Source organism: Natator depressus, chromosome 9 (assembly GCF_965152275.1).
Source record: "Natator depressus isolate rNatDep1 chromosome 9, rNatDep2.hap1, whole genome shotgun sequence".
NCBI classification, from domain to species: Eukaryota; Metazoa; Chordata; order Testudines; family Cheloniidae; genus Natator; species Natator depressus.
In genome coordinates this window covers 48,826,817-48,883,235 of record NC_134242.1, presented here as the reverse complement: position 1 = coordinate 48,883,235, position 56,419 = coordinate 48,826,817, and the positions used below count along the sequence as shown (strand labels likewise).

Below are 56,419 nucleotides of genomic sequence, written 5' to 3'. Positions count from 1 at the left end.
GACCAACTGTAAAGAGACTACTCAATTAAGGTGGGCTATTATCAGCAGGAGAAAAAAAAACTTTTGCAGTGATAATCAGGATGGCCCATTTCAAACAGTTGACAAGAAGGTGTGAGTAACAGTAGGGGAAAAATTAGCATGGGGAAATAGTTTTTACTTTGCGTAATGACCAATCCACTCCCAGCCTTTATTCAAGCCTAATTTAATGGTGTCCAGTTTGCAAATTAATTCCAATTCTGCAGTTTCTCGTTGGAGTCTGTTTTTGAATTTTTTTTTGTTGGAGAATTGCGACTTTTAGGTCTGAAATTGAGTGACCAGGGAGGTTGAAGTGTTCTCCAACTGGTTTCTGAATGTTATAATTCTTGATGTCTGATTTGTGTCCATTTATTCTTTTGCGTAGAGATCGTCCTGTTTGGCCAATGTACATGGCAGAGGGGCATTGCTGGCACATGATGGAATATATCACATTGGTGGATGTGCAGGCCTCCCCTCTGCTGAAGAGACAGCCCAGCTATGGATTAGCCATGTATTCTGCCTCTGGCCTTCTGGAACACATCAAGTCCGAGTGGAGATCACAATTCATGACATGGTTCTGGTGCAAGGCCCTGTGCCTGCTGGGAGTCTGCACTTGTCTTTCCTCTGCATACCATCCACAGTCTAAAGGCCAAACAGAAAGGGCCAACATAATTCTTGAGCAGCAGCTGTGCTGGAGGGAATATTCTTGGAGGGAATATCTTTGTCTGGGGGGGGGGAATGGAAAGTCTCGCCATTCACTGAGCTGCCTCCATTGTCATGGGCATATATGTCTTATGTGGGCGGCGGGTGAACTGCTGGCTCGGGGAGGCTAGACCCCTCCCTGCTCCTTCTGCCCAAGCCACCACTCCTGTGCCCGTCAACAGAGCCCAGAGATCCCCCCACCACTGTGGCTGCTGGCTGCACCCCCGCCACAGTGCCGAGAGGCCGGGCAGCATAGCCCCAGCCCCATCCACAGTCTAAAGGCCAAACAGAAAGGGCCAACATAATTCTTGAGCAGCAGCTGTGCTACTCTATCAGTCACCACCAGTATGATTGGTCTTTGCTTCTCCATTATGCAAAATTTGCTTACAACAACTCAGCACATATGACTGTGGGTCAAAGCCCCTATTTTACTATGTATACCACACCCAATTACTCGCTTCCTCTCCCAACCTGGCCTCCTCGCACCTGATCCAGCAGATGCACTGGGACTGGGAAGAAGTGATGGGATACCTGGAAAAAGCAAGAGCAGACTATAAATGGAATGCAGACCAGCACCCGACAACAAGGCCCCACCTACTCAGTGGGACAAAAGGTATGGTTCTCTACAGAGCATCTCTGCACCGGCAGACCTGCTTGCAAGCTGGACTTTCGATGCCTTGGTCCTTTCAAGATCCTGCAGCAGGTTAATGCAGTCACCTTTGAACTACAGCTACCCTGCTCTCTGAAGATTCAGCTGGTGTTTCATGTATCACTTTTGAAACTCTACACAGAAAATCCTTTGCCCCGCAGGAGCTGGCCACCTACTCCCCCGGTACAGGGACACAAGGAATACACGGTGTGATGGAGTGGTGCATGTCTCTCCTGGGTGGGAGAGGGGTTGTACCTGATGGCAATGTGCTCCGGACGCGCGAGGCGGATGTAGCCCATGGCGGTGGGCTGGGGAGGGTGGTTTGTCCCGTCTGCGAGTGGTCTGGTATGCCTTGGGATGGGGCAATGATGTGCTCTGCAGGAGCATTGTACCCAATGGGCAGCTCTTGAGGGCGGGGGCGGCATGCAATGGAGGTGTGCTCTGGGAGGGGTGACTGTGTCTCAATGCCGGGCCGTTGTGGCAGTGGCAGCGGCAGCGGCAGCGTGAGCTGGGGTGGGAGGCCTACCCTGTACCGCTGTGTGCGGGCGGGGCTGGGCCTTGCGGCGGGGGGCGGGGCGCTCCGCCAGCTCACGAGCGCTCCCCAGGGCTTTGCCGCAGCCGCTCGGGAACACGGGACCGCCCCGCCGCCGGCGGGCCCCGCCCCGGGCACAGTCCAGGCCGCTGGCGGCGAGGATGGCGCAGCGGTACGCGCGTGGGGCGGCAGCCGTGGCGATGATCCGCCTGAACAACCCCCCGCTCAACGCGCTGAGGTAACGACCGGGGCTCCCCCCCCCCCCGCCACACTGGGGGAGCCTGGCAGCAGCTCCCGGGGTGAGGGGCGCGCTGCAGCGCCGGGAAGGGCAGCGGGGCACCCCTTGTTTCGTGCTGAGCCTGTGCGGTGGTGGGCAGAGCCGGTATCTCCGTACGCCCGTGCACCTCGCCTGGGGCTGGGCTGGGCTCCAGCACCTCCCTCCGCACAGCTCCGGCCGCAGCAGGGACAGGCCGGGGTTCGGCGGCCGAGCCCCAGTAGCGCTGTGTGCGGGGTGTGCCCCTTTCGGACACGCACAGCCGGTGCGTTCATGGGCCTGCAGAGATACCCTGACCTTGTACTCTGGCCCTGGCTTAACAGAACCCTGGCACTGGAAGGGAATTTGGCAATGTTGCAGAATTAGCTGGTGGTTTGTCTCTAAACATTAACCTGCTTACTTTATAATCAATTGACTTTTACTGCATTTACTTAAAAAAACAAAAGTTCCTTGTGTGGGTACTGTAGGGGGAAGAGAGCCTGAGACATAAGCCCGTGTATCAGAGGCCTGGTATTAGGCAGGCCCTGCTCACAGAATCTGGCAAAACACTGCTGATGTTACAGAAATACACATTCCTAAGAAGTACTAAGCATAGAGTACTCACACAAACACATCCCCATATCAAGGATGGTACAAAAACATTCCCCAAGGATAAGAGGAACACACTGAGCTCTCTTAAAAGAAAAGGTCAGGATAACAGTACTGTACGCAATAAAGATGTTTTAGTTGAACCAACATGTACAAGGTGATGGGTGATAACTAGCCATGTCGGGGGCAGTAACTATGTCAGAGGCAGTACGTAACTTGTTTGTATCAGGTTATAAAGATGTATCTTGGAGGGAATATCTTTGTCTGGGGGGGGAATGGAAAGTCTCGCCATTCACTGAGCTGCATCCATTGTCATGGGCATATATGTCTTATGTGGGCGGCGGGTGAACCGCTGGCTCGGGGAGGCTAGACCCCTCCCTGCTCCTTCTGCCCAAGCCACCACTCCTTCTGTGCCCGTCAACAGAGCCCAGAGGTCCCCCCACCACTGTGGCTGCTGGCTGCACCCCTGCCACAGTGCCGAGAGGCCGGGCAGCATAGCCCCAGCCCCGGAGTGCCAGGAGGCCAGGCAGCTCAGCCCCAGCCCTCCCAGCGCTGGGAGGCCGGGCAGTGCAGCCCCGGTGCCAGCCCCATCTGCGGCCATGGCACACAGGAAGAGTTGCCTGCAGAACAGGAAGCAGGAGGGGAAGTGGGGGCGAGGCCACACGTGGCAGTTTGGGTAGGCTCAGCCTCCTCCAGCCTATGATACCTGCCTCCCTTGATATCTTAGTATCCTCATAGAGTCTGTCAGGTGCTATTACCGTGCTTTGTTGACAATAAACCAGGCCTGGTGCCTTCGTACCTTCATGGATCTTGTGATCATTGGGCAGTTCGCTCGAGGTCTGCCATGCTGTCTGTCTGCACAGAGCTGGGGCAGCATGCAGGGAGAACACACACACCGCCAAATACCTAACCACAGGTACTGTAATCCTCCATGAAATTAACTCAAATGTGTACAGTCCTTCCCCATTTTGATACAAAGAAACAGGAGCACACATCAGGGGTGCCGGAACAAATTTTTATAGTGGGGGTGCTGAGAGCCATTGAAACAATCTGTAAACCCTGTATATGATGGAAACCACTTCAAGTCAGGAGGTGCTGCAGAACCCCTAGTTCCAGCACCCATGGCACACATACTTTTTGGAGTCTCTGTAAAGCAGGAGGAAGCCCAACCTGGCTTAAAGAAGCACAAGAACTTGAGTATCACCATCAACTAAGTTTTTCTCTGAGATTTTTAAAGTGAAGTTTCAGTTTTCTTTGTTAGGGATGAAAATAAATGTGTTTCATATCCACAATACCACCACCCACTTTTAAAATGGATAATATTCTGGAAATTAAACATGTTTAGGACTTTGAAGGAATTTAAAAAGGTCTACTTTTTCAGATTCTAGTTTTGATATCCAACTTTTTTTTTTTGATTCCCTTAATCTGCAAATATTTTTTTGTTGAATACTTGTTGAAGCACAAATCTGTTGGTTGATGTAGATCTAAACTGATCTTGTGCATATATTAGTTTAAAATAAAATTATTACTGTGATTACCATATTAATGAGTGCTGTTGGGAGGGCACTCTTTGCGATGCCTGTGGCTTTGGAACTTGTTCCCCTTCCTTGGTTCAAAACAGCCCAAACTTGATGGCCTGTGGGGCACACTGTAAAGCCCATGTCTTTCCCTGAGTGCCTGTAAAGGTTGTTGAGTCATCAGTGTTAAATGATTGGAAAAGGATGATTGTTTCAGCTTTTGACTGTGGGTTTGTTGGTTGGGGCGATTATATGGGATGGAATTGGTGCAATTTAGTAAAAAATGAAGGGAATTATTGATCTTTATATTTTATGTCAAAGGGGCCTAGAGCTTTTCTGTACTGGGTAAAAGTGCAGGTTGTCGTAAGGGTACAATTTGTAAAACTGAAAATGGATGAGAACTTAATTGGATGGTAACAGACTGTGAATCCTTATGATGATTCAACCAGATGATATTCTAAACAAGAAGAACCCTTAACCATGCTTGTAGCTGTTTCCTTTGCCTCATATTGACTCAGGTTTTCTAGGCTTCAGAGTGACAGATAAATATTTGGAATATACATATAATAAGATTCCAGGATTGTCAGAGAAGTCTACAGAGGAAACATTCTCTCTCAAATAAATAAATCAGTTTTAGAGGTGAGTACGAGAAAGAAATGTAACTAGTCAGAGGCTTGGAAGGCAGTGCATTCGGCAGAAGCAGGGCTCCCCAAGGCCCAATTTTGCAGCTCCCGCATACCAACAAACTCCCACAGAAGTCAGTAGAAGTTGCTCAGATGCAGCACTTCCCCTCACTGGCCTGGTTCTGTAGCTGCTGCTGCTTTCCTATGAGTTCAGGGGAAGTGTTCGTAGCCTCTTAAAATGTAAAAGGCATTGTGGGAGAGGCACCTGGGCTTTGCTGGAGAGAGGAGGCTCTGTAACTGTTTTCTTCCAAAATATCAGAGGCTCTTCTCTTATGCAGAGCTCAGGAACTTTGCAGGAGAACAGAGACTCCACCCTGCAGCAGAACGGAGACGGACAGATGACTTTTCCACAGTGTCTTTTAAATATCAGAGGTCTGAGTGCAACTTTCTCTTTCAGCTCAGGAATCCTAGACTCCCCTTGTCTGTGCAGCTCAGGAACTTTTCAGCAAAGGGGACTTTTTCTCTTTGCTGAGCTTTAAGAGAAGAGCTGGTCAGAAAAAAGAAATTCCTGCAAAATACTTTACAGGTTGTTTTTTTTGGGGGGTGGGATTTGTCCTGAATTAGGATGAGACACCAAAAAAGCAAATTATTTTGCTGGAAACAAATTAATGGAAAATTTCGTTTTGGGAGAACCAAAATGGATTTTCCCAGCTGCCCGCCTGGCAGGCTCTTGTCCATTTTACTTAATTGACAAGAGCCTTCCTGCCTGGCTGCCTGAGAGCCAGAGAGCTGGCATGCTCAGCCTCTCGCCTTCCTTCCAACCCTGAGCACCCCAGCTCTGTGCCTGTCCAACTCCGTAGAGCTAGGCAAGGAGGCTGAGTGTCCTGGCTCTGTGCCTTTTTGGCCCCAGAGCCTCGGCAGCTGTCTTTCAATTTCATTTTCTGCCTGCAGCAGGGAGCTGTCATTTTAATTGACCCCCATGGAAAAAAATTTCAGTAAAATGGAAAATTTCCATTTTGCAAAAAAGGGTATTTCTTTGTCAGAAAATCATCCTGGCAAAAATTGGAGCCAACTCTTCTTATCCACAAGAGAATAGCTCTCCAGCTGATACTGGGATACCGTAGACAGTGTTCACATTTGAAAAGGGATGTTGATAAAATGGAGACAGTGCAGAAAAGAGCTACAGAAATGATCTGAGCACTGGAGAAAATGCCTTACAGTGACACTGAAAGAGCTCAATCTGTTTGGTTTATCAGAAAGAAGATTGAGCAGTGACTTGATAGCCGTGTATAAGTACTGTGATGGGTTCAGTTACAGAGACCCCCTTGGGACTGTCACCTGACATGCTGGAATTACCTCTGAGCCTGTTTCCTGCCAGCTTAGGACTCCAGAACCCTGCCTTGTTGAACCAGACACGCTAGCCTGCTGCAACACAGACTCAGGTCTGGTCCACACCCCCAAAGCTGCAGACTTTAACCAAAAACTGCTTAGCAGGTCACCTGTCTCCAACACCCAGACACTCAGTTCCCAATGGGATCCAAACCCCAAATAAATCAGTTTTACTCTGTATAAAGCTTATACAGGGTAAACTCATAAATTGTCTACCCTCTATAACACTGATAGAGAGATATGCACAGCTGTTTGCTCCATAAGGTATTAATCACTTACTCTGGGTTCATTAATAAATAAAAGTGATTTTATTAAGTATAAAAAGTAGGATTTAAGTAATAACAGACAGAACAAAGTAAGTCACCAAGCAAAATAAAGCAAAAACACGCAAGTCTAAGCCTAATACATAAAATACTGATTACAGGTAATATTTCACCCTCAGAGATGTTCCAGTAAGCTTTTTTCACAGACTAGACTTCTTCCTAGTCTGGGACCAATCCTTTCCCCTGGTACAGTTCTTGTTAGTTCCAGCAGACATCGTAGGTGGAAACTAAAGGTCTTCTCATGACTGGCAGCCTCCTCTGTCATGCTCCTTCCCTTTTTATAGCTTTGGCCCAAGGTGGGAATCTTGTGTGTCTCTGGGTCTCCACCCCTCCTTCTAAATGGAAAAGCACCAGGTTTAAGATGGATTCCAGTATCAGGTGACCTGTTCACATGTCCTGTGAGACCCCAGCCACCATTCTTTTAGGGCTGGCCTTCACGTACCCAAGAAGGTTTGCAGGTAAATAAACCATCTACAATCAATTGTCCTAGTCCGGGGTGGGCAAACTTTTTGGCCCAAGGGCCACATCTGGGTGGAGAAATTGCATGCAGGGCCATGAATGTAGGGCTGGGGCAGGGGTTGGGGTGCCGGAAGGAGTGCAGTGTGCAGGAAGGGGCTCAGGGCAGGGGGTTGGGGTGCAGGAGAGGTGCAGGGTGCAGGAAGGGGGTTGGGGTGCAGGAATGGTGTGGGAGGGGGCTCGGGCAGGGGATTGGGGCACAGAAGTGTGCTGGGTGCTTCAGGGGACTCAGGGGTTTGGGGTGCAGGGTGCAGGAGGGGTTCACAGTGCGGGCTCTGGCCTGGCACCACTTACCTGGAGCGGCTCCAGGGTGGCAGCAGCACGCAGCAGGGCTAAGGTGGGCTCCCTGCCTGCCCTGGCCCCACGCCGCTCCCAGAAGCGGCCGGCACCACATCCCTGCGGCCCCTGGGGTGGGGGTGCGGGTGCAGAGGGTTCCACACGCTGCCCTCGGCTGCAGGTACTGCCGCCCCTCCCCCGCAGCTCCCATTGGCTGCAGTTCCTGGCCAATGGGAGCTGCGGGGTGGGGGCAGGGGCAGTGCCTGCAGGCGAGGGCATCGCATGGAGCCCTCTCCCCCCCCCCCCCCTTCAGGGGCCGCAGGGACGTGGTGCCAGCTGCTTCCTGGAGCGCTGCAGGGCCCGCAACGCCACGGGGGTGGCAGTCCCACTGGCTGAATCCAAAGCCCTGATGGGCCTAGTTTGCCCACCCCTGTCCTAGTCAATGGGAGCCATCATGATTCTAAACCACCATTAATGGCCCACACTTTGCATAATTACAATAGGATCTCAGAGTTATACTTTATATTTCTAGCTTCAGATACAAGAATGTTACATGCATACAAATAGGAGGAATATATTCAGTAGGTTATAACCCTTGTAATGATACCTTACAAGAGACTTTTTGGATAAAGCATGTTCCAGTTACATCATATTTATACTCATAAGCATATTTCCCTAAAACATATAGAGTGCAACGTCATAGATACCTTCTCAGGGAGAAAATACCAGGTACTAAAGGGCTCTTTAATCTCGTAGAGAAAGACAGAACAAGAACCACTGGCTGGAAGCTGAAGCTTGACAAATTCAAACTGGAAATAAGGCACCCTTTTTTAATAGTGAGGATGATTAACCACTGGAACAAACTACCCCAGGAAGTGGTGGATTCTCCACCTCTTGATATCTTCAAATCAAGACTGGTTGTCTTTGGGGAAGATATGCATGAGCAAAGCACAAGTCATTGGGCTTGGTTGGATACCAGCATGAAATGTGATATACAGGAGCTAGGCTAGATTATTCTTATTTGTATTACCATAGTGCATAGGAGCTTATGTTATCTAATAGTCCTTTGTGGTCTTAAATTATGCATCTGTGAATCCACCAGTGCACCTCCTTAGATACACAGTCGTGCAAGATATGCAGCAAAGTTGTTGCACATCTTAGTAGATTCACTGGAGGACAGCTAAACTTTTGCACACCTTCCATTCTTCCCTTTCTGTGTATGTTAAGTAGTTTGCAGAAGGGAAACCCTTCTGCTATGAACCTCCTAAAGTCTGAGCAGAGGAGTGCCTATCTTGTGAACGCTGTGTTTGACAGCGGAGCCGGCTCTAGGTTTTTTGCCGCCTCAAGCAAAAAATTTGCTGCCCCAAGCTCCGAGAGTGCAACTGCCCAAGCAAAAAAAATAAATAAATAAAAGGGTGGCCGGAACGCCGCTCCTGGCATTGTGCCTCCCCAAGCATGTGCTTGCTTTGCTGGTGCCTAGAGCCGGTCCTGTTTGACAGAGAAAAATTTTGTTCTTGGCACTTTTTTTGTTTGTTTTTTTTAAGAGGAAGCCTAGTTAACCTTCAGGGCTTCTTATGTTCTTTTTAAAAAATTGAACGAAGTTCCCATTCAAAAAGCTTAACTAACTTAGTTGAAATTGCTACTCGAAATAATATAAAATACAGGACAAGATCATTACAATTAAGAAAACCCTATGCATAAAAGGAATAGGAATCGCATGTTAAGGTCATCTTCATAAGTATTTTCTTACCTTACAGGGCATACATTTAGTTAACAGTAGTGAAGTGAAAATTCACCATATACATTCCAATATATCTACAGTAAGTCAACCGCATGCACCCTTATGAACTCTCTGAATGTCTTTCTCATTATATAAACTTTGCACAAATACATGCATATCTTAGCTAGGCATATCTTGAAAGGGTTAAAGTTGTAGGAGTGTGTACAGTGAATTTTCACACCATTGTTAACTGAATGGATATACTGTCATCGTAATGAAATACATGTGTAAATATAACTGGCCACTTCTATTCCTTTTATGCTCATTTTTCAACTCTGATGTTCTTGTGTATTATTATAATTACTTATTATAGGAATCTTCATGGGAAGTTATGTTTTTTGGAAGCACATTCTAATAAGGATGCATGTTACTAACTTTGTATACATTGGGCCTGCAGCATCTGTCATGGGAGCAAGTGTATTATCTGGACCTGACAAGAGTGAGAGGCTAGTGCAGAGTTAGGTGTTCCTCTTGGCCTTTGTCCTGCTTTCAGTAAAAATTGTTTTTCTTGTTAGAATTCTTAAAAAACAAAAAAACATGATCCCATTTATGAAAGCTACAAGCTGAGTGAGGGGAAAGGAAATTTTATGTACTAGCAGAGTGTCAGTTATTCCCTGGGAAAAATCAGTTCTGTGTTAGGCTGTGATAGGAAAGACAGGAAATGGAGGGTAGAATTGCCCCTTGGTATCAGCCTCAAGTGACTGATTTCCTTAGGCTTGACAGAAGGAGTAACCTGTGGCACACACTTTTTTCCATAAAACCCCACAAATCTCTCCCCAGTGCAAATTAACTCCTGGTTTACCACACTTCTGAGCATACTCAGCATGTTATAACTGCTGATCATATGCAAAAAACTTTTTAATGTGTATTCATCCCATAGAAGATGAAATGGCTGAATTAGAAAGGTTTGATATCCAGATACGTATAATTATATGCTTTGAAAAGAACCTTTAGTGAGTCATCTAGTCTGTTTCCCTGCATCATGGCAAAATTGGTTTTATTATCTTATCTGATTTCAGCATTCAGAGCCATTAGCAATGTAGCCCTTTGTTAATTACTGATGGTCATACATATAGTACTGTAGCGATGTCAAGACTCACTGGTGCAGCGCCTCCTGCTGGTCGTCTTGGGAATTAGCTCTTTCCAGCCTTTGGCACGCCCTCTGCAGGCCGGTGTCTCGCGTGCCATTGGCCCCATGTTCCTCCCAAACCCCGGTGCCCCTTATCCTGGGGTTCTGCCCTCTGCAGTACCCCTACTCTGGGTCTCCCCTCCTAGGGGAACCCCCAACCCTCTAAACCCACCTTGCTTCAGTGACTACTGCCAGTCATCATCTAGCCTCCGCTCACTGGGGCAGACTGCAGTGTAATGGCCACTCATCATTGACAAGGGGTTAGGACCTGCTGCCTTTGCCTATCTGTGGGCTGCCCCTCTGCAGCCCCAGTACCTTTTGGCCTTAAACAAGGCCTGCAGCCTGTGGTTTTACAAGGCTGGAGCTCCCCAGCTCCCTCTGCCCTTCCCCAGCACTGCTCCACCTCAGGTACCTTGCTCCCAGGCAGCTAGCCCTTCCCACTCCAGGACTAGAGTGAGATTCCTACAGTTCCTGGCCCTCAGCTCTCTTATAGGGCCAGCTGTGGCTGCTTCCCCCAGTCACCCTAGCTTTTCCCAGCCACAGCCCTCTCCAGGGCTGCTTTTACTATTGGCTCCCCAGGGAAGCCCTCTCCCAGGGCTATTTTAACCCCTTCAGTGCAGGAGCGGGGTGACCACCCTGCTACAAGTACGGTACCATAGATGGTGAGATGGATGCTTGGAGGGCCAGGTGGTGGAGAACACCTGACTTCCAGCCCCTTGTTCTCTGTCAGGGTAGTAGAGGTGGCTGTTCCTGACACTAAACCAGGAATTTTCAGTTCTCCACCTCAACTTGGGCCTTGTCCCTTAAGGGGATATGGTAGGAGGATCCAGGCCTTCCCACTCCATGTCCCTGTGGGAAGCAATACCAACATCAGTTATTGGGGGTGGACCACATCCACCCTGACTGAATTGGCCTTGTCAGCACTGGTTCTCCAAGGTAACTCCCTTCTCTTCATGTGCCAGTATATTTATGCCTGTATCTGTAATTTTCACTCCATGCACCTGAAGAAGTGGAGTTTTTTACCCACGAAAGCTTATGGCCAAATAAATCTGTTAGTCTTTAAGGTGCCACCGGACTCCTTGTTGTTTTTGTGGATACAGACTAATACGGCTACCCTTCTAATACTTAACACCAGCAGGGTTTTCCCAGCAGCAAGTCTAAATCCGCTGCCCTGGGCTACTTCCCAGTTATATGTCCCTTCAGTTTGGAGCCTGGCTACGTGGGCGAGAGACGGGGTGGAGTTGAGATTATTATTAATCTTGTTTATCACAGTATTGCATAGGGACACACTGAGAACAGGGCCCACTTATGCTAGGCACTGTACAGATAGTAGCAGACACTTCCTGCCCCAGAGCACTGACACCCCAAAGAGACACTCAAGGCAGAATGTACAATGTGATAGCTACAGATGTCATGAGAGTTACACAATTTTTTTATTTTTTGGGAGTGGGGTTTTGATGGGAAGAGATTGTCTAAATGGAAAGACCAAGGAAGGGGAGGAGACATTGAAGGACAGGGGGCATGTGTGCAGTGGGGTTGAGATGAGGAGACTGTGAAGGAGGGTTTGCAGCAAACAGCCAAGCAGGACAGAGAGAAAGCCCCATCAAAACTGTCCAAAATATTGATGTCATTACCAGCATCCACAGGCCCCTGCTTAAGCTGGTCTTGCTGGCTTCAGTCTCTGGCTGTCTTCTCCCTTCGGAGTAGCTGCCGCATTAGTCTGTATTCGCAAAAAGAAAAGGAGTACTTGTGGCACCTTAGAGACTAACCAATTTATTTGAGCATACGCTTTCGTGAGCTACAGTGAAGTGATGCTACGATGAAGTGAGCTGTAGCTCACGAAAGCTTATGCTCAAATAAATTGGTTAGTCTTTAAGGTGCCACTAGTACTCCTTTTCTTTTTTTCTCCCTTCGGTTTCTTTACCCAAGCCCAGGTGGTTGCAGGGAGAGATATCGCATGTGCCTCCAGAGGGCCCCCAGGTTGCAGTCCTGATTGACAGGCTCAATGGCAGCATTGTTGTTGATTTATTTTAGCTCTGCAGTTGTTCGGGCTTTAGAGCAAGGAGTGAAGAAAGCAGATGCAGATCCTGCTGTGAAAGCTGTTGTGATTTGTGGGACAAATGGGACATTCAGTGCAGGTAAGATTCTCTCTTTATTTAGTATACACACACATATTGAGTCAATAATTATTCCAACCTCCTATGAGAATTTTTCCACAGTAGTTACAAGGATCATGGTGAACAATTCTGTGGTCCTTCAGAGTAGCAGCATGATCTGTAGTCTCACTATGCTTGTGTTATTCTAGCACAGGGGTTCTCAAACTGAGGGTCGGGATCCCTCAGGGGGTCGCGAGGTTATTACACGGGGGGGGGGGGGGTTGCGAGCTGTCAGCCTCCACCCTAAACCCCGCTTTGCATCCAGCATTTATAATGGTTTTAATTTATAAGGGGGGTCGCACTCAGAGGCTTGCTATGTGAAAGGGGTCACCAGTACAAAAGTTTGAGAACTACTGTTCTAGCAGTAACAGTCAACAATGACCAGATGTGTCTTTAATATAGTGTTTTTCATAGATAGACCAAATTAGGCAGATAGTGGCCTGTTATTGCGGGGGTAACTCTCATCATGATTTGAGATCAACTCAGGGAAGCACTCCCTGCAGAGGGCTAATTAGGTGTAGCCCCATCAAGATGACCTGCAAAGAGAAACTATTAACTCATCATATCGTAGTGTTGCCACCTGCCCTGAAATGGAAAGGGCTGTTTTACAGAGCTGCAAATCGAGACTGTTCAAGTTCTGACATTGATTGGCATTGAGAGCCCCTGATGGTTCCAGGAGTTGGGCTGAGGACAGATCCAGGGTCAGAACTGAGAGCTGCTGTATGCTGAAGGTGGGGTGTGGCAGGACAGCCCCACCTTCTCCCTGATGCACGGCTGCCATGTTATTTTATGCCATGTGGCTTTATGTCTGTGTACAGACCTGAAGCTATCCCCGAAACTCTCAGGCTGTAGTAGAAGTGTCTAGTGGTGGCAGCTGCTGCAGTAGGGGTCTCTCCCCAGATGAGCCACCACTGAGTCTCCCCAGGAGGTGGGGAAGGAGCAGACCCCACACACTGGGGGCCTGTGGGGAGCGAGAACCCAGTGGGGAACTAGGTGGCTGGCTCCCTTACATGTTCACTTCCAGAGGGTGTAACCTGTGGGATGTTCGTAGAGAGGATAATATTGCTCTTCAGCTGTGAGCTGGACTGCATACTGTCAGCCTGACCTCCTCTTTAATTAAACATTTTTGGGAATTTCAGTGCTAACTCCACAATGATGGTGGAGTTAGTTGTGCCTTATCTATCCCTAAGGTTTTATGACGAGGCCCAGAGAGAGGATTGAGATCAGGGTTGTCCCCAAGGCGTCCTCTGTGCTCATGAGTGGGTTTTATTATCTTTACTGCTTTCTTCACCACCTCCAAGCTATTTCACACATCTGTGCATTGTGGCTGCTTTCCTTCAAGTTCAGGATTGAATAGGAGTCCATAGTCTGTCAGCATTAATGCTTAATTGTCTGGAAGGAAAGGCATGCTAAGCAGTGACAAGCACTTCCTGCCCTGCAGATGTTTCATGGTCTTGTTAAGCTCCTCTGTGTTTCCTCAGGTGCTGACATTCGAGGGTTTTCCTCCGTTCAGGCAGGAGACAGGCCCAGTCTGACATCAGTAATTGATCTAATAGAGAGAAGTGAAAAGCCTGTGGTGGCTGCCATTGAAGGCGTCGCATTGGGTGGAGGACTGGAGGTGGCATTGGGCTGTCACTATAGGATTGCACATGCACAGGTAACATGCTGTTAACTATCGAGAGTCCAACAAAGGGCAACAAATGTATTAGAAGGGTATGTCCTCCTACATAAGGTCCTACACAGCGTAAAGTGCTTAGAACTGCTCTAAATGCAAGGGGAAATGGAAGGATCTGGACAGGGAGCCCAGGGGAACCTGAGGCTGAATTAATAAGAGTGCTGTTGCATGGCTTTCCTGGGAGCAGAAGAAAGGCTAGAGGAAAGAGCTCATAACCAAATGCCTCATTTGCATGCTGAGGATCCCACTTAACAGCTTCACCCCCAGCTCCTCCCATTCTCTACACTGCCCTTGGCAATAGGGAAGAAGGTGCACAGGAAGAGTGAAACTTAGGCCTGCTCTGCACTACAAAGTTAAGTCAACTTAAGTCACCTTGTGTCAACCGATTTGTGTATCTGATTACACGCAAATTTGTCTCCAGCCAACATAAGTACCCTTTTACGCTGACACAGTAAAACCACCTCCCTGAATGGCATAGAGCCACAGTCAACCTACTGAGGTGGATGCACTGCATGACATGTCCATCCTAACAATCCTCCAGCAGCTGTCCCATTATGCCCCATTCCTTGCAACAGTGTCTGCTCTGGTCACAGTTGCAAACTCCACTGCCCAGGGGTCACAGGGATCAGAAGCCACCCCAGCCCTTATAAAGCTACCCACGTATATCTGAAATGCCTTTTCCTGATTGCCCACCTCATGAGCACACCTAATAACTCTCTCTATTGTTGTGTGCAACTGCCCAACCAACCATGCTGGCTGCACACGCTAGACCTGCTCCTGTCTGGAGCAGACGGGAGATATTGGATCTCCTGGGACTGTGGGGAGAAGAGGCTGTGCAAGCACAGCTATGGAGCAGCTGTAGAAATGTGAACATCTGCAAAAATATTTGCAATGGGGAATCAGGCAAAGGGGTACAACAGGGATCAGCAGCAGTGCCAAAGCGAAGGAATTGCACCAGACGTACCTCAGAGCCAAGGAGACCAACTATCGATCTCGTGCTGTGCTGCAAACCTGCCACTCTGACAACTGGCTGCATGCCATACTTCATAGAGATCCCATCAGCACTCCGCAGACCGCCATGGATACCTTGGAGGAGCCCGAACAATGAGGAGCTGGTGGAGGAAGAGGAGTTGAGGTGGGGCGGGTGGCGATACAGTGGAAGGATCCAACCATGCCATAAGCCAGGACCTGTTCAGGACTCCGCCACAGTCTAGCCAGTCCCACCAGCTGAGCATGGACAAGCCCAATGAAGGGGAAGGAACCTCTGGTAAGTGTGTGCATGCATTATTTCTTACAGCGTTTAAATCTAAAGATGGCACCCAACCCATACCCAAGTTCACAAGACACAAGTATCAACTTTTCAATTTTACGTGTACAAGAAGAGGTAGAGGTACAACAAACAGAGGTTGAGTTGGTATTTGCTTTCATTCTCCTGTTGGATTAGGCGGGAGGCATCATGCGAAGCACTTTGTTTATGTACACTGCATCCTCCTAGGAAATCTTGATGAAACTTTCATGGAGATACTCTGTGATCCTCTCCCGAAGGTTTCTAGGGATGGCTGCCCTATTTCTTCCTCAATGGTGGGACACTTTCCCATGCCACTCTGTGATGAGTTTGGCTGGCACCACTGCAGTAAACAGGCTAGTGGCATACAGACCTGGGCAGCTGTGAGACACAAGTAGCAGCTGTGCTCTCTGTGCCTTTGTGACCCTCAGGAGAGAGATATCAGCTAAAACCATCACGACCGGTAAAAAAATTCTCCTAATACTCAGTATCATTGCCCTGTGCTTGTACCCATTGAAATAGGCACCGACATTTTATTGTTTCATGAAACCAAAATTCCTTCCACCCCTCTCCCCTCACCACTGGTGGGCCATACCCACTATGGCTGGGGCTGGAGAGCGGTACTGTGCACAGGTGCCCCAAAGCTGACATGTCAATAAGCATGTCTTTTTAAAAGTTTTTATGGGAATTAGTTTCAACCCCCCCAGGCCCCCCGTCCTTATCTTCCACTTTCTGTTGTGACCATAAATCCAATGACACATCTGTCTTGTTTTTATCAGCAGCTTCTGCCTTTGCAACCTTTGCCCCCTCCACACCCTGAGAACGCCTGACTTTGATGAGGGGGAGAAGGAAGAGGACTAGGCAGGACATGTTACCGGTCCCAAATGCTGCAGACCCTAGTTGACCTACAGATCCAAAAGTCACGGACTCCCCACCCTTTGCAGTCCTTAGAGAACTCGATGCTAGCAGCTCCCTATACCCCCCAACATACCATGTGGCATCACAGACTGCATCCCTGCCCCTACCATTTCTTGTCTAGGGACAGCAAGGAAAACCACAGCTTCACATCCACTGGCCTGTGAGAACCACAGTTGGTATATGTGTAGCCACAAGGGACTACATTTGTGCACTGAAATGGACAGGTATGTTTGCTGCTTTTCCAATTTTAAAGTTCCATGCTGTTAGTCTGTGTTAAAAGTTTGTATTGCATTGCCTGTTGTGTTTTGCTCATTGTCTTTCTGCACTGTTTTTTCCACTCAATAAATTTCTATATTTTTTTAAACAAAACTATCTTTATCTGTTCACAACACATATTGCAGAATGTGAAATGGTACTCAAAGCATACAGTACTTGTAAATGTACAGCACCACAGAACTCCTGATTTCAGTAAAACACACAGTAATAGTTATAAATGTACAGCAAGCACTAGACATTTCTTAGTAGCATCCAAAGCTCCAGGCCCAGAGATCACTCCAGCACAGAACACTACTGTGAGTGACCATTAAAGTGCTCTTTCAAAGCCTTCCTCAACCATATAGCTCCACCCTGAACTCTTGTAATGGTCGTTGTGTCTGACTGTTCAAAGTCTGCTCACAGCTGCTCCACCTCCACCCTGGCAGCAGCTTTTCCCCTTTTGGCTCACAGATATTACGCAGGACACCAGAGGCCACTATGTGAATCAACACTGTCAGCATCCCTTCAGTCTACCAAAAGCACATGCAACTGTTGTTCTGCACCTGCTGAGCTGGTAGTTGAATCTTTCCTTGGTGCTGTCGAGGTAGCAGGTGTCTGGCTTCAAGAGCTAGAGAAGCAAGGAGTAGGCTGGGTCTCCGAGAACCACTGTTGGTATTTCAACATCACTGATAGTAATTCGCTGGTCAGGAAAGAATGTCCCTGCTTGCAGCTTTCCAAACCATCCTGTGTGCTTAACGATGTGAGTATCATGCATCTTCTCTGACCAGCCCACATTGATATCAGTGAAGCATCCCCAGTGATCCATAAATGCTTACATAACTATAGAAAAGTAGCCCTTTCTGTTGATATATTCTGTATTAAGGTGGGCTGGTGCCAATAGCGATCTATCATACCATCTCAGTTCAGGAATCCCAAACCTGCAAATCCATCCATGATGTCCTGCGCACGTTGCCCAGAATCACAGTTCTGCATATCAGGAGATGGTTAATGACCCTACACACTTGCATGACAATGGCCCCCGCTGTGGATTTTCCAACTCTAAAATGATTTCCCACTGACCAGTAGTAATCCAGCATTGTAAGCTTCCATAGTGTGATTGCCACTTGTTTCTCAACTGTCAATGCAGCTCACATTGTGGTGTCCATGCACTGGAGGGCTGCGGTGAGCTCAGCACACGAATCCAGAAACTTGGCCTTTCACAATCAATAGTTCTGCAGCCACTGCTTATCATCCCAAACCTGCATTATGATGCAATCTCACCAGCCAGTGCTTGTTTCTCAGGCCGAGAAGCAGCACTCCACCACCTGCAGCTGCTCTGTGAACCCCACCAAAAGCCTTGAATTGTTTTTCACTATGTCCCTCAGCAAACTGTCCTCCAAGAAATTGTCATGTCCCCCATTGTTGCAGTATTTCCTGTGGATTTGCAAATACACGAGAATCGTGTGTCCTGTATTTCCAGCGTTCGTGAGAATAGCACAGAGGTCTGCAGGCTCCAGGCTTCTGTCAGAGATGATGGACAGCGAAAAGAGCCACGTGGGTTTATGGAAATAAAAAAAGCACAATCATTTTAGCATATGGATGGCATTATGGGATGGAGAAAGGTGCATGCTGGGAACTTGACTCCTAGTTCCCAGGGATCCCTAGGTGAGTCATTTCTATCCCACAACACATTGCAAAAAGTTCCCAAAAGGCACTGCATTGGAGGATGGCATGTGGCACACTGTGATGGAGCCATGCTTCATCCCATACACAATCTCACAGATCATATTCTACATGTACCTACACATTAAAAACAAAAGGCCACTCAGATTTTTCATGCACACATGTAGAAAACCAATGGAATATTGAAAGCCTGAATTTCCATTCAGCTGATGAATGTATGAGTGCCAATAGCGCCCAGCAAAAAACAGCACTTTTAAACCTGCATAAGTCATCAAACCATCACAGGTGTTCACCAAGTTACTGAAGGCAGATTTGTGACCTAAGTTTATATCCTGACCAAATTTCAAGTTTCTACCACTCTGTTGTGGCATTAGAGTTGTTTTGAAAGTTTACAAATATAGGCAGAGTAGGTGGCCACATCTCTAGTTAATATTGCCAAATACTGTCCATTATAATCACCTAGTTTCAGTTGCTTATAATTTGCTAAACTTTAACCATGTGAACAGTGGTTTGATTTCTTTTAAGTTTCAACAAACTGTTCTCAAGAATTAGGTTGGGGGGATATAGGCAGTTTTCCCAATGTTGAACTTTTCTTCAATGATTTCTTTGAAAGAGCTCTAGTGTATCCCTACTTTTGAAGTAGAAACCTGAAACTTAGCAGGTGATGTTTGTGGTGTCAGGGGGGTATCTTTTGCTTTTTCCATTAAAATGTATCCAGATCTAGCACAGTTATAAATTGCTGAAAAACACAATTTGCACCTTTCTGGGACTCCGCAGAGCAGTTTGTTAGAAGGAATGGGGTGTGACTGTGATTCTGCTGTACTTGCATCTTCTGTATGTAGTATATAATTATTGCTTTCTTTAATTAGACCTTCTGTTTACCTTCACTCGGCTCTAGGCCTGGGTAGGTCTTCCAGAGGTCACCCTTGGGATACTTCCAGGTGCTGGAGGAACCCAGAGACTCCCCAGACTGATTGGAGTCCCAGCTGCACTTGACCTAATCACCACAGGTAAATTTCTGTGGCTTTGTTTAGAATAGGATGGAAAGATGTGACACGGGATCATTTTAGCTCGCTCAATCTACTGAACATCTTCAAAAACTCTAGTCAGACAATGCAAATTGTATTTTAACACATGATAATCTGGTTGAGTCAAAACAACGTGCCTTGTCTTAACTTGAGTTTTTGAAGATGTTAGACTGAGCTAGCTAACACAGATTAACCTTTAAATCCTGGTTTAGACAAAGCCAGAATGTTAGAATAAACTCTGTATATATGTGTGAATGCACAGACACGACGTGTGCAGACACTCCCAAGGCATATTTATGTGTGACACTAGGCCCTGGTCTACACTATGAGTTTAGGTTGAATTTAGCGGCGTTAGATCGATTTAACCCTGCACCCGTCCACACGACGAAGCCATTTTTATCGAGTTAAAGGGCTCTTAAAATCGATTTCTGTACTTCTCCCCGATGAGATTAGAGCTGAAATTGACATCGCCGGGTCAAATTTGGGGTAGTGTGGACGCAATTCAACAGTATTGGCCTCCAGGGGCTATCCCAGAGTACTTCATTGTGACCACTCTGGACAGCACTTTCAACTCAGATGCACTAGCCAGGTACACAGGAAAAGCACCGGGAACTTTTGAATTTCATTTCCTGTTTGGTCAGCGTGGCAAGCTCATCAGCAGAGGTGACCATGCAGTCCCAGAATCGCAAAAGAGCTCCAGCATGGACAGAACGGGAGGTACTGGATCTGATCGCTGTATGGGGAGACGAATCCATGCTATCAGAACTCCGTTCCAAAAGACGAAATGCCAAAATATTTGAAAAAATCTCCAAGGGCATGATGGACAGAGGCTACAACAGGGATGTGCAGCAGTGCCGCGTGAAAATTAAGGAGCTCAGGCAAACCTACCAAAAAACCAAAGAGGCAAACTGCCGTTCTGGGTCACAGCCCCAGACATGCCGCTTCTATGATGAGCTGCATGCAATTCTAAGGGGTGCCCCTACCACTACCCCACACCTGTCCGTGGACACCTGCAAGGGGGGAGTCTCACGCAACAGTCATGAGGATTTTGGGGACGAGGAGGAGGAGGATAGCGCACAACAGGCAAGCGGAGAAACCGTTCTCCCTGACAGCCAGGAACTGTTTATCACCCTGGAGCCAATACCCTCCCAACCCTCCCAAGGCGGGCTCCCGGACCATGAAGCCGGAGAAGGCACCTCTGGTGAGTGTACCTTTGTAAATATAATACATGGTTTAAAAGCAAGCGTGTTTAATGATTAATTTGCCCTGAAGACTTGGGATGCATTCTTGGCCAGTACAGCTACTGGAAAAGTCTGTTAACCTCTCTGGGGATGGAGCGGAAATCCTCCAAGGACATTATTAAGGGGACATTCAGAGGTGGCTGTTCTTGCTGGGCTGTTTGCCAGTGGCTGAAAAGAAATCATCCCCGCTTTTAGCCACGCGGTGGCACGGGGGGCCCGTTCATGCTGAGCTGTTCGCATTTGGCTGGCAGGGATCTTCCCTGATACTAGTCATATGGTGGGAGAAGGGGTGAAGCGATCATCCCAGAGAATTGGGTAGTGGGAGGAGCGGGGGGGATTTGGGTTTGTGCTGCACGTTAACCCAAAAACTGCAGCCCTTCCTTTTAAACGGCCAACCCAACGGGTGCTTGGTACGGGAAAGGAGGGCGCTGCTGTTTGAAACCATTCCCATATGTTATGAAGGTTGAAGAAGCTGAAAGACTGTGGCTTACCGTGGCTGCCTGCAAGCCGAATTCTGTTGCCCGGCCCTGCGTGTGTGATCTCTCACACCAAACCGGCAGGCCCCCAATATAAGAGGTAAAATGCGACCTTGTACCGAAAGCACATGTAGTATGTAATGTTAACAGCTTGGTTCACCGTGAAAGAGTCTACGCATTGTTCTCTAAAACGTGTCTCTTTAAATACTACTCTCCCTTTTTTTTCGTCCCGCAGCAGCAAATGTTTCAAGGCTCCACCTATCATCTTCGTCTCAGAAGCTAGTGCAAATAAGAAGGTGAAAAAAATGCACTCGTGATGAAATGTTCTCTGAGCTCATGCAGTCCTCCCGCACTGAAAGAGCTCATCAGAATGCATGGAGGCAAACAATGGCAGAGTCCAGGAAAGCAGAAAATGAACGTGAGGACAGGAGGGATGAGCAAGATGAGAAGTTGCGTGAGCAAGAGAAGAGGTGGTGGCAGCATGATGAGAGGAGGCAGGATGCAATGCTGAGGCTACTGGGGGATCAAACTGATATGCTCCGGCATCTGATGGAACAGCAGGAAAGGCAGCAGGAGCACAGACCGCCACTGCAGCCCCTGTGTAACTGCCTGCCCTCCACCCCAAGTTCCATAGCTTCCTCACCCAGATGCCCAAGAACGCGGGGGGGAGGAGCTCCGGGCACCCAACCACTCCACCCCAGAGGACTGCCCAAGCAACAGAAGGCTGGCATTCAATAAGTTTTGAAGTGCAGTGTGGCCTTGTCCTTCCCTCCTCCCCTCATCCACCACTCCACCTGGTGCTTCCCTCCTCCCGCACCCATCCCAGGCTACCTTGGCAGTTATCCCCCTATTTGTGTGATGAATTAATAAAGAATGCATGATTTTGAAACAACAATGATTTTCTTGCCTCTGCAAGTGGTGATCGAGGGGGGAGGGCGGTTGGCTTACAGGGAAGTAGAGTGAACCAAGGGGGCGGGTTTTCATCAAGGAGAAACAAACAGAACTGTCACACCATAGCCTGGCCAGTCATGAAACTGGTTTTCAAAGCTTCTCTGATGCGCAGCGCGCCCTGCTGTGCTAATCGCCCTGGTGTCTGGCTGCGCGTAATCAGCAGCCAGGCGACTTGCCTCAACCTCCCACCCCACCATAAACGTCTCCCCCTTACTCTCACAGAGATCGTGGAGCACACAGCAAGCAGCAATAACAATGGGAATACTGGTTTCGCTGAGGTCTAACCGAGTCAGTAAACTGCACCAGCGTGCTTTTAAACGTCAAAATGCACAGTCTACCACCATTCTGCACTTGCTCAGCCTATAGTTGAACAGCCCCTGACTACTGTCCAGGGTGCCTGTGTATGGCTTCATGAGCCATGGCATTAAGGGGTAGGCTGGGTCCCCAAGGATACATATAGGCATTTCAACATCCCCAATAGTTATTTTCTGGTCTGGAAAGTAAGTCCCTTGCTGCAGCTGTTCAGGTAGACCAGAGTTCCTGAAGATGCAAGCATCATGTACCTTTCCCAGCCGTCCCACGTTGATGTCGGTGAAACGTCCCTTGTGATCCACCAGTACTTGCAGCACCATTGAAAAGTACCCCTTGCGTTTTACGTACTGGCTGCCAAGGTGGTCCGGTCCCAAGATAGGGATATGCGTTCCGTCTGTCGCCCCACCACAGTTAGGGAATCCTATTGCAGCAAAGCCATCCACTATGACCTGCACATTTCCCAGAGTCACTACCCTTGACAGCAGCAGCTCAGTGATTGCATTGACTACTTGGATTTCAGCAGCCCCCACAGTAGATTTGCCCAGTCCAAATTGATTCCCAACTGACCAGTAGCTGTCTGGCATTGCAAACTTCCAGAGGGTTATCGCCACTCGCTTGTGAACTGTGAGGGCTGCTCTCATCTTGGTATTCTTGCACTTCAGGGCAGGGGAAAGCAAGTCACAAAGTTCCATGAAAGTGCCCTTATGCATGCGAGAGTTTCGCAGCCACTGGGAATCATCCCAGACCTGCAACACTATGCAGTCCCATCAGACTGTGTTTGTTTCCCAGACCCAGAATCGGCATTCCACGGCATGAGGCTGCCCCATTGCCACCAGGATGTCCAAATTGCCGGGGCCTGTACTTTTGAGAGAAATCTGTGTCCATGTCCCCATCACTCTCGTCACCGCACTTCCATCGCTTGCCTTTGCAGGTTCTGGTTCTGAACATACTGCAGGATAATGCATGAGGTGTTTACAATGCTCATAACTGCTGCGGTGATCTGAGCGGGCTCCAGCCTTGCTGTGATATGGTGTCTGCAAGAGAGCAGAGTTGCAGCGGAAGCGGTGGCTGACGACAGATGCCATGAGAATAGATATTTATAGAGAGCGATGAGAGGACCTGCGAGGTGGATTCATGAGAGCAGGAGAGCAGAGTTGCAGCGGAAGCGGTGGATAACGACTGTTAGCACCGCGCACATTTCCCGAGGAAGAGCACATGTACCCGGGAGCCCATGACAGACAACATGTCTCAGTAGCGAATTTTTCCAATAGCAGCAGAGCAGAGTTGCAGCGGAAGCAGTGGATGACGATGGTTAGCAGTCCTACTGCACCATCTGCTGAAAACAATATGGCGTCCGCACGGAAAAAAGGTGCGAAACTGTTGTCTGCTGTTGCTTTCACGAAGGGAGGGGCGATTGACGACAGATACCCAAAACCACCCATGACAATGTTTTTGCCCCATCAGGCATTGGGAGCTTAACCCAGAATTCCAATGGGCGGCGGAGACTGTGGGAACTGTGGGATAGCTACCCGCAGTGCACCGCTCCGTAAGTCAATGCTAGCCGCGGTAATGAGGACGCACTCCGCCGACTTAATACGCTTAGTGTGGACATACGCAATCGACTGTATAAAATTGATTTCTAAAAATCGACTTCTATAATATCGACCTAATTTTGTAGTGTAGACATACCCTAGATGGTACATTCATGTGTGCATGCATTCATACCTATGCATCTCTTGCAGAATGGAATTAGCTGTGGTCTAACTGGGGGACAAAAGGAATGGCTTTGTAATCTCTATCTAGATATTTATTACCATTTTCTTTCTTGTAAGATGGAGTTGCCATTTTGTCTGTACACATTAGATTACTGAAACCTTTAGGTAGTAAAACAGTGGGACATTTTAAATGAAAAGGGGTTTTGCTCCTCAGTACCCTGCTGTGCTGAGAGAGCACAACTGGGGAAATACAAGGTGTATAACCACACTTCAAAGTTAATTAGAACAGGAGAAAACTGACAGAACAGGATGTACCTGGCCTTCAGTTTTTACTGCTAGCTTCCCTTTGTTTTTTCCCATTCTGTGTTATCTCAGCACACCTGCTTTTGCCATTCCAGAGCAAAGCCAATTAATGATTTAGTTAGCAGTGCATGTTCCTGTCTGTTGTGACTAATGCATCCCAACTGGGAACATATCTCAGGCCAGCCAAATACAGAAGTTTTATCAAATGGAATGTAATGAAATCTCTGACAGCAGGAAGCTGAAGCCACCTTATTTCTTCATTATAGGGAAACATGTGCTGGCTGCTGAAGCGCTGAAGCTGGGCATCATTGATGAAATTGTGGAAGAAAACACAATTAATGCAGCAATCCACTTGGCAAACAAAGTGTCAGGTAAGGGAGGAAGTGTAATAATGACAAGGAGCCCATTGGTGAGGAGCAGCTCAGCCTAGTCAGGTTAGTGGGCCAGAAGGAGAACAGTTGGGGCTAACCAGAAGGCCTGCTGTGAAAAGAGCACCCTTGCTCTTTTCCAAACAACATTTCGATCTCCTGCCTCTTTGCTGGGTTTTGAATTCCACAGAAAACAAGCTTTAACTAGAGAGCAATTATTTTTCTGAAGTATGGCTGAAAAACTCAAAAATACTGGTGAGCCTCAAGGCTCTCAACAAATTCAGATGAGGCAGAGAGATGGGGACAAATACAGTTAAAGCAACAAAAATTCCCTATGGCTCATGCATGCTAAACATACACCCTTCCACACCCCCAAGGAACAGCACTGCTTCCACCCCAGGTGGTTTTCTGGGTTTATAAGAGGACTAAGCACACTTTCCAAATACAGTACATTCTTGGACAGCCAGGCTTGTTGGTGCTGTGCACAGCTCGGCTGCACAATCAATACTGGCTGCACTAAAAGAACTCTTGGTAATGGCAAATCCTCAGCCAGGCATAATGATCCAGTACATCTGTCTCTAAATGCCCATTTTTCCATTTCTTTAGCCATCAGCTGTTCTTACTTTGCCATTGTCTAAGAAGAGGCTGAGTTGTGAAGAGGGGAGATACACCGGAAATGGCAATCCTATGAAGAGGTCATTTAGAACTTAAAGGTCACTAGGCCAAATTTACTGACACAGGAAATGTTTTCACCACTGTCCTGCTTTGGTGCATCTTCTGGGGAGAGCATCCAAGTGAAAATGAGATAGGATCAGAAGAGGCTAAAATGGGGAAAGAACAAATTAAAAATTACTTAGACAAATTAGATGTCTTCAAGTCACCAGGGCCTGATGAAATGCATCCTTAAGGAGCTGACTGAGGAGATATCTGAGCCATTAGCGATTATCTTTGAAAAATCATGGAAGATGGGAGAGATTCCAGAAGATTGGAAAAGGAAAAATATAGTGCCAATCTATAGAAAGGGAAATAAGGACAACCTAGGGAATTACAGACGAATCAGCTTAACTTCTGTACCCAGGAAGATAATGGAGCAAATAATTAAGCAATCAATTTGCAAACATCTAGAAGATTATAAGGTGTTAAGTAACAGCATGGATTTGTCAAGAACAAATTGTGTCAAACCAATCTGATAGCTTTCTTTAACAGGGTAACAAGCCTTGTGGATAGAGAGGAAGCAATAGACGTGGTATATCTTGACTTTAGTAAAGCTTTTGATACTGTCTTGCATGACCTTCTCATAAACAAACTAGGGAAATGCAACCTAGATGGAGCTACTATAAGGTGGATGCAAAACTGGTTGGAAAACCATTCCCAGAGAGTAGTTAACAGTGGTTCACAGTCATGCTGGAAGGCCATAACGAATGGGGTCTCACAGGGATCGGTTCGGGGTCTGGTTCTGTTCAATATCTTCATCAATGATTTAGATAATGGCATAGAAAGTACACTTATAAAATCTGTGGATGACACCAAGCTGGGAGGGGTTGCAAGTGCTTTGGAGGATAGGATTAAAATTCAAAATGATCTGGACAAACTGGAGAAATGGTCTGAAGTAAATAGGATGAAATTCAATAAGGACAAATGCAAAGTACTCCATTTAGGAAGGAACGATCAGTTGCACACATACAAAGTGGGAAATGACTGCCTAGGAAGAAGTACTGCAGAAAGGGATCTGGGGGTCATAGTGGACCACAAGCTAAATATGAGTCAACAGTGTAACGCTGTTGCAAAAAAAAGCGAATATCATTCTGGGATGTATTAGCAGGAGCTTTCTAAGCAAGACAAGAGAAGTAATTCTTCCGCTCTACTCCACGCTGATTAGGCCTCAACTGGAGTATTGTCCAGTTCTGGGCACCACATTTCAGGAAGGATGTGGACAAATTGGAGAAAGTCCAAAGAAGAGCGACAAAAATGATTAAAGGTCTAGAAAACATGACCTGTGAGGGAAGATTGAAAAAATTGGGTTTGTTTAGTTTGGAAAAGAGAAGACTGAGAGGGGACATGATAACAGTTTTCAAGTATGTAAAAGGTTGTTACAAGGAGGAGGGAGAAAATGGTTTTTCTTAACCTCTCAGGAAAGGACAAGAAGCAATGGGCTTAAATTGCAGCAAGGGTGGTTTAGGTTGGACATTAGGAAAAACTTCCTAACTGTCAGGGTTGTTAAGCACTGGAATAAATTGCCTAGGGATGTTGTGGAATCGCCATCATTGGAGATTTTTAAGAGCACGTTAGACAAACACCTGTCAGGAATGGTTTTAGATAATACTTAGTCCTGCCATGAGTGCAGGGGACTGGACTAGGTGACCTCTCGCGGTCCCTTCCAGTCCTATGATTCTGTGAACTCTGCCAGAGCTCTGCACATGAGAGCCAAGCTGGGAAGCACTGAGTCCACACACTCCTTGGCTGTCCTGGCCACATGCCTTTTTCTGCCAACACCCCACCTTCTTCTGGAATGTTGTTTGTCCACTTCCACCTCTTCCCAGCACAGAAAAGGTTGCAGGCAGTTTTCCCTGCTGCAGCCTCTTTCCTAGTGGACCTTCGGGCCTTGTGCCAAGAGCTATGCCAACAAAAGCTGGCATAGTCCAAAGGGTGAATCTAGAATTCTAGATGCCTGTATGTACCATTTTTAACACTATTTAATTTATGCGTTCTTGCTCAAGATCAATATGTTGCAGCATTCTCACCTACATTTTGTCCAAGAGCTCTCTGGCAGAAGTGGTCTCCTGCAATAGATACTTTCCCCTCTCACTGTGTTCAGGTTATTTTTAAGATTTTTTATTTCTGTCTTTAGCAACAATCAATCATTTCCATAAGCAGTCCTTCTTCCTCTCTCTTTTTTTGTTCAGACAACCAAGTTCTATGGAAATATAAAGCTCTTAGAGATATGTGTTAATATACTTTGCTGTTGGTTCTAAGCAAGGCAAAGAAACTTCTGCTCATCAACCTCACCTGCCTGTTTTAGATGAAAGTTCCATGTTTGTCCCTCCTCTATCTTTTGGAGAAGTTATCACCCTTCTCAGCAATGTCTTTCCAAGAAGCAATGGATTCACTCTGAAGTATGCTCCAGGTTGATGACCCTGTGTAGGGTCCATACCAGTATTTATAGCAGAGATATGTAACTTCGGTAGATACATTACTAGAGTTGGCAAATGCTCTGGTTTTCAGCTTAATATTATTTGAAATCAGATAAAACCCCGAGACATTTGAATGCTTATTTTCTTCTCTGTGACAAGTTAGTTATGCATCGTGCAGTGACTGAGAATGATGAAAGCCAGCGTGACCTCAGAGGAGAACCTCAGGACTGGATGAATCATCCAACATTCTGTTCCTTGATGCCATTTGCTTTTGGGATTTACATATCTACTGTCATTACCAGATCATTTCTGTACTTTAATTTCATCCTCAGTGACTAACAGAATTAACTGCATGAGTACTGTAACAAACAAGAATCATAGCAAGAAGCTCAGGGCTTTTTAAACTGCTATGTACTCTTTCCTTACAGCTTTCATGATACCTGTTTCAGCTGTCCATTTTTCCCAGACAGCATTTTCAAAGTTAGCCCTGATTTCCCACCTACTCTGAGGATTTGCCACCAAGCCTTGTTGAAGAACACTGAAATCTGAAAACGTGTCAGTTCACTACTTAACGGCATGATCCCTGATCAAGATGAAAGAATGAGCTGACAGAGAAAGCATAGGATAGATTTATGACATTGATCTTTGTTTACTTCTCCGTCATTCTATGGTAAAACAGCAGCATCAGTGTCAAACACCTTAAAAAAAGATGCAGCTGTCTCAGCTACTTGGGCTGCACTCATGAGCTCAAATTTCAGTGAGTGCTTCCAAATTTGCTCGTGTATTTTATGGGAACCAACAACCAAGATGCATGGGAAATACCAAGATTTGAGTCCATTATCCTTGCATATAGCACTAGGCTCGCTTTCTGATAGGACTGGTGAAGAACCTTTTTTCATATGTAAGCTGGATAATTGCTTATGTAAAATAACTTGTGGTGGCACTGCTAGAATTTCTACACTTGGTCAGATAGTTAGCCAAGTAAATGGAAGATCAGTTTCAAAAAGTCAACTTGGAGATTATTTTCTTTCAGAGCTTTGCTGTCTGCTAGTGCTGTAGATTTTGTGGCTAAAGCTCAGTCTTTCATATTTCATAGTGATAGGCTGGTACTGTGCAAGGCTTCCTTGGTTTAATATAATATGTGCTTAACAGAATTGTCTATACAGTCTCCACCTGTTAGAAGAACATCCTTCATCCACAAATGGTTATGGAATGTTCCTAGCGAAGGACACTCAGGTACAGTTTTGTGTATTTAAGGATAAGAATACACAGACACCATCTACAGAAGTGATGCTCCACGTTTACTTATTCAGTGAAAATCAAGACTGATGTGCGGCAGGTCGGGTAAATTAACATAGTCTTCAAGCCTTAGCTTTTGCAGCCAAAATAAATGTCCTCACTTCTGAAAATATCCCTGATAAGAAAGGAACAGAGACTACACTGAAAACTACAGACAGAGATTAATTTCTTGAAGAGCTGCAAGCTGTAATTTATAAGAGGAATGTTCTTTCATGAGGTTGGTTTTTTTTTTCTTTTTTTTAAACAAAGGTCCCGGCTGCCAATTTAGAGCAGCATTGCACAATGTGTCCACTGGATGGCACCAGCAAATTAACATTCAACTGGTTTCAGAGTAGCAGCCGTGTTAGTCTGTATTCGCAAAAAGAAAAGGAGGACTTGTGGCACCTTAGAGACTAACCAATTTATGTGAGCATAAGCTTTCGTGAGCTACAGCTCACTTCATCGGATGCATGCAGTGGAAAATACAGTGGGGAGATTTTATATACACAGAGAACATGAAACAATGGGTGTTACCATACAGACTGTAACCAGAGTGATCACTTAAGGTGAGCTATTACCAGCAGGAGAGGGTCGGGGGGGAGGACGACCTTTTGTAGTGATAATCAAGGTGGGCCATTTCCAGCAGTTGACAAGAACGTCTGAGGAACAGTGGGGGGTGGGGTGGGGGATAAACATGGGGAAATAGTTTTACTTTGTGTAATGACCCATCCACTCCCAGTCTCTATTCAAGCCTAAGTTAATTGTATCCAGTTTGCAAATTAATTCCAATTCAGCAGTCTCTCGGAGTCTGTTTTTGCAGTTTTTTTGTTGAAGTATTGCCACTTTTAGATCTGTAATCGAGTGACCAGAGAGATTGAAGTGTTCTCCAACTGGTTTTTGAATGTTATAATTCTTGACGTCTGATTTGTGTCCATTTATTCTTTTATGTAGAGACTGTCCAGTTTGACCAATGTACGTGGCAGGGGGGCATTGCTGGCACATGATGGCATATATCATATTGGTAGATGTGCAGGTGAACGAGCCTCTGATATTGTGGCTGATGTGATTAGGCCCTATGATGGTGTCCCCTGAATAGATATGTGGACACAGTTGGCAACGGGCTTTGTTGCAAGGATAGGTTCCTGGGTTAGTGGTTCTGTTGTGTGGTGTGTGGTTGTTGGTGAGTATTTGCTTCAGATTGGGGGGCTGTCTGTAAGCAAGGACTGGCCTGTCTCCCAAGGTCTGTGAGGGTGATGGGTCGTCCTTCAGGATAGGTTGTAGATCCTTGATGATGCGTTAGAGAGGTTTTAGTTGGGGGCTGAAGGTGATGGCTAGTGGCGTTCTGTTATTTTCTTTGTTGGGCCTGTCCTGTAGTAGGTGACTTCTGGATACTCTTCTGGCTCTGTCAATCTCAGTCATTCAACTGTCACTTGGCTATTCACTTGCTCTCAGTGCATGAAAGCACATATTCTTCAAAGACCAACCGCACTGGGAGCCAAGCAGAACCTGAGGCAGATTTGGGTCAAAGCAGCACCTCCTGGCATCAGGCTGTAGGTGGGAAAGAGGATGAGGAAAGCCTGAGTGCCGATTTGCCAGTGTGGTGATGTGTGTCTCCTGTCTGAGTAGCAGGTTGCCGATGGGCATCACTGATACGATTGCTGGGTAACTGGGCAGATCCTGACTCTTCAATGGTGACCACTGGAGGCAGGCACCAACCAACTGTATCTCTCAACCATCCTTGGGGGACGTTCCCAATAGCCTTGCCTCTTTTCAATCCCACTCTCAGGCTCACTATTGTGGCTGCCTACTGCTCTAGACAAAGAGGGATGGACATACTGCGCTCTTGAGCCAACCAGTGTTGCTCCTGGCTTGATCAGAGGTGGGCAATTGAGAGCAAGGGGTGGCATTTGTCCTTCTGATGGATTAGGTGCACTGCCTTCCTTTTATGTGCTTCCTGTCTCTGCTGGCCTGGGGAGTAGGGACGAATCTTAGCAGCTGGTCTTCAGTTCCTTGTCTGGAAGTTCATTGTGCTGGAACCAGATTGCGGGGTTGGGTCTCGCACATGGAGCCCAATAATTTTTCAAGAATTTAGGCACCTAATTAGGCTGCACATATTTCTCTTACTTCAATGGCATGATAGTTATTATTGTTGCATATTCTACAGATTGGAACATTTTACGTCCTTGGCTTCTAATTGGTGCCACCTAGAATATAGCTCCTGGTAACGTGTATCTTTCTTAGCTTCCTTTGACTGAGGGTTCTTGTGCCCTCTGGGTAGCTGTGGGTGACAATGCTGTCCTTGTCCCCATTTCCCTTATTTTCCTTACCAGGCCAGAGGTGGTCTGGGCTGGTCTCTCTGTCACAGGTTTGGATTTGGGTTATTTCTCATTGTGTTAGTAATCTGGTGCTGATTGTTTTCAATTATTTTTATTGTGATAGTAACTAGGAGCCCCACTCAAGGACTAGTCAAGGCTAGGTTCTGTACAGACATGGAACAAAAAATGGTCCCTATACCAAAGATTTCACAATCTAAGTAGGGAGTTATAATAATCTGATCAGGGTGCATACGTGCTGGAACTAAGGTGCTGGGGATGCTGCTGCACCCCGGCTTGAAGCGGTTTCCATTATATACAGGGTTTGCAGTTTGGTTCAATGGCTTTCAGCACCCCCACTATACAAATTGTTCCAGCACCCCTGTCAGGGTGTTAAATACTCATGTTTTGTCACCAGTGCAAGGAACTTTATTCGTCTGGTCTTTAGTCTCAATATTCCTAACTACAAGTGATAGACACTACCTGAGGGCTATGCTGAATGTCTCCCATAGCATATGGTAGCATCTCTTTCCAGGGGCCTTCTCAAATCAACAGAAATTTTATGTAAAATCTCTTAGTATGGTTCATCAGTGCCAGTTGTTTTCAGTTATCAGATCCACCCACAAATCCCAAAGTACAGTTTTGATCAGCAGATGAAAACCCACTGTGTATATGACCTGATATTGAGGACTGCAGATTTGAAGGTAAAAATTGTAGATTCAGGAAAGGAGAATAAATAAGAGTAAAGCTGGAGAAGAATGAAACCATCCAGTTTTGGAAGGTTGAACCAAAATCTGTTCAATCTCAGTCAGAAATCTTTCTCCAGATATACTCTGAAGAAAAGCTGAGCAGCTTGCACAGGAGGTATTTTTCCTTCTCTTTTTGGATTCTTCACAAGTTTTCAATAAACAAATTTGAACTTCAAAAAAAAAAGCTCTTTGTTTCCTGGCTGTCTAACTTACCTCATACCCAGGAAATTAATCTATCATGTGCTTAGTATTTCTCTCAAATGCTCTATTGGCTTGAAAGAAGAACTGGAGCTGGGATGGGCTAGTTAGGGAGCTACCATTATGGCTCCACTAGCGTTTCTGCATTTCAGCAGCTAATATGGAGTGGGCACTACTCTGCTGCTTTTCCTTCTCTTCAGGCTGACAGGCCAGAAAGGCAGCTGCACAAGCTCTGTCATAGCTAAGATGATGCTATGAGAGTGGAAGAGCTGGGTGGGCAGATTCTAGTAATCGCTGAAGCAAATGCTCTCCTGTGGTTGGGCTGATGCTGCAGGGGCCAAGAAACTCCAGTGGAAGACCACAGAACTAATATGCTTCTCAAGGCACCAGGCAAGGAGATCACTGCCAGGTGTGGGTCTATAACTGCTCCTGTCTTTGAGCTGATATCATGAGTGGTAGCCCACCGTGAACTGCTCTGTTGTGTTCAGTGTGGCAATGTCCAGCATTACCCCTCAGGGTGCTGGAAGGGCTAATTACTTAATGTTCTGTACAGTGCTGTGATGCTGTAAAGCACCATGTAAATCCTTAGTAGCATGAATGGGATGGATCCTGAGGTTCTTATTCTATTTTTCTCTCCGTCCTTAATCAGGCAAACTTCCCCTGAGAACACAAGGAGTTTGTGTGAGTGAAAATGGAATAAAGACCTGAACAGTGACTCCAGGGTTTGTATTTTTGGAGGGGGTGCCTGAAATGTAACTTATTTTGGTCAAGTAAAATCCCTTTGTGCCATCACTATAGCAACCAGTGTGTCTTGTAATAACTCATGCACTGGTGGGACTCTTTGATTAGCCCCTTGCTGGTGTGTAGATACAAACTGTCCTTGGCTATTCATTTACTGACCTCTGATAGGGTGTAATCCTGTTGGATGTTCCCAAAAGTGCCATGGGAAATTCATGCTGTTAGGTCAGAATTAATTCAGAAACAAATGGCACTCCCAAATCTTTCATATGAACACCCTGTGGACCCAGACCACTGACTGGGATGTGTCTGAGTAGCAAAGTAAATTGTAAACCAATTACTAATACAGCACTGGAAATGGATGATAGCAAAGGGATATGAGAAACGGAGAGGCGGAGACAGAGAATACAGCATGCTTGGTGGTTTATGCTCCTGAATAGGCAAGCATCAGCAATTGAGGAGAAGCGCTTGCTTGGAATTTTGCCTTGCTGGAACGTCTGGGGAGTGTGCATTTGGAGAATCGCAATTGTGAGAGAAGCCAGGGAAATGGAAGAAGAGTTTTAAACGTTTTACAAATCACTCTCCGGTGTCATGTGAAATCTTTACATACCAAGCAGCAACCGAACCAGCAGGAGGCATTGACTTTCCATGTAGAAAGGGGCAAAAATCTGTAGTCTACCAGGAAAATGGTAGGGTTGGCAGTTCAGTAACTGTATTTCTCAACTCTCCCACACAGGTCAGCCATTAAATCCTCGCAGACTCAGTCTGAAGCAAGTTCAGAGTCTGCCCAACATGGATGCCATTCTCAGTGACGTTCTTGTGAAAGTGAAAAAGCAGGCCCGGGGGTGTCTGTCTCCAGAGATGTGTGTTCAAGCAGTCAAGGCCTCTGTGGAGCTACCCTTCACAGAGGGAATTTTGAAGGAGAGAGAGCTGTTTAACCTCCTGCTGACCTCAGGCCAGGACAAAGCACTGCAGTATGCATTCTTCGCACAGAGAGCAGCACAGAAGTGGACAACACCCTCTGGAGCTTCCTGGAAGACTGCTTCAGCTCAGCCCATCCAGAAAGTAGCTGTGATAGGTAAGTTGGTGAGATCCATTATGCTTGCCAGCATGGCAAATGCCAGGCTAAATGAACTGGAGTGGTATGGCTTTTCCCAAGAGTGCTGGGAAAGGAAACAATAGAATAATGTTGGGTACCTTGTGGGACCACGGCAGCCCCAGGAAACCAGAAAGTCTTGAATGACTTCCTACAACGGGGCTCTGGGAGCTGCTTTGGAGTCCTGAAGCTGCACAACTTCCCCTTTAGTTTACTCCCCACTCCTTCCAAAAGCCTCATTGCAGTAAGACTTTACCTTTTATGGAAGGGCTGAGGAAGAGTCCTCTGGAGGCATCAGTGCCTCTGCATGTACCCTCCAGGGGTACACGCTCTCATGAAGGCAGAGCTTCTCCAGCCTCCCAAGTTAAAACAGAATACACAAGATTGGTATATTCTAGGAAGGAAACCTTTTAGTACTAACTGGTTGTAACAGTAAATCTCTGCTAGTGAGGACTGAGATGAGGTTAAATGGCTTAATCCCATAGTGTCAGATCATTTCTGTATGCTCCTACCTCCAGCTACCCTGATATCACTTCAACTGAAGCTTCATCCTCAGTTCATAGAATCATAGAATATCAGGGTTGGAAGGGACCTCAAGAGGTCATCTAGTCCAACCCCCCTGCTCAAAGCAGGACTGATCCCCAATTAAATCATCCCAGCCAGGGCTTTGTCAAGCCTGACCTTAAAAACTTCTAAGGAAGGAGATTCCACCACCTCCCTAGGTAACGCATTCCAGTGTTTCACCACCCTCCTAGTGAAAAAGTTTTTCCTAATATCCATATATAGGTAATTTCATTTTAAAATAGTGTTGTCCTGAGAGCTTAGGTAATTCCATATTATAAACAGAGTTCTGTATGAAATTTTTCTTCTAGTCCATTTTTGTCATCTGTGACTGTGTGTGTAGAGAGTGAGAGTGAGTGCGTGTGTGTCAGGGATATATAAATACAAAAATGTTTTGTTGACAGCTGCATTTTAAGAAGCTTTCATCTCATCATGATCCACCCTTGCCGTTTTGCACCCCCTGGAACATAATGCTTTCATTAAATTTTTATAAGTGCAATTTAAATAAAAGCCTTTGATGCACTGCACAGATCTAAAAACTAAAAAAAAAACAAAAAAAAACCCAACCTTCCTGCTCTGCATGTTGATCGCTACACTTTGTGTAAAATGGCTCGACAAGAATAGAGAACTGGGAAAGTGTCCATTTCAATTTTAGAGATATCCAGTCAGGTTGCCACTGCTTTTCGCTGTCTGGTTATCATATACAGGATCTTCATTTCCTGCAATGAACTCAGAGCCCTCTTCAAGCTCATCTCTGCCAGAAGAAGCCACAGATGGTGTTTCTTGAACTGTCCCTTTTTCTCATTTGTTTTGCCGAGTTAATTAATGTCATATATTGAATGGTCATTTATGAATCTTTGGACTTTAAGTACTGTACTTAAATCTGGCAAACATTAATCTCCCAACAGGCTCATATTAAATTGTCATGAGGTCCTTCCCTGGTGAGATGGCATTTATGCAAGCAGCATGGAGCACTATTGGGTCTGTCTTGTGATTCATTGCTGAGCAAAATGATTGAATTCATGTAAATATTATCTGTCCTATCACACATGGGAGGGCTCCATTTTGCATTTTTGTAAGAAGGAATAGGTGACAGGAAGCAGAGCTTAGACTTGAGATTCTCTGCTGTTTGGGGGATAAATCCCACTTAGATAAATGAGTCATTTGAAAAACCACACTCCTTCATGGAAATTCATGGGTTCATAGATTTTTAAGGCCAGAAGGGGTCACTGTGATCTATGGAGTCTGACCTCCTGCATAGCACAGGCCATTGGACTTCTCTGAGTTAATTCCTGCTGTGACAGACTGACAGTATCCTGAAATATCCTGAACAAACCTTCAGGAATTAAGATAAATTTACTGAGTTAAATTAAACCTTATTGAATGAGGGTTAACACCTTTGGGGTACATAGTATCAAAAATATAATAGTGTATGTGTTATTGTGCCATTGTATGTACCTTCTCCAGTAGGGAAGGGGGATGCTAATGTACTTCCTCCATTAGCAACCATTTGAAGCTACCCTCTGTAGAGATATACATATACTAGTTCAAACTGGTTTCTCCAGAGACCAATTGAGAAAGAAAGGGTTGGATACATAGTCTGGTTTTTAAGTGGCTCAGGGCCTTCTCCCTGCTCCAGCAAATGGACAGGACTTCAGGACCATGCAGAGCCCCAATCCTTAGGGTAGGGTTGGAAGGGCTGGATGCTTGTTGTGAGCTGAAGCTGTGATTAACTTGTAACCACAAGCAATCCCCCTTGGGTTGGGTATTGAAGGACTGCTCTTGCCAGAGCGCATTTTAGGAGTGAGGTTAACTCTGATAAGCTTTTTAGCATGCATGTATGTTCTTTTTATTGTTTTTTAATATATTTTCTCTGTAAGGCTTGTTACCTTACGAATATAGCAGGCTTGAGTGGGAAGTGGCATGTGGTACCTTACAACTGTAGCAACTACACCTATTAACCGTCTCTGAAGAGAAACCAAGCAGGTCTGTTTGGGCAGACTGTGCTGGGGATAATACAGTGAAGGCAGGCAACTGTACATCCTGGGAATACCCCAGTCAGAAGGGAGTGGGACACCTGTCTCCACCCAGGAAAGGCAGCTGAGGAGCTGGAAGCCTGAGATTGGGTGCCTGTGCTGGAATCCTGAGGGGAAATATTGGTGCAGTTGCCCTGAACTGTGACTCCTGCTTCAAGTCTAACTGCTGTGGTTGACCTAGAGCATATCTACTAGAAAATCATCCAATTTCTATTTAAAAGTTCCAGTGATAGAGAATCTGCTACAGCCCTTGGTAAACTGTTCAATGGCTAATTATCCTCACTTAAAAAATTGCACCTTAGTTCTAGTCAGAACTTGTTGAGCTTCAAGTTGCTATCACTGGATCATGTTAGATCTTTTTCTGCTAGATTGAAGAGCCCATTATCAAATTTCTGTTCCTCATGTAGGTACTTACAGACTGTGATCAGGTTACTGCTTAACTTTGTCTTTGTTAAATTAAACAGATTGGGCTCCTTGAGTCTCACTATAAGCCATGTTTTCTAATTCTTTAATCATTCTCATGATCCCTCTCTAATTTATCAACATCCTTCTTAAATTGTGGACACCAGCACTGGATGCACGATTCCAGCAGCAGTCACCCCAGTGCCAAATTCAGAGGTAAAATAACCTCTGTACTCCTGCTCGAGATTCTGGTTTATGCATCCAAGGATCATATTAGGCCTTTTGGCCACAGTGTCACGCTGGGAGCTCATGCTCAGGTGTTTATCCACAATGATCCCAAAATCTTTTTTGGAGTCACTGCTTCCCAAGACAGAGTCTTCCATCCTGAAGGATGGCCTACATTCTTAATTCTTAGATCAGGGGTTCTCAAACTTCATTGCATCGTGACCCCCTTCTGACAACAAAAATTACTACACAACCCCAGGAGGGAGGACTGAAGCCTGAGCCCATCCAAGTCTCACTGCCCCGAGCTGGGGGCCAAAGCCTGAGTCCCACTGCACCGGGGGGAGGGGGGAGCCCAAGGGTTTCAGCCCCAGGTCGGGGGGGGGCTGTAGCCTGAGTCCCGCCACCCAGGCCTGAAGCCCAGGCTTCAGCCCTGGGCTTGGGGTTTGGCCATAGGTGGTGGGGCTGGGGCTTCAGCTTCTTCAGCCCTGGGCCCCAGCAAGTCTAATGGCAGCCCTGGCAACCCCATTAAAATGGAATCAGGACCCACTTTGGGGTCCCGATCCACAGTTTGAGAACCACTGTCCTAGATGTTTGTCCTCACATTTGGCTGTATTGAAATACATACTGTTTGCTTGCGCCCAGTTTACCAAGCAATCCCGATCAATCTGAATCAGTGATTTGTCCTCTTCATTATTTATCACTCCCCAAATCTATGCTTCATCTTCAAACTTTATCAGTGATGATTTTATGTTTTCTTCAAGGTCATTGATAAAAATGTTACACAGTATAGGGCCAAAACCAGATACCTGCAGGACCTCACTAGAAACTCACCTGCTCGATGATCTTTCCCCATTTACAATTACACTTGGAGACCTGCCAGTTAGCCAGTCTAATCCATTTGAAATGTGCCATGTTGATTTTCTATCATTCTAGTTTCTTAATCTAAATGTGTAAGGTACCAAATCAAATGCCTTACAGGAGTCTAAATATATTACAACTGTGACAGAAATGGCAATTTCCTACAATATCTTTGGGAGATCTTACTGAATTCAGTTTATGTATCTTTGTGGAGGAGGGATTATATGTAATTCCATGAGGAAGAGTAACCACAGCTCCTCCAGGAACTAAGAACAAATGGGGGTCATTAGGCAAATTCATTCAGATTGCAACATCTCCAGAGAAGTACCACCACCTGGAGAGGCTCGCATATACTAGTTCAAACTGGATTCTCCAGAGACCAGCAAAGAAAGGAATTTTGGATAAATAGCCTGAGTTTAAACTGACTCAGGTCCTTATTTCTGATCTAGCAAATGGACAGGATCTTCTGTTCAAAGGGGAGGGGACAATCCCTGTGGAAGGATTGGAAGAACTGACACCTACCAGAGCTTAAGGTTGGAGTTGAGGTGACCTCTGTTTTCACTGTAATGTTTTAGGAATAAATGTGTGTGCTTAGAAAGAGTTGTGTGGTAAATTGTAACTACTGGCAATTACAACTTTTCATACCTTTCGGATAGAAAGCAAAGCACAGACATTGACATGTTTAGGCACTCCGGCTTGCTGGGAATATTACAATGCAGGGAGGGAACCGTACAGCCTGGAAAATGCCTGGTCAGGGAGGGAGTGAAGCATAGGTCTCTGCTCAAGAGAGATCATGGCTGGGGAGTCGGGAGCCGAAAAGTGGATGCCCTCAAGGCATCACAAAGGGGGAATACAGGTGCAGTCATCCTGAACTGTGACAACATGAACACTGTTACCTTTATCAACAAACTTGTTATCGCATCAAATAATGATATCAAGGTGGTCTGACGAGATCTGTTTTCCATAAGTCTCTGTTCATTGTCATTCATTCTATTACTGTTTTTTAATTCATTATTAACTGAGTTCTGTATCATCATCATATCATTGCATAATTTTGCCCAGGTTCGATGTCATACTGACAGACCTATAATTACTCAGGTCATCCCTTTTACCTTTTTAAATATTGGCATAACATTAGCTTACTTCCAGTCCATTTAGAAGTTCCCTGGTGTTCCAAGACTTATTAAAACTAATGTTAATGGTCCCAAGAGCTCCATGGCTAGCGCTCTTAAAACTCTTGCATGTAAGTTTTCTGGACCTGCTGATTTAAAAATGTCTGACTTTAGTAGCTGCTGCTTAACATCCTCCTGAAATATTAGTGGGATGGAAAGACAGTCATCATCGTCATATGATATGAATACATCATCTGGCTTTTTCCCAAATACAGAACAGAAATATTTATTGAACACTTCTGCCTTTTCTGTATTGTTGTTATTGACAGTTCTACCATTTCCATCTTCAATAACATTGTTAGGGTTCCTTTTGTTCCTGATAAACTTTTTAAAAAATACTCTTCTTATTGTCCTTAACTCTTTTGGCTGTAGGAGTTCTCTTTTTGATTGTGATGGGGTATGCACCTTACACCAACCCTGAAGGGGTTAAGGTGGCTCAGAAAGGGCCGGTTAACCTTAACACCAGCGGGAGAGTTAGGCTTGATTGATAAGGCTAATTGATGATGAAGCCCAGCTGGGGCGGGCAAGCAACTGAGTGACTAATGGAAGGGTGTGGTAGGCCTGACGAGAGCTGATTGCTACTCACAAGGAGGCACCACAGTGGTGAGTGCACCCTGTTACAGTGTCTTTTTGCATCCCTTATCCATTTTCTACAGTTTCTAGCTTCTAGTTTATATTCATTGCTAACAATTTCTCCTTTTTCCATTTTATATATATCTCTTCTTTCTCCCAGCTGATTCGGCTCATAATTGTTTCCAGCTTTGTGAAAGTGGCCTTTCTAAACCACCAAGTACATTGATTACTTGCATGTAAGCAACCACTAATTTTTAGTTCTGTGATCAATTCCTCATGATCTGTCAAGGAGAAGTCTAAGATAGAATCCCCCTGGACTGCATGCAATACTGTTTGAGTTAGAAAATTGTCATCTGTAATTTATAGAAATTCCAGTGACATTTTTAGTATTGGCAGCAAGAAACCTCCAGCATGTGTCAATTAGATTGAAGACCCCCATTACAACCCAGTTTTTTCCCCCTGCACATTATAGATTAGTGCTCAAGTATTGTCACTTGATAAATTGCCCTGTTCTGTTCATTCCCTCTGAAGCATCTGGCACTGGCCACTGTCGGAAGATAAGTCACTGAGCTAGATGGACCATTGGTCTGACCCAGTAGGCAATCGATCTTATTATTTGATTATACTGTTCCCAAGTGTGATTTGGTGTCTGTAGCAGACACCCCTCTTGTGCTTTATCTATAGATCCATATTCTAACAAGCATTCAAGATAATTTACTTCCTAGATGTCAGAGACTTGGAAACAGGCAATGCCATTTTTGACAGAGTGACTCTGCCTCTCCCCTTTTGCCCACTAGACCCTTCCTAAACCACTTGTAACCACGGATTTTAAAATTCCAATCATGCAGATCTTCCCACCTGGTTCAATAATACTTTCTACATCAAATTTATGCTAATAAATGAACAATTCCAATTCTTCTTGTTCATTACTCGGGTTCCTAGCTTTGGTGTATAGGCAGCTAAACAATTTATTCTTTTCATGTCCCTTGGTGCTTTGATATCTTGATTTTGTACTAAATGAGTGCCCCTTTTCACCTTCTATGTTAGTTTAATGCCCTTCTGATTACTCTAGCCAGCCTGTCCCTGAGGAGATTGGTTCCCCTTTAACTGAGGTGACTATGCAGCTCTCTCTCCTCATAGAAGGTAGACCAATGTTCCACAAAACCAAAACTCTCTATCTTACACTACTGCCCTGGCAGCAGTTCACCTCTGGAATGTCTGACTTCTGTCTTCCTTTGCTCATGAGACAGGAAGGATCTCAGAGATCACTTGAATATTCTCCTTCAGCCCCATGCTGAGTTCTGTGAAGTTGTCTATAATCTGCAAGGTATCCTGTGAAGCAGTGTCACTGAGGCCAATGGATCGTTGCCTGCTGAGTTCAGAAGCCTAGCCAATCTTAGAGTGATGTCTTATGTTTTGGCTCCAGTAAGGCAGCACACCATCCTGCTATCTGCCTGTCCTTTGCAGAATGTTCTTTCCATTCTCCTTTGCATAGCATCCTCATCTAGGTATTATCTGTCTTCTGTGGATGGCTGGCAATCTCTTCACAGGTTCGCTTGATAGTCTTGCAGCTTGGGCTGAGCAGCCATTCTCAGGAATGTCCAATGCACCTGTTCCATTCAACTAGCTGGCTCTTCAGAGACACTTTCTGCAGTTTCCGTGCTGAGAAGCTGATTGGATACTTCTAGCTGTGTGGAATTCTTCCCGGTCCTCTCTGGTAGTTACAGCCTGCCTATCCTCATCTGCCTCCAACAGAATAGAATGCCAACTTGACCTCATGCCTCTGGTGGTTACAAACTCTCTGATTTCCACATTCTCTCATTCTTTGGCCACCAGTTCATTTCTTCCTTGACTCTGGGATGGAGATGCTTCCTGAATCTGGTTGTTCCAGTACTCTACATCCTCTCTGATGCTCTGCAGTGTCAGTCCTTGTAATTCCAAACCACAAATCTTTCCTTCCAGCACAATCACCAACTCGCACTTGGTACATAGGAAGTCCCTTCTGGCTTCAGGCAGGAAAAAAACATTCCCCATCCGTTGCAGGTTGCAATCACTGATCTGTTGCTGGCCATCACACTCTTGAGCATAGAACTGTACCTAGAAAAGAGAACCTCTCATGCGCCTTCCTGTGAACTCCATACAGAAGTCCCCTGTTTGCCCCTCCTGTTCACCTGCTGTCACATTAATAATTTCAACCAGAAATATTAACCCCAAATAATCATTGAAATAGAGCAGCCTCAATTTACATCAGTCTGCCAGCATTTGTTCTGCATGATTTTAAACATAATGCTGGAACAATACTTGTATATTCTGAACATGCCACATAGCATTTCCCTGACGTAGCATTTTAATGTAATTGTACATTTAAAGTCAGATTACAATTTAATATATTTTGAATTTAGTACATATTTCTGTAATATATGGAGTCACTATATATTAGTTGTATCTTATATGACTGATCAATAACTGAAAACCATGATTTGCTCAATCTGCCCAACAAGTGGATTTGTAACATACATATGTATTGTATAATGAAATGAGTAGAAGAGTAGTTTTTAGCTGTATGGCAAAGAACTGAAAGGGGGAAGATCTGATGTGGTGGTTCTATCTGTGAGGAAGCCATGAGCCTGCTGCTGTTGGCATTGCAATAGGTGTGAAATATGCTAAGACAGTTCTGATGAGAGCTTGGTTTATTATTATTGAGATGGCTAAGAGGAAATGAGAGAAGACAGCCCTGAATCCCTGAGCACAACAATTCTGAGGAAGCACCCCAATCCATACAACCTGTGGAGTGTTTCCTGGTCACATCCCTGGGTTTCTGATGCTGGAGACTGCATAGTTTGAGGTGGGATTCAGTCATTTTGGACCATCTGAGCAGAAGTTACTTTTTCTTCTTTCCCCCAGGTCCCTCCACATCACAGAGAGTCCTGACGATTCTCTACCATTTTTCTGTTCTGTTATACTGTCATGGGAGGGGGAGGGGTGCATTCGCTGCTGGTGGCACTTCCTGCTGGTCGTTCTGGGGATTAGCTCCAGCCAGACATTGCACCCTCCTCTGATGGTGTCTCTGCTGTCATCCTCTCACCCTGCAGACCCCTCTTGCTCCAGGAATTGCAGCCTCCTCCTCTGGAGGGCTGTCATTACGTGGTTTCCCCTTCCCTGTGTGTGTGTATGTAACCAAGTCTTTCCAGGACAAACTGTCCCAGGCAGTCCACTGTCCTCTACCTGGCATGTGCCATGTCCACCTTCTCTGGGTTCACCAGCCTTCCAATTCCATTCTCCCAGGGAGTAACTATGGACAACTCTCTAGCCGCTAACACACTTACCTTCTCCCAAGGAGTGACTGCAGCCTACTTCCCTGTAGCCCTGTCTGTTGCCAGCTTCCTGGTTTTATAAACCCAGCCCAGCTCCTCCCTGAGCTGGACTTCATCAACCAATTAGCACTCCCTGGCTTTCGTCCAGGTGCTGCCTATAGATTAATTGGTCTAATTTACCCTCTCAGGGCAAGTGTGGGGAGTACACCCCATCACATATACACTCTTCCTCAAGATCACCAGCCTTACAAGCAAAGAGGATCTAATGAGGTCATCGGCAGACGTGCCTCTTAACCTGCTGAATGTTCAAGTCTCCCCTTGTCTCGACCACCCAATTTTAGAAAAAAACCCACAAGTGTTATCCCTGCTGGGTGTTCTAGTGTAACAAGGCTCCAGATGCTTCCACTGCTCTTACCACCATGCTACTGAAAACCTCCTTACATACAGGCCATTGAAGAGTCAGGTGGTAACTTGGTAACCAGCTATCCTGGGCCAGAATTGAACTTGGCAAGCTCAGGTCTTGTCCATGGGCTCAGGTCTGTGTTCCAGAGAATGAAGTACCACAAGGATGTCGGACTGCCTAAGACAAAAAATAGTCTTCGTGGCTCACCAGTGGAAGATCTGAGGTCCTGGTGCCGAATCCACCATCAAACCCCCAGTTGCTGATGAAAGATCTGGCAGAGGTGGGAGGAGGGGCAGCAGCCTGGCAGCGTGTTTTTAGTCTTAACATCTGTATTTTGTCTGCATTCAATATATGGGAATGGACAGAAGGACATGTACAATCATTTTAAAATTACTTTACCTTTGTTGGTTACATAAATGAAATTTTAGTGGTATGTTAACTTTGATTATGATGTAACAGATCTTATTTTTCCATCATTGGACCCAAGACAGGCATAAATAAGAGTTCTGGTGATATATCCCATCAGAAGTAAAATAGCTGTCTTTGAAAACACATTTTCAAAATCTTTGTTCTTGTTGTCAAGATAGGAAATGTTTTGCATAGCATGTGTTTGTGTGTATAACACGTGGTCAGAGCTACATCAGTGATGACAGGCTGCTTGTGGAAAAAATACTCCACCTTTTTTGACCTGCTTTATGGAGACTTGAGCTTGTTTTACTGATGACATAATTTCAGCCATTCTTCATAAAGCAGCTTTAGATTAATTTTTTAATCCCCTTGGTTTGTGTTTCTTTGTTTGGCTGATAAACTTTCATTCGAAAACCTGGTCAGCTGGATTTTGGATTTTAAAAAATCATTTTGATAGAATTACTGCAGACCTTGTGAAGTTGTGGCTTTATTCTGGATGTTAACAGTGCTCACATTCAGAGTGCCTCTTTGCTTTATCGGAGTGCTTGGCACATGAAAAAACTTTTGAACTCCACTGGCATTTTACTTTTTATGTGGTTCTCAGACTATTTTTTATTTACTTATATTACTGTAGCAGGCAGGAGCCCTAGTCATTGTGCTAGGTGCTGCACAAACGCAGAACAAGACTGTCTCTTCCCCAGGGAGCTTACAATCTAAGTATAAGAGACAACACCTGGAGAAAGACAGGGGAGTACAATGAGACAATATGACAGGTTTCAGAGTAGCAGCCGCATTAGTCTGTATCCGCAAAAAGAAAAGGAGGACTTGTGGCACCTTAGAGACTAACAAATTTATTTGAGCATAAGCTTTCGTGAGCTACAGCTCACTTCATCGGATGCATGCAGTGGAAAATACAGTGGGGAGATTTTATATACACAGAGAACATGAAACAATGGGTGTTACCATACAGACTGTAACAAGAGTGATCAGGTAAGGTGAGCTATTACCAGCAGGAGAGTGATAGGCAATGGGCCAGCAGCCCAACCATTGTCAAGTTTTTTGCAGGCATCGCAGCAAAGAATAGTTTTAAGGGAGTATTTGAAGGAGGATATTGAGTTAGTTTTGTAGATGTTTACAGGGAGCTCCTCTCAAGCATGAGGGGCAGTGTGGGAAAAAGCACAAAGGTGTTTGTTTGAAAATTTGACAAATGAGCAATGGAGTCTGGCATCATGGACCAGTCGGAGGCAGGAATTAACGTTTCAATAGCAAACGAGAATGGTAGGGTGGGGATAGGCCATAAACAGCCTCGAAAATGAAGACATGTAGAGTATGTCTGATATGCTAGAGAAGGAGGAGCCAGTGGAGGGATGCAAAAAGAGAGGCTACATGGTCAAAGAAATGAGCTAGGGAAATGATCTTTCCAGCAGTGTTCTGAATGGATGTGAGTAGGGCCAAGATGGCATTTGTCAAGAACAGGGAAAAGGATGTTGCAGTTATCAAGGTGCAAGATGAGAGCCTGAACCCAAGTTTTAGCAGTGAGGATGGATAGGAAAGGTCGTATCTGAACAATGTTATGTAGAAAGAGTCTGCAAGATTTAAATATAGCCTGAGTGTGAGGATGTAGAGAACAGCGTGAGTTGAAGATGACAGCCAGATTACAGGCCTGAGGGACAGGCAGGATGGTGGTATTGTCCACAGTGGTTGAGAAAGAGGGTTGGGTGGGAGACTAAGAACTCTGTTTTAGCTGTGTAGAGTTTGAGCTGATGGCTAGACATCCATAATGAGATGTCAGAGAGACAGGCCAAAATTTTAGTTTGGACAGGAGTGGAGAGGTAGACCTGCCAATCATCTGCACAGTTGAATTTATGTTTGTGGATGAGATAATGTACAGAGGGAGAAGAAGAGAGGTCCCCAGACAGAGCTCTGTGGAACCCCCACAGAAAGTTGGAGCGGGGATGAGGTGGATCCTCCAAAGGACAAGCTGAAGGAGTTGAGGAATGGGGCAGTAGTTGGAGAGGCAAGTGGGGTCTAGGGTAGGATTTTTAAGACAGGAGAGACTAAAGCATGTTTGTGGCACTGTTTGTTTTTTCCCTCCTATTTCCCCTTGTCTCCTTTTCATTTCTAGGCTCATGGAATGTGCTGTTCACAGTCACTGTCTGGACTTCCTCTCCTGGAGTTGTGTCCTAGAACCTCTCCAATCTGGCTTCCACCCCTTGCACTCCATTGAAACTGCTCTCACCAAAGTCTGTAATGACTTCTTCCTCGCCAAAGCTCAGAAACAGTACCCCATCCTTCTCCTTGACCTGTCAGACTCCTTCAGCATAACTGACCATGCTCTTCTTGAAATGTTGTCCTTCCTTAGCTCTCAGGACTCTGTCTTCACCTGGTTCTCCTCCTACCCGTCCAGTTGCTCCTTCAGCTTGTCCTTTGGAGGATCCTTCTCATTCTCCAAATTTAACATTTGTTGTAATATTTGTACTATTTTAACAGCAGTTTCAATTAGCCCAGTAGATTGTGGGTAACCTGGACTTGATGTAATATGTTTGAAATCATATGCTATGGCAAAACTTTAAACTCTTGACTGTGAAATTGAAGTCCATTATCAATCATTACTGCATTGAGTATGCCATGCAAAAACTTTTGAGTACCTAAGTCCCCCATTCATTTTATTAATGAATTGTTTGGCACAAGTGTTTTCTAACATAGATATTTCAGGAAAATACAAAAAATAATCAAGAACTATAACATATGCATGTCCTTTATATTCAAATAGATTGAAACCTACTTTATACCAAAGTCTTGTTTTCTTGAATAAATGTCATAGGTTGTTTAGACTGAGCATTTCTATATTTGTGACGTATGTCACTTTCTTTTATGTAAACCTCTATGTTTTGGTTCATTTGTGGTCAATACAGAACCTCTCTTTCTCTACCTTTACATTTTTCTATGGCTAAATGTTCCTCATGTATGTGTTTCAACATCTCTGCTGTTAACACTACAGGAATTACTACCCTATTGCCTTTAAACAGAATTCCTTCAATTACTGAAAAGTCTTTAATAAGTTGATTATATGGCTTCAATATCATTTTATTATATCCTTTTTCAATAGCTGTAATAATCTTTTGTAAATTCTCATTCTGTCTAGTTGCTTGTACAATTTCTTCCCATACTCTTTCTGATACAGGAAACAATTTTTAAAAACCTCTACATGTACCACATCTTCCTCTTCAATTATATTGGTTACATCATAAACTCTAGAAACAGTATCAGTAACAATTAATGATTTGCCTGGCTGATACTCTAATTTTAAATCAAATGCCAAATTCCATTTTCAGAGTTTGAAGTTCCGCGTAGTACAGGGTCTGGAAGATAAAGTTCTGTATTTCACTAGAGTTAAACTCTTATTTGTTTCCTCTTGCTTACGTATGACAGTTTTCTGCATGCATGTTCCAAAAATAGATAAAGGTTCAACAGCCCTAATTTACAGCTGGGGAACTTAGGTACTCAAAAGCGCCTTGCAAAGGGTCACACTGGAAGTCAGTAGCAGAGCTGCAAATAGAATCCAGGTTTCCTGATTTCTACTGCCCTACTCCAGCTACCTCCCATATGATAATATATGAATTGGAGAACCGACTTAAATTACACAGGGGTACATGTGCTCTGCATACTATCCCAGCATGGTTCCACATCCTTGAACAGACATTAGCTTGCCGTTACATCTTCAGTTTTCAGACAGATGCTCCAATTAGCCCTCTAAGTGCACTCAAAGACCAAATTAAAATGTTGCTTTCCCCCAATTTTCCATTTACTTTTTTCCCATCTACATGCCCCTGTTTAATTTGCACAGAGTCCTGCTTTACGTGCTGGAAGTACCAAAGGAGCCCATTTGCAGAGGTGTACTTAACAATTCCTAGTACTTACAGTCTCTCTTTCTCTCTTGCTTTTATCACTAGGGCTGGGAACAATGGGCCGAGGCATTGTGACTTCTCTGGTGAAGGCCAAGATGTCCGTAGTAGCTCTAGAGCAGGATCAGAAGCAGCTGGAGGTAGGAGGAAGAGCTGTGACATCCCTTCTAGAACATGAGGCTTCAAAAATGCAGTGGAGTGGCCAACGCCCGGATGCCTGTGATCCCGCCCTTCTCCAGTTCACTCTGGACTTTGGTGTGTTACAGGATGTAGATCTAGTTATTGAGGCTGTGTTTGAGGACATGGCACTGAAGAAGGAGATCTTCCATAAGTTGTCAGCAATCTGCAAGCCAGGGTCCTTCTTGTGCACTAACACCTCCGCCCTGGATATTGATGAGATTGCTTCAGCCACCAGTCGCCCTCACCAGGTCATTGGTACTCACTTCTTCTCACCTGCCCATGTAATGAAGCTGTTAGAAATAATCCGTGGTCGTCACACATCGCCCATCACCATTGCCACCGCCATGGGCTTAGCTAAAACTATAGGCAAAATAGGGGTTGTCGTAGGGAATTGCTTTGGATTTGTTGGGAACAGAATGATGGCTCCTTATGCTGAACAGGCAGTTTTCCTGCTAGAAGAAGGATGTAAACCAGAAGAAGTAGATCAAGCTCTAGAGGGATTTGGTTTCAATATGGGGCCCTTCCGAATGTCAGATCTTGCTGGGCTTGATGTGGGCTGGAGATCTCGGAAAGGGCAGGGCCTGACTGGACCCGAACTGGCTCCAGGAACTCCTGCTCGCCTGCGTGGCAGGAGGAGATACAGCCCGCTGCCTGATCTTCTGTGTGAGAATGGAAGGTATGGCCAGAAGACTGGCATGGGCTGGTACCAATATGAGAAACCTGGGGCTAGAATAGCTAATCCAGATCCATGGCTTCACAATTTCCTGATTGGGTATAGAGGTGCCCATCATATTAAGGCACGCTTCATAGACGAGGAGGAAATCCTGGAGCGTTGTCTGTATACCCTCATCAATGAGGGCTTCCAGATCTTAGATGATGGAATAGCTTCTGCCCCAGAAGATATTGATGTAATCTACATTCATGGCTACGGATGGCCAAAGCACAGAGGTGGCCCCATGTTTCACGCTTCCACCATTGGGCTACCTCGCATTCTGGCTAAATTGCAAAAATATTCTGAGGCCCATCCTGACATTCCCAGAATGCAACCCAGTGCTTTTCTGAAGAAACTGGTGTCCATGGGAAACCCTCCCCTGAAGGAGTGGATGTCCCATGCAGGACACCAGAGCAGTAAGCTGTGATGTCCCTGCAGCCTGCTCTACGCATTCAGCCACTTGTCTAGTGGTGACAGGTATCTCTCACTGCCATAATCAGTGATGTCTGTTCCAATCAAATCCAAAGCACAGCAGGTTGAAGATTAATGTCTGGCTTAGCTGAGCGGAGTAACTACTCCCTCAAATGGTAGTTGCTGTCGTTTCCCTTTCCCAACTCACAATACACCCCTCCCTCCCACCTCGTTAGTGCACCACACAACCACTCAAGCTGCCAATAGGAGACCCCTTCTGGCTGGCTGTTTCCTGACAAGCTGCACTCACCCGACCGCTGGATCCTAACAGCTGCTGTTCTTAACTGCCCGCCTCTTGCCATTCCTCTGGTGAGGGAGGGAGCAACACTTGGCAGCTCATGAGGCAGTTGAAAGTGGGCAGGTAGGCCGGGAGTCCTGGCTCGGGGGAGACAAAGCCAGTGAAGATTCACTGCAGACTGGTATCCTCACCTAGCTGTGTCTCCCAGCAGCTACAGATCTCCTCTTGTTCCTGCCACAGCACCCTCTAGTGACCAAATGCAAACCGTAGGAACTAGTCCTCACGGGAGAGCCACCCCCGAACCATCCAGTTTACTAAGGATTCATTTACAGGATGGACCTTCCCCTCCCAAAGGGAACAGATTAGACTGCCCCAGATAATGGTCTCTTCACGGAGTGCAGGTTTGTGGGGTTTTGGATTGACTGGAGGGAGTGGAGAATGGTGCAAAATGGAACCGTGCATTTTGGAAGTAAATTGTGATGCAGTAAAGAGAGCATCCAGAGCTAGTATCAAGGGATGGCACTCAGCACCTACCTCCAGCCCCTAAAATAACACTCATAAACACAGCACAATCACAGAAGACTATGACCTGCTCATTAGCTAGTGGCTGGAAGATCACACCCTTTCCCCCTCCTTCCTTAGCATTGCCCCTGCCCGCCAACCTCTTCCTCCAGACAAAAGTGCCTCCTCTCCAAGAGGGAGTGTGTGTGTGTGTTTTCCCAGAACTCCTCACCTGCTTTTCTAGCCTGCCTGCTGGCAGCTGCTCAGCGTAGAAGGCATGGAGGGCTTTGTGCGCTACAAGTGACAGGAGAAAAGCCTTGTGTGGCACTTCAGTGTTTCAGGTGTACGAAGGGTACCATGGAAAGTAAATGGGCTCAAGAGCTTTGCAGATAGGAGTTGTGCTACAGGCAGGGAGAGAAGCCTCCAGCAGATAAAAGAACAGGAAGAGAAATATTTGCTTTTCTGAACTTGGTCCTGCAGGGTAAGGACTCCTCTTGCTCTTGTGCAAAGAGCACAGCTCCCAGTTACTGGCGGGTGATCATGGTGGCTCCAGAACACACACATTCTCTTCTTAGGAAAAGCCATATCTGAAAACAGACTCTGCTTTGTTTCATTAATTTTTAATAAAGCTGATTTTCATTTTCTCTCATAGCCTACGTTGTATCATCAGGTTTTGCTGCATTGTTCTCCCACATGTACACTGGTCACTTTTTTTCCCAGTGGTAGTAGATATCAAGATCTTGCAGGTCAGTTTCCTGGTGGTAGAGACCCACAGAGACCCTGGCATCAGGTTAGCAGACCCAATAGCTTCAGCCACCTGTGATTGTCTAGGTAAAAGAACCAGTTGATGGTAGCCATCAACACCTTCCCAGCATAACAATGCACCCCATTTCAGCTATTGGGAGGGAAGGGAGAGAGTTTTAAAACATTGACATCCTGAATGACTTATCTCCTACAAAGAAAGAAAAGAAATAATAATTGAGGGAGAAATAGGGGACATACAGAGCTCCTGGCAGGAGAGGGAGACTGGAAAGTCCTGAGGGGGAAAGGAAACACAGCACCTCTAGCACATGGTGGAGGTGGGAATGGGTGACAGAGCCACTGGCATGAGGGAGTAGGCTGCAGGGAGTTCCTGAAATAGCAGGGGCTGGCACACAGGGAGTTTGTGGGGGGGAACAGAGAGATGCAATAAGTGCCTGGTGCGTGCAACGCACCCAGCCTACGCAAGCTACCAAATGTGCAACCTTCTAGTACTGGCTAATCAAGCACAATAGTATGAATGTACAAACCTTTTCTGAAGAGCCTAAACATTGGTCCTGGTCAAGAAACTACAGCCAAGATTTTCAAAATCAGCATGTAAAGATAGACTCCTAGGACATTTTCAAAAGTCCTGAGCATTCCGCAGCTCCAATTTTATTTTATTTGGATTCCTGTGCCACACCCATCACCATGGTCTGAACACTACCAGCAATACGTTGAGAGAGATAACTAGCATCTGCCATCTGTGTGGTTCTTTCTTCCTGTCCTCATATGGAAGAGACTGTAAGAATTTTTAAAATTTAATTACATTTTATTTTGTGTGCCCTGTGAACTAGCAAAAGGCAGGCTGAAGATTAGTGTCCTGCACCTGAAATGGAAGGTGCTGAGGTTTGTGGAGTTTCTTAGGATTGGTCTATATTACAAAATTAGGTCAACGTAAGCTACCTTGTATTGACCTAATTGTGCATGTGTCTACACTTAAATTTATCTCCCATTGATGTAAGTGCCCCATTACATGGCCATAGTAACACCACCTCCTCATGTGGCATTGAGCCATGGTTGACGTACAGAGGTTGACGCAGCGCAAGTGTAGACATTGCATTACATATCTCTGCACTAACAGTCCTCCAGTAGCTGTCCCTCAGTACCTGATACTGACTGCTCTGGTCACAACTGTGAGCTCTGCTGCCCAGAAGTTATGTAGACCAAAAGTCCACCTCCCCCCACCTTTAAAACCTCCACAGATTTTTGAAAGGCCTTTTCCTGGTTGTCCAGCTTGGTGAGCACACCTCTATCTGCTCTCCATTGTTGTGCATAGCTGACCGTGCTGGCTACATGTTCCAGACACACTCCTGCTTGGAGTAGACGGGAGAAATTGGATATCCTAAGCCGGTGGGGAGAAGAGGCTGTGCAGGAACAGCTTTGAACCAGCCGTAGAAATATCAACATCTATGAGCAGATTGCTTGGAGGATGCAGTGGAAGGGTTACACCAAGGACCTGCAGCAGTGCTGTGTGAAAGCCAAGAAATTGTAGCAGGCGTACCAGAAGGCCAGGGAGACCGATAGTCAATCTGGTGCAGAGCCGCAGACCTGCCTCTTTTACAAAGACTGCATGCCAGACTTGGAGGAGACACCACCAGCAGCCCGCACACTGCTGTGGATATCTCCAAGGAGCCCGAGTCACAGGCCCCTGCTCTGAACAGTGAGGAGGAGGAGTATGGGGGACAGGTGACCAGGGGATCCAGCTGCGCAGTGAGCCAGGATCTGTTTTTGACTCCAGCATAGTCCAGTTGGTGCTGGTAGTCAAGCACGGGTGAGCCTGGTGCAGAGGAAGGATCCTCCGATAAGTCTCTAAATAAATTTTCCATTACAAGGATGGCACCCCCAAATTAGCAGGACACAGCTTTCAACTTTTCATTTATTTAGAAGGGAGAGTGGTACAACCAAGAGAGGTAGAGTTGCTATCTGCTCCTCATTCCCCTCTGGAGTTATGCAGAGGGGGCCATGCGGAGCAGTGTGTTATGTAACAGAGATGTCCCTTGACTCCTGAGAGATCTCAATGAAACATCCATGGAGATACCCTGCAATCCTCTCTCGAAAATTTCTAGCCTTGCTATGGAGAGCTCCATTGTGCCTGAGGAGCAGAGGTGTCACGTACATTACTGGTTCTGCACTTTCCCTCCCCTTCTTCCCATGCACACACCCTCAATTTCAGCGTGTGTGTACATGTGCATGCGAGACAATGCAGACCCAAAAGGACCATTCTTACCCTCTAGTCTGACCTTCTACGTAACAAGGCCATGAAAAGTTCTTACACTGAGCCCACCAAATAGAGCCCTGTACTTGCTGAGTGTATCTTTTAGAGAAATATCCAATCTTGATTTAAATACTCCAGTCATGGAGAATCCACCACATCTCTTGGTAGTTTGTTTGGTTAGTAATCCACAATAACCCCTAAGACTCTTCCACAAAGTCTCTGCTTTCTAGGATACAATTCCCCATCCTGTAAGTATGCACAACGTTCTAACCTGCCTTTTAAAATGCAAGCTGTTTAGTTGAGCGCAGACTACCAAGCAATCCAGATCACTCTGACCTGTCTTGATTGTTATTTATCACTTGCTACCAATCTTTGTGTCACTTGAAAACTTTATCTGCAATGATTTTATATTTTCTTCCAGATATTGACAGAAATCTGACCAGATAGGGTGAGTTTATGGGGATGTCAGTTAATATGTTATGGTGGGAGCAAGGGCAGCTTCATCCACAGAAACCCTGCAACAGGGGCTCCTGTCTCACAGGGTTGGGCCCAGTTCCCCACTCTGGGTGATGCAACCTGGTGCAGGGGTTGAAGCCAGTGCTGCGGGGAGAGTGCAGGGCAGGATCACTCTCCAACCTCCCCCACAGGGCCTCCCATCCTCACCAGGTCAGGATTAGGGTTGCAGTGTGGGGGCAGAAGGTGCTGCTGCGGGCATTTAGTGGCGATGAGCAAGAGGTAGTGCCCGCAGAGCAGGAATGCACCCATTGAAATGGGAGGCTGCATCCACCACTGAGTTTTAGTCACCAGATGGTTACAAGTTTTTCTCTTAGAATGGGAGCCTGTTCAGTCTTTGAAGACAGGCTGCATTGTTGTTAGTTTTGTGGGGTAGTTTCTTTTTGGGGAACTGTTGAAAGTAGTGTGCTAGGTTGCTCTTTGCCTTAATCTCTTTGATTTGTACAGAGTTTTGGGGCATTGTTGCTCCCTGGGAACTGGGCATTGGTGTTTTGGCTGAGATTTCAGAAAGAGGGATTTGCCTGGGTGTTGTTTGACCAACTCCGTTCAAGGACTGGGGTATATAGTGCAAAAACAAGTTACACTAAGAAAATACACAGACTGTGGCAGTGATTTCTCCTCCAATGGCAAGCCAACTTGCAGCCTGCCACCGCTCAGCAGAGGAGCCTTAAAAAAAATGTACTTGCAAATTCAGCAAATTTAATAGGGAAACCAGTTCAACACATGAATATGGAACCAGACAATGCCATTTTTACCATCACTTTTCAAGGGAGAAGCAAACTTTAACTTCACCTTAAAGAAAATTTGTGGTTGGAATATTAAGAACTTTCAGGTCATTAATGAACAAGCAAATATTCTGTACACAAATTCCTTTGCAAACTTAAAGAGCTTAGAACTACAAGCAATACTCTGAGGAAGTCATATTTTAACTTGTTTTGACAGTCTACGGATGTATCACATGAAAAATACATATGAGAAAATAGCGTTTCTGCATAAAACAGAGTTAAACAAGAAATAAAAATATGCAGTTAATACAATTCTGTCCCTTATTTTTCTGAGCCACTGCTTGCAAGACACTACAGTGTATATATCACTGTTTCAAGGGTGTCTCTCCAAAGGGAAAAACATCCTGCTAAATAAATAGAGCTGTACATGGGTATTGGCAGAAATATTAAACATATATTCTAGAGAGAAAAGAAAATACAAAATTTATATAATATCTAGATTGATACAGATATACTGGTAAATAACAAAAAGGACAGGGAAGTCTTACAGAGCGATCTGGATCGCTTGGTAACCTGGGCCCATTCAAACAAAATGCATGTTAATTGCCCAATACAGAGTTATACGCATAGGAACACGGAATTCTGGCCATGCCTACAGAATGGGGGACTGCACCCTGGAAAGCAGAGACTTCAAAAAGGATCTATGGGTTACAGTGGTCAAACAATTTGAGTTTCTAGTGCCATGCTGTGACAAAAAGTGCTAATGCAGTCCATGGATGTAGAAAGAGAATAGTAGTGAGTAGGACTAGGGAGGTGATTTCACCTCTGTGTACGGCATTGGTGAGACTGATATGGGAATACTGCATCCAGTTCTGGGGTCCATATGTTAAAAAGTATGTTGAAAAATTGAAGAGGGTGCAGGAAAGAGCCACAAAACTGTGCAATTTCCAGACCTTAACATGTTTGCATTTCTTTTAAGTGTAACCATAATTCTATGTTTCCTGGGTTTATAATGCTTCATTTTGCGATAACTGCTGTATCCCAATAACATTTTTGCCCTTAAGTTATTGATATATAGTCTTGCCTTAAGACAGAGTTAAAATAGTTTTTGTCTGGGTGTTTAATAATCAACTGAATATTTGCTGGGGACAATTTGAACAATCTATAAACTCAAATATATTAGTGAAAGCTATTCATCAAATGATTTTGAACATCTAATAAAAATTATGTTTGCAGACAATTCATGAACAGAATAAAAGGCTAAATTGACCAAATAAACTGTTTGATCAGCTCTATCGATAGTCCATTTTACTGGAGCAGTCCTCAGACCCAGGATTCTGACTAACAACTCAAAAATATGCTGATGACTTGATTATACTCTTGCCAATGCAAAACTGTCCATAAAGGAGTTTATTCCCACCAGAAGCACACTACAAGACATAGGCTCTAGAGGTCATCCTACGAAAGAATGAAACCATAATTAAAAAAACAAAACAAGAAAACCCCAGCCCAAATTAAAATGTTATTTTGGAAGCAGAGATACTGAAGTGTTATATACCTAGCCCTGATAATAAATATCACAAAAAATTTCAAGCTAGCTATGAAAACATTAGAAGAGGAAAGGCAAGGACGTCTTAAACTATTTGAAAATAAAATCTGGATAAATAAAATCCAATTACTCTACTACAAAACTATTTACTAGTATAATTCTGCCACTCAGGTGCAAAGTCTAGGGCCAAATCTTAACAGCTAATTGCACTTATCAGAAGAAAATGGCACGGGAGACCCTAACCCTACCATTCTGCAAACAAATGTGTTTACAGACCAGAATTCACCCAGCAATGGCTGTAAGAGCAGAACTAGAACTAATTAACACCACCACATATTAAATTTCCACTACTATATGAACTAAAGCATAATATACTCTTTCCATAACACATCTACACTGCAATATATACCCTCAGCTGGCCCGGGCTCATGGGGCTTGGGCTAAGGCAGGGGTTCTCAACCTTTTCTTGCTGAGAC

The 56,419-nt window shown here is 45.4% G+C and overlaps 1 protein-coding gene across 1 annotated transcript; it reads left to right on the top strand.

Moving 5' to 3' along the window:
• The first annotated feature begins 1,980 nt into the window (after positions 1–1,980).
• Positions 1,981–50,567, top strand: EHHADH (enoyl-CoA hydratase and 3-hydroxyacyl CoA dehydrogenase). The gene is made up of 7 exons (XM_074964098.1): positions 1,981–2,136; positions 12,348–12,451; positions 13,951–14,126; positions 19,184–19,295; positions 24,578–24,682; positions 33,822–34,163; positions 48,087–50,567. Exons 1-7 carry the CDS (start codon positions 2,060–2,062, stop codon positions 49,355–49,357), a joined length of 2,187 nt encoding a protein of 728 aa, XP_074820199.1. The 5' UTR covers positions 1,981–2,059; the 3' UTR covers positions 49,358–50,567.
• Positions 50,568–56,419: the final 5,852 nt, after the last annotated feature.

Coding starts and splice junctions, on each gene's coding strand:
- EHHADH (XM_074964098.1), top strand. CDS start 2,060: ATGGCGCAGCGGTACGCGCGTGGGGCGGCAGCCGTGGCGATGATCCGC. Junction 2,137..12,347: donor CCCCCGCTCAACGCGCTGAG/GTAACGACCGGG, acceptor GATTTATTTTAG/CTCTGCAGTTGTTCGGGCTT. Junction 19,296..24,577: donor ACTTGACCTAATCACCACAG/GTAAATTTCTGT, acceptor TCTTCATTATAG/GGAAACATGTGCTGGCTGCT.